Source organism: Prunus dulcis, chromosome 6 (genome assembly GCF_902201215.1).
Source record: "Prunus dulcis chromosome 6, ALMONDv2, whole genome shotgun sequence".
NCBI classification, from domain to species: Eukaryota; Viridiplantae; Streptophyta; class Magnoliopsida; order Rosales; family Rosaceae; genus Prunus; species Prunus dulcis.
This window is the reverse complement of record NC_047655.1, coordinates 20,822,788-20,893,625: the sequence shown is the minus strand read 5'-3', so window position 1 is coordinate 20,893,625 and position 70,838 is coordinate 20,822,788. Positions and strand designations below refer to the sequence as shown.

Below are 70,838 nucleotides of genomic sequence, written 5' to 3'. Positions count from 1 at the left end.
GTTGGCATTGGTCGTGGTTCTGTGTTGAGGCCGTGTTTGCGTTCGAGCGTGGAAATTTCAAATAACGCTTGTTTAGGTGTTATTTCAAAATGGGATTTGGGCTTTACAAATCCCTCCTCAAAATCCCAAGTCATTTATGAAGTTCCTCCTTTTGGGATTGCCAAACAAGGCATTTGGCCGATTGAGATTTATAAATCCCATGAAGCCCAAATCCCATGCCTAAATCTCTCATCCAAACAGACCCTTAAGGATTTTTTTAGTTGAGAAATTCTAGGATTGCATTCATAATTAAGTTTAAAAAGCCAATAGCCACAAAGAGCCAATAAAAGCTAGCCGCAAAGAGCCATTACAATAATGGAGCGATCTAACATCAAAATTTAGACAATCTGGGACTCCTCCATAATGATCACGCACAATCGAAGAAACGTTAGCATAGACATCCAAACTAAGAGTGCGAACTCAAAACAACCAAAAAAAAATAAAGCTTGAAAAAATTAAGCCATAACAATACAAATAAAACTCTCACAAAGGAGATGTGAAAACAACACAGAAAACCCAAAGAGTCTACGCCACTTATTCCAAACATGAAGAAATAGCAAAAAGGATGGTGGTAGAGATCTAAAACCGAAACGCAGGTGGAGATCTCCGACACCTAGACACATCCGCCTGTGATGAGTAGAGGAAAATCATAACAAAATAAAGACATATAGGGAAACCTTTTGTCTCTGGAAATGGGGGAAGAGAGGAGAAGGGAGGAAGAGAGAAGGGGAGAGAGGAGGAAGAACATTCGCTTCCTCCCCTCAAAGTGAAAACGACTCTAGAGTGTTTTTTGGGAGAGAGGGGCCTAGGGTTTTCGGGAAAAAAAATTATCTTAACCCACTTTCTCTTTCCTTTAAGGATTTCATACGCGCGATTTAAAAAAGATTTAGAATACTTAGTTTGGAGACCAACTTATTAATGTTTTTTCAATTATAAACAAAAATGATAATATATTAAAACAACGGATTCTGAGCCCTCTACATTTAGACGTTGTGCATTTACCCATATTTCGTGACATCTAGACCATTCTAATAATCTAATGGTCCACCCCCACTCATGGCAATCCCTTCCCTTCTCATAGCCAAAAACATGATTGAACATTCTCCAAATAAAATTTGAGATCACCCAATTTAATTAGGTTCTTTTGCGGAAGGATATCAAATCTCATAAACCATAATGATCCCAGACTTCAACATTATAATTTGCACTGGCCGATGACTCATCTTTAACCTTAATAACAAAGACAATATGGAGCCCTAATACGAAGCGGCTCTCACCCTTGAGCTTGCCCACGCTTTGAAAAACCTTCTCATGCTTTGTTTTATACATAAATATATTTTTTATTTTTAATACAAGCAAAAGTTTATTTTAAATTAATGTAAACTACGGAGATGGGGATTCAAACTCAGATCAATGTAGAATGAGAAGCACATCCAGTCTAGCCAACTTGGCTAAGCCTATGTTTGCACATTCTCATGCTTATTATACCACCACTTTGCCAAAATTTAGCTTTAGCATATGTTGTCTATGAATGAAGTTGAGGTTCCACCTCAAAACCAATTGGTAATAGGGGGAGTAGCTCCACTCATTATAAGCCCTTACTAGATTTCTCAACTTCCAATGTGAGACATTATTACCGATCACATTCTCACACGCTCCTACACATGTGACGAATTTTCAAGCCTAACACTTGGACAACACATATTGGGTGACGTGGAGCACGTGTGACCATTGAGCTTTCACACATAGGCTAACCCACTCTGATACCATGAAGGAAGTTGAGGTTCCATCCCAAAACCAATTGGCAATAAGGGGGAGTAACTCAACTCCTTAATTATAAGCTCTTACTAGGTTTCACAACTTTCAAATGTGGAACATTTTCTCCTTTGCATTCTCAGAGTCTATATACCCTCCATACCGAGGTACTGGTGATCGGATACTATCCATTACTTATTACTTTTACACCACCAGTTTTTTCAAAAATTCAACGTTGACTAGAGGTGTCAAACAGGGCTTGTCCCGTCAGGCCGACCCATTTAATAAACGAGCCGGATAGGGGACCACTAATTTAGAAAAATCATTAATCCCGGTCCGAGCCCATATGGGCTCAGGCTAGACCACTAAACGAGCCGATATGGGGCCACACCAAATTTGACTTATGTATTGCATTATTTTTGGGTAAGTTTTTTACAACTTCATCTAAATATTTTTTACAATTATGTATATACTAATAAGATTTATTATGGGTAATGATTTTCCCACTCCCATTTTGTCCACTTACATTCCCTTTTGTTTAAAAAAAAAAAAAAAAACTTTTTACTATAACTTTATTAGTACATTTAAATAATAAAAAAAAGGGTTAATAACTTTATTTAAAAAAAAAAAAAAAAAAAAAAGAGGTCAATAAATTTATTTAAAGTACATTTAAATAAAACATGGCTAGATTATTATTTGAGTTTTAAAAATTGAAACTTGAAAAACAAAATTATTATTTTATATATATAAAGAAAACATTAAATTTTAATATATATTATTAGAAAAAATAAATAGACTTGAATTTAAGATATAAATGTAATAATATTATGTATAATATTATTTTTTCTCTAAACACAAGTATAATTTGGTAAATGGGCTTTAAACGAGCCGGCACGGCCCGCAATAGGCCACGAGGCAACCCAACCCATTAGACCTAATTACCTTGTCCCAACACGGCCCAAAGATATAGGCCGTGCCGTGCTTGACCTTATTTAAGCAGGCCGTGCGCCGGCTTGCCCGGTCCATTTGACACCTTTAGTGTTGATCCTCGATGCCTAAGCCTTCAACAACTTAAATAAATTATTGTTTGAGTGAAAATTTTAATTTGTTAAATTATTAAAGATAAAATTATTTATTATTATTTTCCATGCTGGAGGTGGGCTCCACTTTGTCACATCACCTGAATTGGTGGGTAAATAACCCATGTGTACAAAATGACTCAAATATCCTTACCATGTCATCAATTTTAACATAATTTTAAATGAAGTTGACGCTACATCAAATAAACCTATTGATTACAAAATCACTTTTGTTTATAAGCATTTGTTTTCATTGGAGTACTGTTGTTGTCATTATTATTTTTTAACTTTAGTTGTTTGCTCAAAACTGAACAATAGACATCATTTTTGTAATAAAAGTGTACGTTTTTGGTCGCTCATTACGACGGATAACCAAATTTTGTCACAATCCAGTCGTTGCTCAAGGCTCGTCGTTGATACTCGAAATGGCGACCAAAAACAACTTTGGTCGTGCATATTTATAAGCGACCAATAAATCTCATCGCTGATTTCTCCCAATTTTGTCGCTGAGCCCTTGAATCATTGGCGAAATTATAAGGGATGAGACCAAATAAACAATTTGGTCGTAGTTAACCTTTGGTGTCCTAGAGTTTTGGTCTCTACTTTGGTCGCTGAAGGTATGAGCAGACCTTGACAAAATAAAAATTTGGTCGTGGGAGATTTCTCTAGTTCCAAGTTTTTATCTAAAATGTTGAATTATTTGGTCGCCAAGATCGAGATATTTTGTCGCGGAGAATGTTTTTGTGTTTCGTTTGCTATAATTAAATTAATATAATTTTAATAATTTTTTTTATTAAATGTCTCAAATAAAAATAACATAAGACTTACCCAACTAAAAATGTTACAAGTACATAACATACATTCACCATAAAAACATACCATATACTAAGAATCTTCTTTTGAAAAAGAAAATGGCTTCTTGGCAAAATAGTAACATACCATATACTAAAGGATTTAGTCACCAAATGTCATTAAATAATAGTGATTGTTGCCACTTTTTTTTGGGTAGTGATACATCAATTGCCTTCATTGGTTTCCTACCATTAAACCAAAATTCATCCACAATCCCAAACAAAGGGTTAATCGTTTTATTAGTCCCTGAATTTTGACCCGATTTGCATTTGAGTACCTCAATTTCCAAAATGGTTCCCGTGATCCTTTAATTTTAGTTTTGTTTGGACAAATGGTCTAGCCGTCAATTTTGTTAACTTTTTTTTTGTTAAATGCAGGGGCAAAATGATATTTTTATATATTAAAAAAAATTGAATAAAAAATTATATCTTTAAAATAACAATAAAAGAAAATCAAATAAAAAACCAAAAAAAAAAAAGAAAAAAGTTTGGGGAGAGTAGAAATCAGGATAGAGGGGGAGAGAGAGAGTTTAATTTTAATTTTTATTCATATTTTAATCAATTTTGATACAAAAATGCCATTTTGCTATGCATTTAACAGAAAAGTTAACAAAATTGACTGCAGGACCATTTATCCTAATGAAACTAAAGTTGAAGGACCACGGGAACTATTTAAGAAATTGAGGTACTCAAATGTAAATCGGATCTAAATTCAGGGACTAATAAAACGATTAACCCCCAAAATAAATGTAAAGCCTCCCTAATTGAAATATATATCCAACACTTTTATAAATCACAATTTGTCAGCCAACATGTATTATCCATACTTATCTATATATAAAGCAAAATACTACCCAAAAAAGACATGTCAAACAAAGGGGGTATTTTCTTTGCTTGAATTTACAGTTTGTGACTCAATATGTTCAAATTGGGTCCGAGACTAAGCTGCTGCTCTTGTTGTTCTTGGTATAGTTAAATTCAATAAGGACGTTTTTGTGGGATTGGTGCTGATGGGTCCGATTGTTAAAGCTTTAATTCAAATGGGTTCATCTGGTTCGATTCAAGTCCTTACTGGACTAGTCAAAATTATCAGAACCGCTTTAGTTGAGGACATCAAGGGAGAAATCCCAAGAAATATAAGCCTCTTGCGCTCTGAAGACTTGCCAACCAGAGTGGCAGCCATGAGTTGCATCCTTGAAATTGCGTTTTTGGGCAGAGAGGAAGTAGCTTATGGAGAGGACCTGATGAAGAAGCTTATGGATGTGTAGATGGAGGTGGGTTTGCAGTCCAATGAGGACGAAAATGGAAGAGTTTGTGTGGACGAGACAGTAAAAATGGAGGATAAAACGCATATTTTAATTTATATTTTTTGTTATTAATAAAAACAAATGGACTTAACAGAGTTAACAGGGTTAGAAGAGCTGTAAGTTGTCTGTCACATGTCAAAAAGCTAGGAGGTAAACAGGCTGGGCACATGCCATTTGGTAAGAGGAGAATTGGACTCCTTCTTTGAACTTTCCCTTCAATCAATATATATATTAGCAAATTTATTGATGTTAGTGATTAAAGAAAGAAATGGTTAATTGGCACAAGTCTTCTACCTGGCCCACAAATCCTTGAAGAAGGAGTTAAAAGAATGGCAAATAAATTGTGGCAAATAAATTGTGGCTAAATGCGAATGCATGGAAAATTTGGCTGTTTTCAAAGGCATGACCTTTCGTTCATACTGCTTGGACATGATGGAAGCAGATGTAATGGGGCTTCGATTGCGCGTTTTAAGCAAACTTTATAGCAGACAGATTGCACCTGAGATCACAGAGAAGGTGAGGATGGTGTGGATGCGGATAGACAGATGTATAAATGGCGATGAGAGAGAGGGGCTTGAAAGAAAATGTCTAGGAGAGGAAAAGCTGTGAAATATATATGCATTCAAACTAAGACCACATAACTTGTGAATAAATGTGTATATTGTTCCATTGACAAGAAATTTTACACCCAATAAAAGGATTGATCATTATTAGTAAGTGGCCTCTATTGTTTTAGCTTGCTCAAGGGGTTATACAAAGGCCTTATTTCGGTTGCTTTTCCAACCATCCCTCTTTGTCTATGAAAGACGCTGTGGTTGTGAAGTATGCGACTTCCTCAGTCGATAATTTCTTCTCCCATGATACACGACGAGACATGTCTGCTCCAGGTCCTTTGCAATTCACTTCTGAGAATGTGGTTAAATTCCTGTAAAATAGTGTTTAAAAGAAAGAATTAAATAAATTGTAATCTCTTTCATAGTTTTAATATCCTCTTCAAACATGAAAAAGAAAAAGAAAGAAAAAAACTTACAGAGGACCAGTTAGCCACTCGGACCAACCCTCCGGGGTAATAATATTTTCCATGTACGTGGAGGCAAACACCACTCTTGAGTAATTTCTGTATGGTCTTCCTAAAAATATAGGGCCTGTTCCATTTACATGGCAATCGTTGAATACATAACCAGTAGGTTCATTTACGGCATTTCGACCCTGCGCTGTGATAAAACCAGCTCGGCCTATTCTGTCTGTTACAGATATTATCTTGCATTTCTGCAAACAGAACAGAATGTTAATACAAGTAGGTTTAGAAAATGTTCGTAAGTGGTATGAAAAACTAAAGGATTAATTATGAAAAAGGATAAGAATTTTAACCTCGTAAATAGACTGGCCGTTGCCCCAAATAAAGTCTATGGCACCTTCGACAAAGCAGTCATTGAAATAGTGACGACCAAGACCATCATGCAATGTGTCTTGCACACTAATGAACTTACAATGATAAAAGCTTGCTTTGTCGCCCGTAAGCGAAGCCGCAGGTGCCTGAATAATTTTCTTTCCATTATTGGGACGGTTATATGTATTCTGTCATCATTAGAACCAAAATTATTTATCAGTTTAAGGATAAACACAAACAAAAAATTTACAGCACTTTTCTTTTAAAAAATATTGAAAAGCTGACATGATATTGGAATTTTTCTATTTAATAAGGGAATGGTTATAACGATATCTTCTTTCAATGTACTCATTCATCATTTCAGTTCTCTTCCTTCCTCTATCATCTCATCTCTGCCTAATTAGTAAGTGGGGCCTCTTAATTAGTAAGTACCCAAATCCCCCTGTGGGTTTAATTTCTGGAATGATTTCTGAGATGATTGTGTAGTTTCGCAATTTGAAATTTTTTGTGGGACTCTTCTTTTCAGAACTTGGTTTTATCTCTGTGACAACCACGGTGAAGCCCCCAACAGACGCCGACATCAAGGCCTTCACTCTGAACCTCTGAACCACCTCCCCTTTTTATCCCTTGTTGTGAAAAAAAATTTAATTTCTTCATTTTCTGGTACTAGTGTAAATTATTAAGTTTATGCTTTTACTTTATGTATTATGTCTGGAAATTTTTAGACTTGGTTTATGCCCAATATGGGTTGATGATATATCTGATATATATACTATATAGGTCTTGACTTTGGTTTCTTTTTCTCTGCTAGGTTTGTGATTTCAGCTAATAAAGACTCATATCAAGTTTGACCAAAAAAAAAGAAAAAAAAAAGAAGACTCATATCAAGATTACTTTCGTTTAATAAAAATCTCTTTCTTTGTCTATATTATCTCAATACTGAAAATATAAATGATAAATAATGATTTAAGTGAAAACCATAATATATTATAAATTAGTTGTGTCAGTCAGCCAGATCAAATCTGATAAATTCCTTAATAAAATAAGGTCACCAACTCTACTACCCTTAGACACGGAAAAACGTGACTATTAATAAAAAGGTGACCATTGCTCAAAAATTTTTTTTTTTTTCAGTACAAAAGATTATATTAATAAAGTTATAAATATTATAAGCGTATGGTAGAAAAAATTATATTTAGGCTAACCTTGAAAACTATATTCCGAGCCATAAAATTATCTGCTTTCAATTTAAATGTAGGACTTTCCACAACGTTGCCACCATCTCCATATTCAACCACGCTAGGATATTTAAGGTCTCCTTGAAGAATTATGCAGGGTTTGTCTTTAGGGATCACAATTTTTTCACTGCATATGAAAAATATCGTATGATTAGTTTCAAATTTATCGTACAAGGCGAAAATAAAAAACTAAGAAAAAATATGCAACTGTTTATTTATTTATTTTGGGTCTAAACTAAAGGGAATTTTCATTAAAAAGGCTAACAAGTTAAACAAAGCAAGAAAAAATAATATGGAACTTAGTTCTTACACATAAACACCGTGGTTAAGGAAGATGCGGGTCCACAATAAGTTGTTTGACGGGATAGAGTCGATGGCTTGTTTCAGTGTTGTAAAATTCCCTCCACCTCTCTTATCAACTAGGATGGTTCTTGAAACGTCGGGTTGTGCATTCAAAGCACTCAAGAAAACTAGGAGAAGAGCAAGTATTGTTGACATATTGCTGTGCATCCAAAGCACTATTTTCTTGGTCTAGTTAATTAGAACACAATTTGTTCATCTTATATAGACAGAGATTAAAGAGTTTGAGAGCTGGGGAAAACAATTTTGTTTTGGCAAATTGAATTGAGCACATTACTCTGCGTCTGGTTTTGGAAAGATGTGCTAGCTCGATTAGTTCATTAACGTGTGACATGTTGTTTACACTTGCTCTTCCCTTTATTTTTTCGGATGCGTTTATCAAAATTAGAAGAGTGTGAAGACCTGATCAGTGGAAATCTGATGACTAAATTACATGGATATCATTTGTGAATTCGGTCACAACAATACACATGTAAAAAGGAAATATGTTGACTTAACATACCATACACCAACTTTATTCCTTTCATATTCCATTCATATAAAACCTAATACATATATATATATATATATATATATATCAGACCGAAACAAACTAATTGGATGAAATTAGTTTGCTTAATAAGGGATTAATTATAAGGGCTTAATTCGGTTGTTTTGCCAACCATCCATCTTGGTCTAGGAAAGAAGCTGTATTTGTAAAAAATACTACTTGTTCATCTGTTAACTTCTTCGCCCATGAGACACGACGGGAAACATCTGCGCCAGGCCCTGTGCAATTCACCTCCGAGAATGTGATTTTGTTCCTGTTAAAATGTGAAAAAAAGAAGAAGCAATAATTAAAGTTTTAGTCTTGCATATAATTTTAATATTCTCTTTCTCATGAACAAAATATCACATAGGAAAAAAAAAAAGAAGAAAAAAAACTTACTCAGAACCAGCATGCCATGCTGAGGTCCAGCCTTCTGGGGAAATAACATTTTCCATAAATGTGGAGACAAACAATACTCTTGCATAAGGTCTGTATGGTCTTCCTAGCAAAGTATGGCCTGTGCTTGATACATGGCAATCTTTGAATACAAAACCAGAAGTGTCATTTGGGTCATTACGACCTTGGGCTGTAATGTAACCAGGTAGGCCTATTCTGTCTGAAATTGATTTTATCCGGCATTTCTGCAAACAATTTGATCCAACGTAAATGCATGCAGTTGAATATGTACTGTTAGTTTTTCATAGAATAAAATTTTGAACTAAATTTTATCTAAATTAGGGTTTCTAAAGGAATAGGAGAAAAAGGTAAGGATTTTTTAACCTCATAAATTGACTGTCCATTGCTGAAAATAAAGTCTATAGCTCCAACAATAGTGCAATTATAGAAATAGTGCCGGCCTATCGCATCACTCAATGTATCTTGCACGCCAATGAAACCACAGTTACGAAAACTTGCTTTGTCTCCACCAATGAAAGCCGCAGGAGCCCAAGTAGTTTTCTTCCCATTGTCATCAAGTTTGATAAGATCATTGTTGTATGTATTCTGTAAGAAACCCAAATTATGAATTCAAGGATAAATATCATGAGAGTGATTTCAAAACATATTATGTATACACAAATATATGAATGAATAGAAAATGAGATCACATTCTACAATGATCCAAAACAAGTGATTAATGTCATATTAATTTATTAATACGAAAACGGGCATTTCTGTATTAGAAAAATACGAAAAAGGATAATGTTTAGGAGAGATGCTTAACCTTGAATATTATATTCCGAGCCACAAAATTATCTGCAAATAGTTTAAATGTAGGGTTTTCAACAACATTGCCACCTTCCCCAAATTCAATCGAGGTAAGCTGGTTAGCCTCTCCTTCAAGAATAATATATGGTTTCTCCTTAGGGATCACAACTTTTTCCCTAGATGGATGTAAAAGAGAGCATATTAGGGCTTGGAATCCATAACACAACTTGGAAAATAAAACCGAGTTTGAAAAAGTATTACTTACGTGTAGACACCATGCTTAATATGAATTCGCGTCCACAATGAGTTATTTTCTGGTATGGAATCAATGGCTTGCTGCACTGTTGTAAATTTTCCTTGACCATTCTTATCGACTATGATGGTTCTTGAAAGTGCATCTGATGCACCCAATAAAAAGAAGAGAGCAAATATTATTGATATAAGCGACTCCATATTGCATACAAAACTGCAAGGTAAGCTTAGCAGATTTGCAACAATGACAATGGCAAAAGAAGATGATGAAATTCATAATCTTATATAGATGGATAAAAGAAAGTTTGAGTGCTTTGTAAAACAATTATTTGGCTGACATTTTGGATTGAGTCCATCGAATCTGCTCTGCTCTTGTGTCGGTTTTTGGAAAGATATGCATGTTGAGATGAAAAAATTGCAACTATTCACCCACGAAATCTTCAACAATTAATTGGAATTTTCTTTTGGGTACTAAATATTTGTTAGGATTTTCCGTACTATAAGTATACATTTTTTTTTTGCTTTTTCAACTAATATACATTAATTTGACACCTGGCAGTGCTGATACTGAGGTAAATAGGCATGCCATAGTAATATAATACTAGTGTCTAGTACTTTTAGCATTCTCATTTCAGATAATTAAAAAGTGCATTTGGTTATTAAAAAATAATAATTTAAAAGTACTTATAGGTTATAAAAACACTTTTTAGAAATCACTTTCAAGTGTATTTTACTGAACACTTTAATTTTTGATAATTTGATGTGCTTATAATGAACACTCTTATGAGCATCAGTGCTCATTTGAATTATGTTTATATCAATTTTTAAGGCGATGTTATGAATTATTGAGGTTTTAAGTTGAGTGTAAATACAAAGAGGAGGTTTCAAAGTTGGGTGTAAGAGAACGAACACATTGTTCTAGCAAATTGACTTAACCAATATCTAGATTGTACTTATTTGATAGGGGTGTACATCGGTTCGAAACCAATACAATTTTATCAATCCGCATTCGATCCAGTATAGATTGGATTATGATTTTTTCTATCCGATCCGATCATATTAGAAGTTTAAATCTAATCCCATCCAATTAATATTGAATTGGATTATTGGTTTTCATAGTGGAAAAAAAAAAGAAAAAGAAATAAAAAACATTTATCATCAAATTTAATTTAATTAAAATTTTTAATAGACGTAAATGTAAAATATAAATGAAATGCTAGAGAAAATTATTTTGATTTTATAATATATTAAACATAACTCCATCAAATTACTTAAAATGTTTATAACTTTCTTAATGAAAATTACCTAATGAGCAAAATAAGTATGAAACTAACTAGATTGGATTGGATCCTCACAAGAAATCCATTATCTGATCCAATCATGTAGGTTTTGCAAAGGGATCCAATCCAATCCAGATTAAAATTGAATTATCGGTCGATTTGAACAGATTGAATTGGATCTTGCACACCCCTATTATTTGATTACAAAAACTTCAAGTTTCTTTAAATAAAATAAAATAAAATATATGAGCAAAAATTGAAATCTCATGTCATATTAATAGAAGTTGACAAAATAAAAAACCATTTGAAAAGAACAACTTTCATAGAAATTTTTTTCTTTCTATAATATTGATAAGCCCAACTTCCTTTGGTATTTGGTTTCTCTTGGCCCAAATGAAAAGCTTACATTGATAGGCCCACCTCACCGTCTTCCTCTAGCTCACTTTTGCAAATCAAGCACACCAGTTTACAACGAAGAAGAAGGAAAATTCACACGAACTGTTCAAATGCTGAGAACCATTTCTCTCTCACGGAGTACTCTGAGGTCCTTCTCCCAAACCCGCACCCATCTGTGTTCAAACCCAATCCAAACCCCATCTCCACCTTCAACCCCTTCGATTTTGATTTCCTACTCTTTTTACTCGACGTCATCGAAGCAAGAAAAGGAGGACAAAAACGACGTTGCTTCGGTTTTCAACAGGGACCCAACAGTCCCTCCCAAGCTCTTCGTGGTCCAGCCTCGTCTTCGCCCCGATAACTACTTGCAGGCCAAGCTCAACGAGGCTCTCTGCCTCGCCAACTCTCTTGAAGAACAGCGAGATGGGTACTTCGATGTCGATTTTTTCGATAAGGAAATACCTCCCCACATTGTTGTTCAAAACCCAATTGTTAGACACCAAACTCGAGCAGGTCGGTTCTTTAATTGCCAATATTATTTTCAATTCTTTTGAAGTAGACTTTAACTACATTTAATTAAGTTATGCGATTTTCACTTAAACTGGGTCAGCGTATGAAAATAATCACAATTTTGCATTGTGCAGATACATATTTTGGCAAAGGGACTTTGGAAGTTGTTAAATGCCATCTAAATGCACTGGAAGAAAAGGAAAGAGGCTTTCTTTTGCTGTTGTTGTTTTTTTTGGGTTTAATTTTCTGTTTTGTATTTCAAAATTTGTCTAAATTTTAACAGGGTGAAGTGGATGCTATATTTGTGAATACAATTCTTTCTGGGATTCAGCAGAGGAATTTGGAGGCAAGTAATTCTGCATATGCAGCTCTTTTTTTTTTTTGGGGTGCCTAAGAAAATTAGAGCTCATCTGTCCCACACTAAAGTTTATATGTAGAAAACTAAAAAATGGTATTGATTTTTATATTTCTGTTTCGTGTGGCAGAAAATTTTGGGAAAACCAGTCTTGGACCGTGTGGGTCTTATAATAGAGATATTCAATGCTCATGCCTGCACAAAGGAGGGCAAGCTGCAGGTGTTAGTGCTATCTTTGGTTAAGGAGTTTGTATTTTAGTGAAGAGCTTTGAAGGATAATTTATATCCCCCTTTTGATTTTTACAGGCTGAATTAGCAGCTCTAATGTATAAGAAAACAAGACTTGTACGACTGCGTGGCAAAAGTGGACGCTCAACTTTTGGAACGGATGGAGAAGCTGAAGTTGTTAGTGCCCGAGGGTAATGTATTGTCAAATTCTGAAAACTTAAATGCAGCAGAGATTTTACTAAGTTATTTTGGTCATGCGTGCTTAGAGAAGATCTTGTCTAAATGGGGTGTTAATTGCAGGAGAGGAAGTGGGGGACGTGGCTTCATTAGTGGTGCAGGAGAAACTGAACTTCAGCTTCAACGACGAAGGTTCATTTCCATGATTCTCATATCTTATGTTAATATTTATATCTCGTGCTCTAGTTTTAACGGGCCCTTGACTGCAAGTGGCTGTTTCTTTGTCCTTATGAAACAAACGTACTAGTTTTTCGTAACTGCAGATGACAAGTTTCTCCTACTAAAGATTTGTGTCAATTGATATTTCAGACATTTCATTTCTAAATGGTGTTTTTCTTGTATCAACCACTGGACTAACTACTAGGAAGAGTTTCTTTCTTACTTTTTTCCTTTTTACTTGTTCCATTCTATTACTTTTTTTTTTTTCCTAGGTTAAAAGTTCAAAGTTGAGCAAATACAAGCATTAACTGGAGTCATATTGAGCTAGGAGTCTATTGTTACAATATAATTGATGACATAAAATACTTGGTTAACTGGCTGTGGTTTATGGTAAATCTATTCTTGCATATGTGCATCCACTTAATAGCACTATAATCTCAGAATTTCAGAACGGAGGAGTAGTCTTTTACTGCAAATTCAAGAGGTTCGACGAACTCGAGCTGTGCAACGTGCTGGTCGGAAGAATCGTGGAGGCTCATATGGTCAAGGTTTACCTACTGTTGCTGTTGTTGGGTATACAAATGCTGTACGTGGTCTAATATATTATATTTTCTTTTTGTTATTTTCACACAAAATTGTCCAAACATTTAATTCCTCACTTCTTGTGATAGGGGAAATCTACATTAGTTAGTGCCCTCTCAAATAGCGATCTTTACAGTGATTCTCGGTAATATATTCCACTCATACAACATGTTATTTTGATCTATAAACCATTTGTTATTTAAGCCTTGATCTTGGCTTTTAACATATTGATGATGTACTATTTTTGCAGATTGTTCGCTACGGTTGATCCTAAATTGAGAAGTGTTTTTCTTCCTTCAGGGTATATGACCATAAATGATAACTTTTTTGCTCATTAATTGTATTTTGGAATTTTGATGATAAGTTGTTGCTTGGATGAGTTTCTGGATCCTGTTTTGCGCTAATTGTGAGTATTTAATGTTCAGGAAGAAAGTGCTTGTAAGTGACACAGTAGGATTTATATCAGATTTGCCAGTGCAGGTATATGGAAAGCATGTTTAAACTACTTTCTTTCATTTTCTGTCTTATCACTAATCCCATTCATCACTTATACAATCTACTTTTGTAGTTAGTAGAAGCATTTCATGCAACTCTAGAAGAAGTTGTGGAAGCTGATCTCCTTGTGGTATGACTAATTTCTTGTGCTTTCATTTTGGAACCAGGGTCTATTTCAGGTTTTTCCACGTGTACATTTGAACTAGATTTGTTGATACACAATATAATGCGATAAAATTAAATTCCTACTATTGATATATATCTGGGCTTCTGTTTGGTATCTCACATCATCTGATATGATATGACATAGAATATATAAAACACAGTAGCAGAGAGATTAATATTTCTGGTGTGGGATTTGAACTAACACTCAAAGTGGCTCCCAACATGACACATCTAATAGATGTTTCTGTACCTTGCAGCATGTGTTGGATTGTACTGCTCCCAATCGAAATGAGCACCGTTCAACTGTATTCCAAGTTCTTGATCAAATCGGTGTATCAAAGGAAAAACTTGAAAACATGATTGAGGTTTGGAATAAGGTATTGCTAGTCTCTGCACTTGTACACTACCTTAAATAGAATGAAGATTAAAAAGAACGCTGATGCAGTTATCTATATCCTTTGGAATTCCACAGATTGACTATCAGGAGGAGGGCATGGATTTTGATGAGTGTGTTGATGACATTGAAGATGGTGAGGCTAGCAGTTTCTCAGGAGAAAAAGATGATATGGATTCTGAGCTCTCATCAGGAGCCGAAAACGATGAGGCTTTTGAAGCTATTGATGACCAAGATGGTGATTACTCTGACGGTTGGTTGGCATCAGAAGATGTCGAAGATCCTTGGGGTGAAGGTGGGTCCTGTACGGGGTTGAAGACTACAGACGACCAACAAAGCGAGTGTCCAAAGGACTGGAAAACAGAAAAGCAATTGCAATTACAAGTTCAGTCTGGTCCACATGTTAGAACATCTGCTTTAATGGGAGTTGGGTTGCAAGAGTTGTTGGAACTCATTGATGAGAAGCTGAAGGAGGCCCCAAAGGCAAATGTTGTGGAAAGGGATCCATTTGATCGAAAATGGAGGCCTCCTCGGACAGAGGAGGCTGGCGTAGCAGTTGAACAATGATAAATGTGAATATACATTTTGTTCATGTATGCTATCATCTAGCAAAGCCAAAGGATATATAGTTGGAATTCCCATTTACATGGGTCATCCACAATTATACAGGAGCTCATCGGAAGCAGTGTTGGCCTGGCAAAAGTTCAGACAGAACTCTGAAGGTATTCAAGCACCTTGAGTTGGCTGTTTTCTCTTTTTGGAAAAGATTAGGCCGCAGTACTTAGGTGGATGATTTTTGTAGCAAAAACTGTTGTACACACTTCTTAATTAGAAAAACCAAAAAACAAAACGTGCCGACTCTGGGATAGTATTGTATAAACAAATGAAGCACTGTCACAATGTTTTGTTTCTCAAAGCTATTTGTATCTTGAAAGATGGCCTAATAAGTTAGCGTCTTTAGTGTTATTCTTTAAATCCAATTCTTGGTGCGATTAGAAGTTGTGTTTTGGTAGCGTTTATCCGCCTTTTAGAATTGTTCTAGCACTCATTTGAACCTTTAGATTAGCACAAATAAGGATGATTATTATTTTTTTTAATTTAGTGGTATTTTTCTTCTCAATGTTAAAAGGAAGTTCAAAATTTAATTTATCTTCCTCTTTGCAAAGCCTATTTCTTGTTTTGACTAAGAGAAATTTTCTTTCATTTTTATAATTTAAATGATAGACAAAAACTTCCCTATTCTCGTTTCATTGCCCCTCTTTCTTGGAGATAGGGAAGTATTTCTCCAAATGACGAGGGTGATATTATTCTGGGCTCCATCCAACCAAATTGGCCCAGACCAATCCATTGTGAGTTTGGAAAAAGGAAAACGAGGCCTGTTATGAAGAGCCTAAAAGAACAAAATACCCCTTACCATTTGCAAAGCACAAGATCCCGCCGACACATGATGCCAATGCCGCGTACCACAGCCATTCGTATATACAAGAAGGAAATACACTCGCACGCACTCGCCTATATGACATATCTCATATCTCCGTTGGTTTCTTTTAGATTTCGCTCTGTTTTCAACTCTCTCTCTTTCTCTCTCAGCTAAAAGCAAACCCAAGAGAAATTTTTTTTTTTCAAAAATAAATAAAATAAATAAAATTTACAGATCTAAGATCCAAAAAGCATTGCCATTGAGCAAATCCTCAATGTGGTGCTCTCTTTTGTGGTGATCTAAGGTAACTCCCGAACTCAATTGAATTTCTCGCTCGTTTCTTACATTGCTCTGTTATTGGCACTCTGTTTGTTTCGCGGGAAAAATGAGAACCAAACGAATTGGTTCCGCGTTCATAACCGTATATGGATCTAGCTTCATTTTCTATATGTTTGTGGCCAATTTTCATTCGTATCTGTAAATTTTGTTTTCTGAAAGCAGTGTACAGTATTTTCGGATTCGTTGCCTGTGAAGAAAGAGCAGCCATGTCAAGGAGGGCGGTGGGATCCACACGCCGTAATGGAAACTTTCCGTTTGCTGGAGCCTTCAATTCAAAATCCAAGTCGTCCCCTTTGCTATCCCTTGGCCTTGTAGTTGTGGTGAGTTTTCTTGGATTCAAATTTCATTTCCTTTGTATGCCAATTCATTGCAATTCAGTTTGTGCTGCTGAGTGCGTAGCTCCTATATCATTTTAAACAATATAACAAATTATGAGTTTCTAATTATGTTTTGTTGGTTTTTGGTTGAAATTCTCAGGGAGCGATCCTAATTGTCGGCTATGTTTATAAGGGCTTAGGTTTGTATTTTAATTGCTTGCATTAACAGCCCCTATTTACATTTACTGATATGGAGTTTTTTTTTAATTTTGGTGAGCTAGGTGGGCAATGCTTTTTCGGAGGTCATTGATTCTTTGAATTAAAAAAAAAAAAAAAGAATTCTTACACATGTATGCGCCAATTAATGTTTGTTCTTAAAAATTCAGGTGTCTTCGGCGGGGGTGCCAACGTAGTTAGTAGAGTTGAAGGTGAGTTTGGGGCCCTTTTCTACTTGTCTTGTCAGGTTCATGTTCAAGTGTTAGCAATTAGTATTCTTCAGATACTTGTAATAATAGCGTTTGTCCATTTCCTTCTATAATTAGGCGATTTCTCATGCACGCTAGAAGTTCAGAGAGCAATACCTTTCCTAAAGAAAGCGTATAGTGGCAGTATGCACAAAGTTTTGCATATTGGTCCTGATACTTGTTCAGTTGTGTCTGCATTGTTAAAGGATGACGAAATTGAAGCATGGGGTGTGGAACCATATGAGATAGAGGATGCTGATAGGAATTGCAGGAGTCTTGTGCGCAAAGGCATTGTGCGTGTGGCTGATATAAAGTTCCCTCTGCCCTATAAAGCAAAGTCTTTTTCTCTTGTGATAGTGTCAGATGCATTAGATTACCTCTCTCCAAAGTACCTGAACAGGACTCTTCCAGAATTGGCAAGGGTTTCTTCCGATGGTCTTGTTATTTTTTCAGGTACTTTACTATAAAGTTCATATAGCTTGTGCAGTGTCAGGGTTTGTTACTAGAAATTCTTTTCCTGAAATGATTAGAAGTTCATATGAGATAATTGCACTGTTATCAAAAGATTCACATTAATTTGCACTCTAGTACTTCTTTTTTGGTTGATTCATCGGGTTAAAATGAATTTAGAGATGTTTAGCTATTTTAATCCTTGCAGATACATACAGACACCCCAGTCAATTGCATTGATCCTAAGTGGATTAAGTCAATATATTAATTTATACAGCCCTTGGCTTTAGATCTCTTACTAAAGATACTGGACCGGAGATATCCTGATACCAAGTCTTTCTGACCATAATTATTTACCGTTAATGTTTTTAGGTTCTTTATTCCCATAGAATAGAAAGTAATAAATTTTTCTTGATCTTTTGCTTTTGGTAATAATCATTTCTAATTTCACTGCTATTTACTTTTATGTTTAGGTTTCCCTGGTCAACAGAGAGCTAAAGTTTCTGAGTTATCCAAATTTGGACGACCGGTAAGTGATCTGCCGGTGTGATGTCACCATGCTACTTTGCAGTTGTTGGATTACTACTCTTACCCATCTGGATATGATATGTACTGTAAATTGGATGGTCATTGCTCCTTATGCTTATCATTTGCTTGAGATCAAATTTGAACCAAAATCATATCCAAGTGCATAAGTTATTTGTTGACAAATGAAGGGGCTATATAAAGCTGGGTCCTGATCCTTATGTTAAACTTGGAAATAATGAAAAGAGATGTAACATTTATGATCACTCTATTATAATTTGGTTTTAGTTATAGAAGCTTTAATAATAATCATCAGGTTTGTATCTGCCTGGTTGACCTTCTGACTGAGATATCTTTGTTTCCTTTAGGCCAAAATGCGGAGCTCCTCTTGGTGGATACGTTACTTTGTTCAGACCAGCTTAGAAGAAAATGAAGTTGCCATCAAGAAGTTTGAGCAAGTCACAACAAAGGAGTCATACCAGCCAAGCTGTCAAGTGTTTCACCTTAACTCATATCACTAATTATAAAAATCATAGCATCTTTTATTCATTAAGTTTTGGTATGCCACAAGGCTGATAAAGGGAAAAGATTGTTGTAGGTGTCATTTAAAAACAAGACCTCTACTGGGTTGCTCAAACTGATTTGTATTCCTTTTGATTATAATGATTGTATCCAGGAATTGATTTTCGTACTGTCTTTGTTTTTTGAATCATTCGACTCTGCCTCATCACTAGCAATTTTGTTACGACCGTACTTGAACAGGATTTGTGGTATTAGGTTGTGCTGTGTCCTTGAGTTCTGAGGAGACATGAACCTAAGTCTGGTAGATGAATTGTGACCATGTTATCAGAGCATGATTAGAAGTTATCAACTATTTGTAGCTGCATGAAAAGAAAAAAAACATCCATTTTAAAGTTTCTTGATCAGAAGTCTAATATGACCTAGCTGATTCTATCTTTTGACTTTTATGTCGTAAAAATTAGGGATGTTTTACACAAAAATCAGGATCAATAATAAATTCCTATAAACTTGCCCCAAGGTAGGAATTTGATGATGTTTTTTGCCTGGTTAGAGACTCGGAGCCATGAGTCTAATGCATCTTCCATTGAAAAGCTAATTGCTTGGTTTCCTTGAAAAGTCGTTCATGTCATGCTTGTAGAAGCCGATCTTCATTTGTTGCGAAAAGAGAACTGAAATTCACTAGCAGAAATATCACCAATAATCCCCACAAGAACAATGCCCTTCCTTAAAGCAATGAAACCTGTGGGCATCTCTCACAGTGATTTCCCTCCCAGCAATGGCAGAGATAAATTTGATTGCATTGTGGCAATCCCCACAAATCCTCAGGTTCTTCACCACAAGTATAGGCTCTCCCTCTCTAGTCGAGATCAATCCAAACGCAACAGCTAGCTTTTCACTGTGATGCCCCAACCGTATCTCCTTCTCTCCTTGCACTGATTCATCGTCCTTTACCAAGGTCCATCTTAAATCAGGCACATACCCCGCTCGCTTCATCTTCCTTGACATCTCTTCCAAGTATTCATGAATACCTTTAATCATCGGGTGGGAAATTTCTTCAGCCACGAAAACATGTACCCTCTTATTCACTTCAATCCAACTACAACCTGGTTTTTTCTTCACTCCTCTATCTCGCATAAGTTTTCTAATTGTTGCCACTTCTTCCCATTTTCCATCTCTAGCGTACATATTCGACAGCATCACATATGGAGCAGCATTTGAAGGATCCAGTTGAAGAAACTGATTGGCTGCCTTCACTGCTAGTTCAATATTTCCATATGTTCTACATGCACCGAGTAATGTAGCCCAGCCAACAGAGCCAGGATTGAATGGCATCGTCTCAATGAGTCTTTCAGCTTCATCCAGTTTGCCTGCTCGACCTAGAAGATCAATCATGCATGAATAATGCTCCGCTTCTGGTTCAATCTTGAACTTCTCCTTCATCACATTGAAATACTTCTGACCCTCCTCAACTTTTCCAGTGTGAGCACAAGCAGAAAGGACAGAGATAAAGGTTATACTTGAAGGAATAATATCCATCTGAAGCATATGTTCAAAAAGCCATAGTGATTCCACTCCAATCCCATGCTGTGCATAACCTGCAATCATCGAATTTAAAGAGACAGTATTATGCTCTGGCATCCTATCAAATAACCTTCTTGCATCATGAAGATTCCCGCATTTGGAGTACATTGCAACAAGAGCATTATTCACTGAAACTTTATTTGAAGGGATATCAGATTTGATTGCTAAGGCATGAATCTGCTTCCCCTGGGAGGGAGATGACAAATTGGAGCATGCACTAATCACACAGACGAAGCTGCAATCATCAGCACAGTGACCAACACGTTGCATTTGACGGAAACAATCTAGAGCATCTTCAGAGAACTCATCATTTTGAGAATACCCAGAAATCATCGTGTTCCAAAGAACCAAATCCGGATAAGGAATCTCTTCAAATAATTTCCTACAATCTGACATGCCACCAGCAGCACACTTGGAATATAAATCGATCAGGCCACTCCCAACATGTGAATTCTGGTGGAAACCAGTTTTGATCAACTTAGCATGGAACTGAAGTCCACCCAACAAGTCCTCCACACACGTAAATGCAGTTAAAACACTTGCCAATGTAAACATGTCGACCTTAAATCCCATCCTGACCATTTCCTGAAACAATGCCAGGGCTTTCAACCCTTGGCGGTGCTGGCCATATGCCACAATCATAGAATTCCAAGACACTTCATCTCTCATCTCTCCCATGACATAGAACACCCTCTTCGCCTCCCCCAAAAACCCATTTTTACTATAGTAAGTTACAAGCGCATTGTTTACCGAAACATATGAATCAAAACCACCTGACACCGCCACCGAATGCAACTGCCTAATCAAACCGATATCATCACAACATCCCGTGATCACAGCAGAGATGGTAAACCCATCCATGTCAAGACCCATGTTTCTCATCCCAGTAAACAAACTCAACGCCGGTTCAGTCTCGCCGCGATCGGCATAAGCAGAAATGAGGGTGTTATAGGAGACCAAGTCCGGATGGGGAATTTTATCAAACATTTGGTGGGCAATGTGGGTATGGGACTCTTTCGCATACGCAGCGACGATAGCATTGAAGGAGAAGACATTGGGTTCTTGGGTCTGGTCGAAGGCGTTCCGAGCAGAGGAGAGACGGCCACATTTGGAGTAAAGGAGGATGAAGTGGTTGGAAAGGTATGTGGAAGGAGGAAGGAGGGACTTGAAATATAGTGCATGGAGAGATTTGCCTGTAAAGAGGTCTCTCTCGGCTATGCATGTTTTCAAAAGGTGGCGAAAGTTTTGCAAGGCACATGAAAGCTGGTTCATCTAAGCCAACTATAAGACTAGTTCCTTCCCATGTTTAGCACCCTTCAGGACCGCAAGCCAAAATATAAGGGTTAAAAAATAATTTTGGTCGATGTCTTTTGTTTGGGCTTCTGTTTAGTTTCTGTGTCTTCTTTTATCTAATTTTATTTTTCACAAGGTGATGTTTTAAGCTGTGTAAGCGTAGGGGATCAAACTCGGGAGTCGGGTATAGTCAACTGACTTAACTCACATCTACTGCTTGATATTATGTCAATTTTATATTAATTTTAATCATAAACATTTTAATTTATTTTTTAGTGCCTTCAATGTCAACATCCAGTAGAGCCTAGTGGGTGAATATCAGTAGAGCCAAGTGGTGATGATAGAGCTAGTCTTGCATCATTCTTTAATGTCAACATCTAGCAGAGCCTCTTTGCAATTGAATATCTATTAAATCTTGATGTTCATGTAATTAACTAATTGCATTATGCTTAAGGATGTCCTTTGCTCACAATATTTTTCTCAAAACAAAATATCTAAGCATTGCCATCAATTTGATGCACAGCTAAAACCTGATACTAATTATTTAAATTAAGCAACATATATTAATATTTTAAAGAAGAAAAGAAACAAATGAATTTCATATTTTTAATCTATAGCAAAGTTTATTTATTTATTGAAATTGTTCTTAATTCTCTAGCAAGATTTATTTTTTGGGTTTCAAATTAACTCACTTGTGATAATGAATTTCATCTAATATTTAATCGCTACATAATTTAAATCAGAATAACTAATAGAATTGTTTCAAAGCTAAACTAAGTACCAACGAAAGGAGAGATTTGATTCTTTTCAATCAACTGTTAAAAAATGAGCTTTGAACTCAGAAAACTGAGTTAATTGACAATCTACTTAGGTATTATCCATTGGCATATATGTTGCTGGACAATCTAAAACACCATAAATTTTATTTGTACAATTACGTAGTAAACTCAATTAATTCTAGAATTTGTCCCTTCTATTAATACATTTATATTAGAATTAACAAATAGTATTGTCAACTTGTATATGTTCTATTAGTAGACATGGGCTTAACCAAGTTGGTTATAGCAGTTGTGCTCCTGACTCTACACTCGAGTTCGAATCCCCATCCCCTTAGTTTGGATTAGATTAAAGTAGAATATCGCTTGTATAAAAACAAAAACAAAAACAAAAACAAAAAACTTGTATATATTCTATTATAGCTAACCAATATTATAACTTATATAACAACTGAAAATGCACGGGGGGTGATGTTGGGAAGGATGGCACAACATCAAGCTTGATCATTTAGGGATAATTATAGGGCTTGTGATAAATAAAGTCGTAAGTTTTTTAGTTTCCTTCCAAAAAGATATTAACTAAATCGTAATCCAAGTTGGATTTGGTTAATTAGTTAAATCTTAATGTCGTGGTGGCATATATCACATAATTTGAAAATCAAATTTAGTGTTTCTAGCATTATTAAATGTATATATTGATAGCGAATTTGTTACATGGCAAAAAATGAAAACGGAGCGTATAAGGAATACTCGCGGGAACCGGTTTAGCGGGAAAAATAGCAATTGTTTCATCATTTAAAAATAACATCCATGCAAAGGACCCACTAGTGTACTGGTTTGGAGTATTTACTCCCTCAGGCAAGGTCCTGGGTTCGAGTCCTAGCATCCGTGTTGTGTGTGTGAGTTTAATATGCTATCGCCCCTTTCAATAGGAAAGGACCTCAAAAAAAAAAAAAAAAAAAACATCCATATTCCAAGAACTACACCAGTCTGTGAGATATCTGGGATTGAGATCTCAGAGGTAGACCTTATTCTGCATTTCCATATAAACTACATAGCCTTATCCTTTTGCAAGACGTTAAATTAGAGGAAGATGCACGCTGTACCAAAAATAAATGTTAAAATAGGGGAGGTTGGTGTGTCAGCGAAAGCGTTACCAACTTCTTCAGGCTCAGTATACTCGAGCTTTTCTTCATAATCTTCTACACTCTTCGACATCTCTTCTTCCAGCTCGATATTGCCCTGCTATTTCTTTTTTCTCTCTCTCTCTCTCTCTCTCTCTCTCTCTCTCTCTCTCTCTCTCTCTCTCTCTCTCTCTCTCATACCTAATCACAGGTAAAATTTAGATTTTCAGCTGCTGCTGGAAATCAGTTTCTTTATGTTTGTTTATAGATCTTACATGTTTGTTGATTTTTATGGTTAGATCTGTTTCTTCTAGTGTCTCTAGATCAAGCAGGTTTGTGTCAAAATCCACCTAGCCCTAGATCGGCTCACCCTCTATCAGCTTTCTCCAAATCAAGGGTTCCAGCCGGACAAAAGAAAAAATTAAGGACAATGCCGGTTAAGAAGTTCAAGCAACACATACCTGAAGAAATGACACTCAGAATTCTCCACAGGCTTCCAGTAAAATCCTTAATCAGATTCAGCTGCGTTTCAAAACAGTGGCTTTCGACAATAATCAGTGATCCGGAGTTTGCCAAAACCCACTACAATCTAGCGAGAGAGCAGCAAAACCTCAGCCACAGACTCCTCGTTTCCACCCAGACCTCCGGACTCGAATCAATAGACTTGGAAACAAGGTCGTTCGGAGACAATTCTGGGGTTAGAAGGCTGAGCTCCCCATTCAATGAACCGGGCCATTTACGTTTTCTGGGATCGTGCAATGGTTTGGTCTTTGTATGTCGGTTCTTATGAAAATATGTCTATTTGGAACCCGACCTGGAGATCATGGACATGGATCAGAGGTATTGGACACATATAGGGGTTTTTCTGGGAGGATCCCTTTGTCTATGGCTTTGGACGGCGGATAAGATGTATATCGAATTCTGTGCGATGAAAGAATATGGTGTTCATGAATCTTGGACTAAGCTATTTAAGTATAGTGTTGACGGTGATCTCGGTCTTCCTGATATTAATCCATTAAGGGGTTTGAAGACGGTGTTCCATACTGAAAGTGGCACAGTTGTGGCGATATGCTATGACAAAAATGAGTTGATAAGGATTGAGAAGCTTGAAAACGTCGTCGTTACCAGTCGCCAATATCCAGCTGGGGAGGTTTTGGAAGAAGTGGTGCAATATGATGAGAGCCTGCTTTCGCTTATTGAGTACGAAAACCCAACACAAGGCGGAAATGAAGAGCGGGATTCTACCCAAATTAATGAAGAGGGGGCTTCCACCAAAAATAATGAAGAGGGGGCATGATTGCTTTGCCTGTGCCGAAATTCTGGTTTGTTACTCTTCATTTGAATCTTTGACCTTCTTGTTTTTGTTGCTCTTCATATGCATTTTAAATTGTTACTTGTTTATGTTCTGCTAATTCATTGTTATTGATTATTTAATTTTTGGATAATGCCTTTGAAACTCAAAACATGATTTTCTTTTGATGTGTATGCTTCACGCTTTTTTTGGACAACATATATGAGTGTTGTCTTTGGAAAAATTTGTCAAAGACACACACCCAAGGTGTCAGATTTCATGGGATTAATTCAGTGCCATGGTTTATTGGAGGTTTCTAGAGACTAGAGGGTTAATCTAACTAGATATGTACAATAGATGTATCCACAATGTGGATGGTATGGATCCATTTCGAAATATGATTCAAATTCATTTAGCCTCTTCATATATGATTGGTTAAAACACATAGAAGACGTAGAACCTAGAAATGGGAAGTTATGAATTGGGAAAGTTAGGAATAGGGGAGAGATGAATGAGCATGCGATCAACTATTAGGAATGGGGGAAGTAATTGAGAACATAATTTTTTTTTTTTGGACGAAGAAACATAAAGTTAGGAATAGGGAGTGAGGAATGAAAATGGGATCAACTACTACCCCTAATCAATCTAGTTCCTGAGCTAGTAAACACAAGAGAAGTAGAAAGTGGAATAATTCTCATACCCCTTCTTGATAAGTAAACATGCCACTAATGTGCTCGAAGTATTTATAAAATCAAATATTCAAGATGGTTTAATCTTTTTATTCTGAAGAGGTTGAACATGTTTATCTTCTGCTTTATTTTTTATTTTCATGATTTCTATTACTCGTCATATTGTTTTCATACAGCATTAATATGTTAGCTCACAAGATTACTCCAAACAACTACCAATTATCTGATGTTATTATGCAATAGGTATTAAAATTGTTTCAGTTCAGATGAGTGAGTAATCAGAGTACTCTCATTTTAACTCATGTACAAAACACCATTTAATTCTCTTCTAGCTAGGTTAAAGTTTGTGACTTGAAATGATACAAATCCATATAAGTTCTGCTCATTATGACTCAGAGAAAATCGTTTTCCATATTTTAGAAACATGTTCATTAGCAAAGGCTGAATAGAGAGATAAAAATAAGCAAATAAAATTGATGCTATATATTGATTCGCAGATCTTATTTTCTCGTCTTATTACAAATTAAAGTTATCTACACTTTGATTTCCTTATAACTCAGTTTATTTCTTGTGTGCATGTGAAGACTGATAGCTAGCTTTGCAACTCAAATTCTGCTCGATTATCCTCCGAATCTGTTGCAGTTGTTGGCCTTTTCCAGTACCAACTTCAGGATGGATCGTTGTGTTTTCTTTGAACTGTATTATTAGTTCGTGTTCTCCATTGAAGTAGATTGAGTCATCTCATTTACCAAACTTTTATATTAGTTCGTGTTTCTTTAATTAGATGTAATGTGCAAGATTGGAATGACAATGGTTGAAATTGTTTATGATTCGGAAAAGTGCATGTGGTATTTGTCATCTTAGGTTTTACATGTAAAAATTATTAGAATATGAGATCCAATCTAAAATCAACGGGTAATGAGTGGAGAGACTCAAGATCATTTAAACTATTAATGCAAGGTTACCATCTCCAACGTATACATCTAGAATTTTATTCACTAGTCACTGATACGTCTATTAATGAAAGTGGGTTTCGCAAATTTTTTAGAAACTACTAACATAACATTTGCCAATGGGCCAAATACTGGGTAACATGCATCCATATTAGAATGTCAGCATCTAACCCAAAGGCAAACACTTGGTTCCTGCATTTTTATTACATTTTTAAATTAACATTCTCCATTAGTTCCGTGTTACTTGCTTCCTGTAATTATCTGTTGGTCGAAGAAACTAGTTGGTGGTTTTAGTGTGCATGGGTGGCAATTGCAACGGGACATAGGCTTTTGGTTATTAATTTTATAGGATTATTTTTAGGAAATTGCAACTAGAAGCGTCATTCAAGTATTCTTCATTCAAGACTACCCTCCCTGATGATATTCTTGTGGATATTCTCCTTAGGCTGCCGGTGAAATCTTTAATCCGATTCAGTTGCTTTTCGAAATGGTGGCGTTCTTTAGTAATCTCTGACCCAGAATTCGCACAATCCCATTTTAGATTAGCGTCGGAGCATAAAACCCTCAACCACAGACTCCTCTTCTCAACTTCCTCTCAACTTGGATCCTTAGACTTGGAAGCGCGGTCATTTCAAGACAATTCTTCAGTGAGTAAACATACCTGCCCATTTAAGGTGGGCTATGGTACTAAGATACTGGGCTCATGCAACGGCTTGGTATGCTTAGCAGTATTTGGTTTTCATAAAAAAAATTATATCTGGAACCCATCAACAGGATTGTGCAAGAAATTATCAGAAAGAGGGTTTTCAGACTCTTGGTCAGAAAATATGTTGCGTCTGTCTCCTCTTTACAATGATTTCGGTTATATATCGGCTACTGACGACTACAGAGTTGTGGTAGCCCTTAATTTTTGTGTCAAGGTTGAGGTTGACATCTTCTCATTGAGAGCCAACGTTTGGAAAGGGGTTAAAGCCCCTGATGATCAGTTCCAACCCATGCAGTCTCATCATGGGGTTCTTTTAAATGAAGCACTACATTGGCTCTCCGAACACCAACGAGATACAGAACAAGCTATCTTTGATTTTGATTTGGCGAAGGAGGAGTTCCGGAAGGTGCCTCTGCCTGTAATTAGTGAATTTGACGATATGTATTTCCACCATGTAGGGCTTCTAGAGGGATGCTTGTGTATCACGGTGCAAGTCTGATATTTGTGAGTCTATTGATTTCTGGGTCATGACAGAGTATGACGTGCCTGAATCTTGGACAAATATCTTTAGGTTAAAGATTTTCGACCATCGCAACCCCATTTCCACTTGGACTTTCAAACTGGTCTTCGTAACTGAAAATGCTAACGTTGTAGCGATCAAATGTTCGTCCACAGACATGAAGTGGATAAGGATTGGGACGAAAAGGAAAATGTTAGGCTTACCACATTTTTCATACCACATTATATACTAGAAAGGCCTCATTGTATTGATGGGTTCCACTTCTATTAGAAAGGTCGTACACAATGTGGTATAAAAATATGGTAAGCTTAGCATTACCCGAAAAGGAAAATGAAAGAGAAGCTTGATGATAAAAATGACGAGGTTGTGGTTTGGGATGGCCGATATAGAGTAAATGGGTGTCATCAGATTTGTGACTTGATTGAATACGATGAGACTCTATTGTGGGTCAATGATTATGGCGGGCTTGAACGGCAGGGAAAAAGACTAGAAACCCAACATGTACAAGGCATATATAGATGAAGAGAGCTATCTGATTGATATACATGTAATCAGACTATCAGATTGAGAAGTCTAATACATCTTCTATTAATTATATAGAATTCAGATCGGATTCGGATCAAAATCCAATTCATTGACAAAGGACTACAGAGTTAGTCTGACAAGTATAAACCTGTATAGGTAGAGATATTCGCTTAATCCTCTAGGACAAAGTGTCGCTTTTGTACTTGTTTAATCCCTTTTAATCAATAAAATGCTACCACATTTTCATAAATAAAAAGAATCCAACTTTCCAGAGATGCCTAAAGGAAACTTAATTAACATCGTTAGACTTTTTTCTACATCACGTCATTCCACCTCCCCCTTTCCTACTGCTCTACTATTCTTCTTCTGTTTTTATTATTTTTTTATTTTTTATAACTTCTTTCTCTCAGCTTCTCCAACCTATTGCACATGTATTTTATCTCTTCTCTCTTCTACTTCTAAAAAGTCTCTGCAATTTTATAGGTTTTTTTTACTGGATGTCTCCCCTTTTCCTACTATTTTACTCATCTTTTGTTTCCTTCGTTTCATTTGCTTCAGCTTCTCCACCCTCTTTCTGAACGGACACTAATTGGTGGTGGTTATGAAGTTGTTTTGAGTAATATTTGTGAGTTGTACGTTCTATATCTTTCTCTTTTTATTATTTATTTTCTGTGTGTTTATGGCTTTTGGGTTGGGCTTCAATGTTTTTGGTGCCATCTACTCGGTTCTAAATTTGACTATAATCATTGTATCATATATTAACATTATTGTGTTTGTTTATAGATTGAGAATGAATAATTCAATTGAAGCAACGATTATTGGTGAAGATGATTTAGATTATAAGCCAAGAGATGGTATGGAGAACAAGCTGCATATGAGTTTTACAATGAGTATGGCCGAAGAGCCGGGTTTAGTATTAGAATAGATACAGAAAACAGGAATAAGCACGCTGATCAAATAACTTCAAGAATATTTGTTTGTTCCAAGGAGGGTTTTTGACCAAAAGATAAATGAGATTATTTGACTAGAAATTCTCGGACATAAACAAAGACCATTAAGTTGAACAAATGTAATGGTAAATATTTGGTTGGCCATTTTATGGAAAACCACAATCATCCTCTTGTAAGACAGGAATGCATTCATATGATGCCATTTTTAGTTAGCCATTTAAATGCTGACGTGGCAAATATAAATTCCATTTTTAATGCTGATTTGGCACCAAAAAATATTTAAAAAATGAATTTCCTTTAAAAAGTATAAAAATAAAAATAAAAAAACTAACCCAGAACCCCCGTATTCCACCAGCCGCTCTCACCAACGCACTTCCAACCTAATTCTCTATCCCCATCCGGAACATCCATGACAATCGCCACCCTTATCCCCGTCGCGCATGACCGTACCTACCAACCTCCCCCGCCCCCATGCATAGGTGACCCATCGTAACTCTCAGTCTCAGTCTCTCTTTCTCTTTCTAGTACCAAGAGAGACCAAACCCAGATTTATACGAGTGAGACAAAACCCAATTTTATTTTTTATTTTTTATACATACATGCTATATTGAGGGAGGGGGAGAAGACCTCGGGTGTAGGAGTAAATATTCTTCTATAAATGTTAAAGTTTAATGCTTCCTCCTCTTTTAGTTTTTTAGTAAGTTTAATATTGTATCATTTGGTCTTGTATTCGCAACGTCCATGTGAGTGGCTTTATTTTTAAGGTTAATTTCAATTTAGTATCCTGAATTCTCACCCTTAAGGCATATTTGTCCATGCACCCTCAATTTTAACAATCATATTACCCTAATCTTTTTTATTTTTTGCAATATGGTTTCGGCCGTCAAAATCTCCTTTAATTGTCTATGTGGCAAGCATGGGTCCCACATTTTTGCTTCTGTCGATGTCAGTTGAAAGGTATTTTTGAGCAATTGGTGTCTTCCCCAAGTACTTTTGTTAAAAAACTATGACACATTTTAGCAAGTTTGGGCGGGAAGGCACCAAATGTCCAAAAATACCCTTTAACTTACATCAAAAGAAGCAAATAGGTGGGACCTAGCCCCAACCACGTAAGCAATTAACATAAATTTTGATAGCTGAAACTAGATTGCAAAAAATCAAAAAGACTAAGATACATGATTGTTAAAATTGAGAGTGCATGGACAAACATGCCTTAAGAGTGAGAATTCAGATACTAAAGTGAAATAAACCCTTATTTTTATGCGGTTTCTGTTACATATATGAAGTGAAATAGAGAAGCTGAATTAATTCATATATACGGACAAACTCCCACTAATCCTAAAGGCACATGGAATTCTTTGTCTGACCTAGTTTCTTTATTTTTGTTTTCGCATCCTACATATTTCTTAATCAGGAGATTATATATCTATTTCCCGATCTATAGAGGCAAAGTTCTTATCAAAATCCACCAAATAGATATCTATATAAATCTAGGGTTCCTTCCAACAAAAGCTAATAAAAAAGAGTAAGCAACGGCAATGGCGATTACTACCCTCCCTGATGATATTATTGTGCATATTCTCTTGAGGCTGCCGGTGAAATCTTTAATCCGATTCAGTTGCGTTTCGAAACGGTGGCATTCTTTAGTAATCTCTGACCTAGAATTCGCGCAATCCCATTTTAAATTAGCGTCCAAGCAGAAAACCCTCAACCGCAGACTCCTCCTCTCAACTGACTCTCAACTTGAATCCTTAGACTTGGAAGCGCCATCGTTTGGAGACAATTCTTCAGTGAGGAAGCTCGTCAGCCCATTTAAGCTGGAAGATGGTGCCAAGATACTGGGCTCTTGCAACGGCTTGGTATGTGCGATTGGTGTTCACGAAAAGTTATATATCTGGAACCCATCAACCGGATTGTCCAAGACATTATCTAACACAGGTTCCTTTGGTTTGTGGCCAAGAATTAAAATGAGTATTCTGCATGATTGTTATGGTTTCGGGTACGTATCGGCTATTGACGACTACAAACTTGTGGTAGTCACTGATTTGATTTTCAAGGGGGAGGTTGCGATCTTCTCATTGAGAGCCAACGTTTGGAAGAGGATGAAAGGCCCTGATGATCAGTCCATAGCCATGCAAAATGATAATGGGACTCTTTTAAATGAGGCACTACATTGGCTCCCGAATCACCAACTGTATATGTTTGCTTTTGATTTGGCCAAGGAGGAGTTTCGGAAGGTGCCTCTGCCTGTTACTTGCGAACTTGACGATATGCCTTTCCAGTGTCTAGGGCTTCTTGAAGGATGCCTGTGTGCATTACAGCACAAGCCTTGTGATTGTGACTCTATTGATTTCTGGGTCATGACAGAATATGGCGTGCTTGAATCATGGACTAAGCTCTTTAAGTTCAAGATTTTCGGCCCACCAGAGCGCCCTAGGAGTTTAAGTACGGTCTTTGTATCAGAAAGTGGTAGCGTTGTGGTGAGAAAATATTGGTCCAGGGACATGGAGTTGATAAGGATTGAGAAAAAAGAAGACAAGCTTGATGATAAAAATGAAAAAGTTGTGGTTTGGGGTGACCGGTATACGCTAAAATGGTGTTGTGAGATTAATGTTGGATATGATGAAACTCTATTGTGGGTGGGTGGATGATTGTGGTGGCTGGAAAAACCCAACGTGGTTGTTATGAACCTTAGGCCGGTTTTGTTGGGCTTCGTTGGATCACTTTGGAGAAAATGGCGTAGTTTGGGTGCTCTTCTAATATTGAGATGAGAAGTATCGCTGACCATTTGTTAGTTGGTTTGTTGAATTTTTACTTTGTAATGTATTTATGACCTAAATTTCATCTACATGTAAAGAGTAATGTTCTGCTTATCATATTTTTTTTAAGGTCGGATTACGGCTATAATTAACGACAAAACCAAGGAGGAGGGAGTGGAGAGGGGTAGAGATCCCGTGGAGCGCTGGCTGGCAATGGGAAGAGGAGAGGAAGGAGGGAGATAGGGAATTGGGGGAGGCTAACATTATGGTTAAGTTTTCCAATTAATGAAAATAATAGGAAATCAGTGGCGGTTCTACATTTTGGAGACCCTAAGCGAACATCCTAAATAGGGCCTTATACTCTATATGTATATTTATGTTATTTTTTTTCTTTAGTAAGTTTAAAAAAAATATTATATGAACTCAAATTCACAATTGTAACATAAAAGAAACAATCAAAATGTAATTTACACAACAACTTTATAAAACTCATCAAAACATCACTTAAATATCACTCGTCTTATATTTTCGATTCAGAAGTATCAATTAACTTTACATAATCAAGTTTTTCTACCATGTCTTTTTCAATTTCCTAATTGATTTAAGCTCTAAGTTTAAAAAAAATAAATAAATAATTTGGGTCTTTATTAAGTTTCCTTTTTTTTTAATTTTGAATTGAGTAACTGGGCAAGTTTTTTGTTTTTATAATGAGTGGGCCTTTATTGAGTTTCCTCTTTTTTGTTTTGAATTGAATGATTAGGTAAGTTTTTTTACATTTACAATAATGGTATGTTTACTAATCCATAATTAGATTAGAAGGAATTGAATTGAATTGAGGAGAATTAGATTTCGGATTCCTATTAAAGTTGTTTACTAAACCATATGAATTGAGGAGAGTTAGATTCCGTATTCCTATAGAATTGGGGTCTGAGTGGTGCTAATTACTAATATGTCCTCATTGTTGGGTTAAAGTAGATGGCCAATTTGAAATTTTAAAATTGTGTGAGGATATAATAGGTAAAAAAAAAAAAAATCCATAATGGGTTAGTAACTTCTACAGAAATTAGAATACCACCTCTCATCCAAGAATTGAATTCCTCCAAAATCAAGAATTCAATTCCTAGTTTTGTATGGGTCCCATTTACTTTTCAATTCATTAATGTGAAGTAAACGCAGGAATCCTCTATAGGTGGAATTCAATTCCTGATTTGTAAACACATCATAATTGGTTTGGACCTAACATAATATTTATATATTATAATTTTAAAAAATGATATAGATATGTATATTTGTGCCCAAGGCTATCTCCTAAAAAACTGATATAGTTTAATGAGTTGGTTGTCCACCTATGCAGCCATGTTAGATGCTATTAAAATATACATGATTGTTTTGTCAATTTTCTTACCTTCTATTATCTCACCTAATTCAAAATTAAGGGCATTACTACACTTTGATTTGGTCATGCCTAATTGTGTGTGCTAAAATCAGACTAAAGAGAAAGATAACGAGGACTGAGCTCTGTGGTCTTACTCCTCTTTTGGCTCTGCTTTAACTGTCATGTCCCGTAAACTTTAGTATAGGTAAATTTGTTCTTCTATTTTAGAGAGCAAAACTGAATTTGCAGATGCGCTTGGATCTCAAACATGTTTAGGTTTTGAATCGGTCTTTGACTCTTCATTTTCTGTATTAATTTTGTTCGAAATCTTCATCTCTGTATAGAAGTCTAGACTGAGTCAATTGCCAAAACTTTGTATCATGTTCTAGTCCTCTGGTTGTTTTTTTGTCATTTGCTAGGGAGGGGGGAGTCTCAAGATTGTCTCCCACGTGAATCGAACCCAGTTGCACTTGAGGAAGGGGAGAGTTTGGCCCAACTTTCCTCTGGTTTTTAGGGTCATGACTTTGGATCTTAGAGTTATCAATTGGTACTTAGCATGTAAAATTTTTTTGTCCTTTTTTTTTTTTTTTTTTTTCCTACGATGAATTCGATGCCTTAGTTTATTCGAGGTTATGCAGACTAGAAAGTCCAGTCTGAGTAGATGTATTACAATGAGGAAGGAAGGTATGAATCCATTTTGAATATGGTTCAAAATTTATTTACACTCTTCAGAAATGTTAGTTAGAGACATAAAATGTGACAAATACATATAATGTTCTGGATGGTTTTACCTTTGTGATTCTGAATGGGTTGAACACTTTCATTTCTGGTTTGCCTTTTATTTTTCTGGATTTTCTAATCTTTCTACTATTTCCATAGAGTCACAAGTTTATTATCAGGCAAAGGAACAATCATTAGAGCAAGTCCAGCAGCAAGAGGTGGACTCGGGCTGGGGGGGGTGGTGTTTCGGAAAAAAAATGGATTTCCAGCAGCAGAAGGCAGCTCGGACAAGAGGTGGGGGCCACGAGACTGGGTTGGCCCGAGGTGGAGTTCAGCCCTAGCAAGCGCTCGAGGGCAGTCGTCAACGCCAGGATTTTTTTTACCGTTAGCGCGTGCATTGCAAAAAAAAAAATTTCAAACACGCGCTACAGTAGCCGCCAATGGCTACATTCCACGTGGCAGCCTATTGGCTCTCCGATTCTTTTTTTTCCTTCAATCCAACGGCAGGCAATTTTTGTGCAATAAAAAATTGAAAAAAAATCGAATTTTTTTTAAAAAAATACACACAAATTACTGATATTTTTTTTTTTGGATAAATACCAACCAATACTCTTCACTTTTAACACCAAATCCTCTTACATTTTCTTCTCCTTCTACTATTATTCACTTTCTCCTCAATATTTATTCACTTTCTACTCAATATTTTTTCACTTTCAAGTTGTATTTTTGTCTATCATATTATGGGTTCTTCTAATGAAAATGGAGGGGCATGGAGCATGATGGAAGATGTTAGCTTGTGTGAGGCTTGGGTCCAAGTTAGTCATTGTCCCATAACGGGCAATGAGATTAAATTTTCTCATATGTGGAAAAAAATTCATCAAGCATTTTGTGAAAGGGCAATTGGTTCTACACGTACAGAAATGGCATTATCCAGTAGGTGGAAAGTTCTTAATAAAGAGTTGGCGAAATGGAGAAATGCCTTAGCAAAAGCGATGGACAACCATCGAAGCGGAGAAAACCTTAGCAGTGAGGTAAATTATTTGTCATTTTCCTTCTATTAATTTCTATGTCATATTAATTTTTATTTAAATGTTTCTTGCAATTTATATATTTTGTTAATATGTCTCTAGTTTTTTTTTTTTTTTATACATGTTGCATTTTTTTAAAATTTATTGAATTTGCATTAGTTTTTTTTTTACATGTTGCATTGCCAATATTTTTTAAAGTTTCTTGCATTTCCATTTAATTTTTTTTTATAGATTATGCAAGCACAAATGTGGTTTGGTGCTACTGGGCAAGGGAAAAAAAGTTTCAACCATACCCATTGTTGGGAGGTGGTGAAGACTTGTAAGAGATTCCAAATTATTCCAACCGGTCCGACGGTAGTCTTGAACGAGACTCCACTTCATGAGACGCCGGCATCGGATTCACCTATGGATTCCCCGATGAGTCAAGACTCACCCATTGAAAAGGAGCCAAGGCCTATTGGGAGGAAGGCGGCGAAGGCGAAGAGAGGGAGTAATTCTAGCAAGAATGCATCTAAATTTTTGGAGGAACTTTCAAAGCACCAAGCCATGAGAATTGAAATGGACTTGAAACAACAAGAGCACGATATGGCTATTCAACTAGAATATGCAAAAGAAAGGGAGTATGTACGCAAAGAAAGGGAGTATGTACGCGAACAAAACATTGAAAAAAAAGATCGGGAAACCATGGCCATGGATACAAGCCATATGTCCCCTGAAACAAAACAATTTTGGAAGCTAGAACGAAGGGATGTTATGAGACGAAGACTTTTTCGTGACGATGGACCTAGCAACACGGATTGGTTAAATGATGAAAACCATTAAAATAGTTTGCTTGCCTTTCATGCCTTTCATGTCTTAGTTTACTTGCCTTTGATTTCATTGTATTTTTTGTTTTGTTTAATTCATGTATTTTATTTTATTAGTTGTATTGCTTTTCTTTTAGTGAATAAAGAAAATATTCAACAAAAATCTTTTTTATTCAAAACATTCCATACATAAAAAACAAACCACAACCAAAGCATAAAAAAAAAAACAAACCAAAAAAGCAAAAAAAATAAACAAACCATAACCAAAGCATAAAAAATAAACAAACCACAACCAAAGCATAAAAAATAAACAACCCACAACCAAAGCATAAAAAATAAACAACCCACAACCAAAGCATAAAAAATAAACAACCCACAACTAAAAATAATAAAGTATAAAAAAAACAAAGCATAACTAAAAATACAACATAAACATAATAAATTAAAAAAACATCTTCACTTCACTTCATTCACCTTCATTGCCTTTCACCGCCCATAAATGCTCCATCAAGTCAACTTGACGGTGTTCATGAATATACGACGATTGCATCTCCGTGTAGCGATCAATCATACGGGGCATGAAACTACCGTCTCTAACCAACGGTTCATGCTGCACTGGTTCTCCATTTGGCCCCACTGGTTTTTCATAAATTCGTGTTAGGGCCGTGTCCATGGGATTTGGTTCATACACTTCATCAGCATCGTAATCATATTCATCTTCCACAATCATGTTATGGAGGATGATACAAGTCATCATTATACTCCTAAGCACCTCCTCGTCAAATAGACGTGCCGCGCCCTTGATAATAGCCCACCGGGCTTGAAGGATACCAAAGCACCTCTCAACATCTTTTCTGTACCCCTCTTGATAGCGAGCAAAAAAATTTTGCTTATGGGATCGGGGATGTGGAATTGTTTTCACAAATGTTGTCCACCTCGGGTAGATGCCATCAGCTAGATAATACCTGTTCTGGTAGATGGTATTGTTAATTTCATATGTGATATTTGGGGCTTCACCTCTCAAAACATCATTGAACACCGGGGATTGACCTAGGACATTCAAATCGTTTTGAGATCCGGCAACTCCGAAGAAGGCGTGCCAAACCCATGTATCAAAACCAGCAACTCTTCCAGGATGATACTTTTCTGCCCTTTTCTATTTCCGTAATCCCCTTGCCAAGCAGTTGGACAATTTTTCCACTGCCAGTGCATGCAGTCAATGCTACCAATCATGCCAGGAAATCCTCGAGACTCAGCTTTTTGGAGAAGCCTTTGCAGGTCCCTGGGCGTAGGTCTGCGGAGGTAGTCTCTGGTGTACAGAGTTTCCACTGCATCACAAAATCGCACCAAGCTCTCCAAAACAGTGGACTTCCCCATCCGAGCAATCTCATCCACCTGATCAGCAGATGACCCATACGCCAACATTCGTATCACAGCTGTGAACTTCTGCTCTGGAAGAAGTCCCAAATTTCCAGCACAATTTCTCTTTTGAACAAAATATTCATCATAATTGCAAATATCATGCATGACTTTATTGAACAAATGGGGTTGCATTCTATATCTCCCTCGAAAATGAACATCAGAGTACAGAGATTGTGGGATAAAATAATCTTCCATAAGATTCTTACCCCGAGAATGTCTATGTTTGTCCACATTTGGGCCACGGCCTTCTCGTGAACCACGGCGACTCTGGTTTTCTTCCTCTAGCAAAGCAACTGCTATGCCAAGTTGCTCATCTAGTTCTCTCTGCGCCCTTTTGCTTGCAGCTCGTCTACACATTCTTTCTCTAGTTTCTTGCTCTTGCCTCTCCAAAACCTCTTGCATGTCTGCCATTGAGAATGGAGAATGAAATCTAAAATATGAGAAATGGAAATGTAGAGAAGAACTGGTGTGGGAGGTATGAGCTGAACCTCTGGTTTTATAGAAAAATGTACACAGATAGATATGACACGCGGCGCAATCTTAGAGGGTGAAAATCTTATCTGAAATTTGAATTTCGAAATGTATCTGAAATTTGACATTTTGAATTTATCTGAAATTTGAATTTTGAAATGTATCTGAAATTTGAAATTTATCTGAAATTTGAAACCGAAAATCTTATCCGATATGAATAGTATTGACACGTAGGAACCCAAAAATCTTATCCGAAAATATTATCCAAATTAATTGTTTAAGTAAACAAAGTTGTGAAAAAAACAAAAAAATGAATAGTATTTGCCACAGCAAGCCTAAACTGCTGGAAACACACTTTGATAGAGGGGGCTAGGGCAGCCACTATTCACGTGAATAGTAGCTGCCCTAAGGCTACTCTTGCCATGGCAAGGGGCTAACTGGTGGAAATGCTCTAATAGAGCATCTGCTCCAACAACAACAAAAAAAAAAAGAAAAAAAGAAAAAGCCAAGGAATAATCAGCTTCAGTTATGGATAGCTATAAATTATCTCATGTTACTAAAATAAAAGATATCCACACTCTCATCTGCTCATCCCTAATTGAAGATTCATATGCAGATAGGTAAAAGTTAGAAAGGCATTGAAGCACTAACTGTGGCTTGCATTGATATATCACAACATGTAAAATTAAAACAGATTATAATCTGTTCTGTGCTTGGAAAGCACCTGCAAGGAGTAGCTTACAAAACAAGCGATAATTGACCCACATAGAAATTGAAATCTCCTCAGGTTGGCTTTCTGGGTTTGTCTTCTGCTTGATCTCTTTTTCAGTTACGCATGTCCAAACAAAACAGTGCAGTCCTACTCCAGGAATATTCTATTTCGTTCAAGACGCTTTACATGCTTTCCAAGGCAGGATCATAGGGCAACCGTTTCTCGCTTAAATTTTTGAACCATAGTGTAAACCTGCACCGGGATTCAATTAACACAACCAGAGAGTATGTAAAAAGATTTTTATAATTAACAAAAAAAGGTCTGTACCAGAAGAAATAATTCAACAACTATTTCATCATATTCTTTTGGTGCTAATATAAGATTAGTTGGACATTCAAGTTTTTACTTAGAGCTAAGGGCCACCGTGTTTATCTTCCTGAAGTCGATTTTGACAAAATTCAATTGATAATGTAAACAAAATCAAATAAGCAAAATGAAGCCATATATGTCTGATAGAATCACTTCTTTAGTATAAAAAAGTATTTCAATAGGGGGACTAAACATGATTTTTATCATCCAAACTAAGAAATGAAAAAACAGCCCAAAAAATTTGTACAATGGACCTTTGACTTGTGGAAGTATGACATCACCTTTCTTACACCAGATGTCAATCCCATGCTTGAAAGGACCTCGGCGTCCACACATTTCCAGGGCACAGTTTCTTTGCCCTGCTTGCTAACCAGGTCCTTCATCCCACCTTCATAACAAGGAAAAGTAAACTATGATAAGAATATCCCCAGAAGCAAGGTTGTACAACTATAACTAACAAAATGTTACTCTGATAAATCTTAATTCTTTGGTTCCAGTGATTTAAGATTAATGAATTAATAAACAAGTGTGCAGCAGCTTTGACCTCAAGCTGCCTCTCAAATACTTCTCTGAAACAGTTCATTGAATTTACCAACATGTGGGAAGAGATAGAGACATAGATCAAACCTTTGAGATGTAACACCAACAATTCCACATACATCTTGAGACGAATGTGAGTGAAAACATGGATATTTTCTCCAACATATTCCCTGGAAACTATGTCACAGGTGTTTCTGGGGTTAAGTCTAAAATGTTTATTCAAATATTGGTCAATTGCCTTTCTCCTAGTGACCAAGTCAGCTTCTCCAGCCAGCAAGACAGACGGGAACTCCCAGAGGCCAGCAAGCAACCCTTCATCAGGCCGTTTTACAAGAAGAAACCCATTGTTGGTTCGGTGTCCCTCTGACAGTTCCTCATCTCCTAATATTTGCACAACACATACGGCAGAAAAATCATGTCTCTGTTTGGCCTTTACGACCTTAACTGGATAATCTGTAACCAGCACTGAACTATCAGCTCTAGAGATTGATAGTGCACAACATTGGATTGATACAGGACATGAATGACAACTTGGACTCAATGGGGTACATACAGTTGCACCAAGCTCCATGAGAGCCTGATTGAATTCCCCAGGTTGGAAAGGGTCAACTAACTGAGCTGCTAGTTTCCTGTTCACATACATGTGAAAATCAGAAAGTGATGATTGGCAAATTTTGAATATATATATATATATACACACACACACACGCCCCATGGCATCATTTTCTGAATTTCAAACACATCAATTTGAACCATACCAACTTGAGGTGTGACGCAAACATGTCGAATTTTTTGCCACACCTAAGTTCGGGAAAAGTTGAAAAGAAACATTGATTGACATTATTCCCTTACACTTTATATCATTAACAAATGGAAGAAGAAAATGTGGTTCTTAAATTATATCACAATTAGAATAAAATGAAAGGAGATTTAACGGCATAATGCAAGCAGCATGAATATGTCTAAATCAACACTACTGAAAACCTTCATGATCTGTTAAGAATTGTACAGATAAGGATAAACCATACTTTAAGCAGAGAACATATATTTTACTCGATGGAAAAGAAATGGTGACCAAAAGTTTCTACCTCTTTAAAAGAGGAGTTAAGTTCAAATCCTATAAAAGAACAAACAGTTATTCTATAAAAGAAAAGCTCACCAAAATTTCTTGACAGTCGAAGAGTCTTTTGGATTGGCAGAAACAGCCTTTAGTCTAGCAATCACCCTTACTACATTTCCATCAACCACAGGAACCACCTGATATAATAACTCTTATAAAATGCTGTTTCTTGATTAAACAAATATCATAGAAACTTTCTCTCTGAGTCAGACATATCACAGAAGTTACTCACCTCTTTAAATGCGATTGAGGCTATTGCTCCAGCTGTATAGTCTCCAATTCCCCGAACTTTTCGCAGTTGAGAAACTGTTTTAGGAAATTGAACTTCTTCTGCAACAATCATCCTAGCTCCCTAACAATTGAACAAACAGATTGAAACAAGGGCATGTTTTCTTTTCACAAAGAAAAATTGCTTGTTATTTTCAAATTTGTTCCTTTTTTGTTATAAGATGAGATACATTATTCTCAAATGAGATCATTGAGAACAGCAAAAAAATTTGAACAAGAAAAGGTCCAAAGGCCTTCATTGTAAAACTAGAATATACAAGATGAAGACAGAATCATCCTGCATAGAAGGCAGTCCCAGAATCATTATAAGTTCACAACTCATAGTCATTACAGTGTGACGAAAGATCATCAAAGTGTTTCAAACAGATTATAGATGGATAAACATCAAGGTTCGTTTGTTTCCAAATCAGTTGGTCATGAAGCAGCAGAATGACTAATAAATATTATACACTAAGTAAAAGGATTTTTCTATAGCCTATGAGCAGAAAGCACCTCCAAAAGAAATCGCGCCCGTCGGTAGTAGCCCAAACCCGCCCACAATTCATTCACCTCCTGCAAAAGACTGCAAGTGTTACTTTCTCAAAGCGTTTCGCACAAAAACTTCAAAGCTTACTGAAGAAAGGTGCTTTTTCTATGGAAGAAAAAAGATAGGTTCTTTTTCCAATAAGCACTTGGATTTTTAGTAAAAATTTCAACTTGCTTCTAATAAAATTGCTTCTCACAAAAGAAGCCTAAGCAGTTCCCTTTGGGACTTCTTCATTTCAAACGTGAATGTGAAAGCAAAAGATTGGAATAAGGTTAATCAGAAAGTGAAATGTGAAGGTAGAGACCTCAAGAGAAGCCTGGGCGAGGTGGTGAATGGTGGGCCATTTGCTCATCCAACGATGAAAGTATTGAACAACAGTCTGAACCCTCGTCTGTTGCAGCATCACCTCCGAGACCCACACTCTGTAGGCTCTTCGCTCCACGTCCTCCTCTGCTTCTCTCCAAGGGAGCTCTCTGCGGTTGAGGCCGTACCATTCCAACAGAGCCTTCCTAATTCTCTGGGCCTCCTCTTCGCTGAAGAACAAGTCTTCTATGTCTTGTATTTCTGGTTCCTTAGCCGATTGCCGTCGCCTCTGCGTTTGCCTTTGCGGAAGAGACGCTGCTGCTGGCGGTCTTTTATTGGCAGCAACTGCTGCATCCTTCTTCTTCCGGCTGCTCCGGCCCGAACTCATTATGTCTTTTTGAAAAATCAAATGGTGTGCCGTTGTAAAAATTCAAATCAAGGCGGATAGGTTCTGGAGAGAGTCTTCAAGGTTCTATGGAGTGTACTCGGATTTTAACGCATTTCCAAATGGGCTTGAAACTTTTGGGGTATTTAATTAGCATCTTGGAATCTAGTTTTTTTTTTTTTTTTTTTCTTCTTCTTTTCCTTTTTGAACCTTTCCTGTTTAGAGGGCGCGATAGTCTGTTGGAGCGGAAAATTTCATGTCCTCTAACAAGTAATTTGATTTCCATGTTGAGAAGTTGGACACCATTCCGATTGCCATCAATGAATGAGGGGGTACTTGCAAAAAAACACTCTGATGCTCAAGTCAGTAAGAATATAATCGCAGGAGAAATTAGAATAATATTGAACCTGATTTGTTACATCCTTCGGGGTGTTGTGTTAATTGGCCTTATATAGGCAGTGGAGTCTTGGGCCCCAACTCCCACATTCCTCTTCTTTTTTTTTCATGATTCAGGATAATGGATGTCATGTTACTTGATTTTCTCCATTCCCCCAAATTTAGGATGCATGAGTAGTGGGTTATTGCATATGGAGTAAATTTTGCTCCAAACACATGCCCCATGTTCTCTTTTCAGACAAGTTTCATTCTTAGATGTGGAGAGAGAAAATATTTATTGTGGGAATTAGTTCCATGTGAGATTTCAAGAGGTGTCAAGTAATATAATAAATATATTTGTTAACTAACGAACATGAGGAAATATAAATTTTGGAATTTAGAAGCAAACCAAGTTTGTTACCTTTTGACCACGGCTAAGCAAAGATTCATGAGTAAAGCATCGCCTTGAGAAATCCTTGATCCACAAGTCCTTGAGTTGTGATATGTATTGTCAAATTTGGTGAACTTTAGTTGGGATCGGAAAAGGATCCAATTGATTAGGATCAACTAAGGATCCGATTGATGGGCTCGAGAGGATTGATGACTTCGAGATGATGTAAGGATCGGCATGGATTCGATTGATGGGCCCCAGATGATTGATAACCCCAGGGTGATATAGGGATCGACATGGACCCAATTATCGCCTCTACAGGATTAGTAACCTCAGTGTGATGTTGGGATCAACATGGATCCAATTGATTGTCTTTATGGGATTGGTAACCCTCGGGGTGATGTAGGAATCAACATGGACCCAATTGATCGCTCTGGAGGATTGGTAACCTCATGGTGATGTTGGGATCAACATGGATTCAATTGATTATCCCCAGGAATTGGTAAACCCCAAAGTGATGTAGGGATCGGCATGAACCCAATTGATTGCCCGAGGGGTTTGGTAACCCCCGGAGTAATGTAGGGATCAACATGGATTTGATTTTGCCTTAAGGTACTGTAGGCCTTGGGTGAAATTTTGTTGGAGATCGACAAAGGATCCAATAATATTGTTAAACAATTGATATGAACGAAGATAGTTTGTGGAATTTTGAAGCATACCATATTTGTTGTGCTTTGATAATGACTAAGTCGTCGCCCAAGCACCACTTCATGGAGCATGTTGGCTTTGGTACACACACCTCCTTTTTTCAATTTATCATCAACTCTGTTAGTTGAGTTTTGTTGGTCTTTGAAATAAAATTTGGATATGCTCCCAGTTTGCAAACCTTGTGTGATGTTCCCATTACACCTGCCTATGTCATGTTTGAATTTCAAATCATATAAACATATTTGTGTCAATTGTCAAAATCATAAATTGTGGTGACTAAAGGGCATTTGAATGATTGAAGCATATAATATAATTTTCTTAGATTATTTTCATGCAAATTGGAAAATGAACTTGGGATTAACCAAATGAATATGAGAATGAGACATTTAAAATATCTTCCACGAAATGAACAATTAATTTTTGCAGGACTCAAATTGGGTGCATAAGCACTTGATGAATATACGATTATCAATGCATTAGTATAGAAAATCATTACATTAATTAAGAATTTCAAGAAATATAATAGTTGAGCTAGTCCATATGTGTAGAAGCCAACTATATTGAAAATATAACCAAGAATTATTAAGGCGTAACTTCCATGATAGACTTAAGCAATAATATATGTAGCAGAGAGAGTAAACCATTGCATTGGCAAATATTTGAAAGAAGTTGTTGTTCACATAGCTAAAATCATATGGAAATCTTCTAAAAAGAAACGCAATCAGAGTAAAGCATATCTCGACTTGGAGACCAGCCAAGTTACTTGCACTAGGCATCATGCAAAAATTGTTTTATAGCTTACTGTGGCAATTAGTAGCATTCATTCAACTATAATTGTATTGAGGCAAACATGCCTACAGGCAAAGTTAATTGACCATAGGCATACTTTGAGCATCTTTCAATGAATGTAAAGGTTTCATTGTAGTTTAACTTTACATGCCTCCAGGCAAAGTTAAACTACATCTGACATAGACATCTAATTTGTATGCACATAAGTGAAATAATAGGACAAGTCTGATAATGATCATTAGAAAGGTGTAAAATTGTTCGTAATTTAGTATTATGTGAAAATCAAAGGGGATGGGTTTAGATGATTTCTTATCTTGCTTTGAGAGACGTTGAGAGAGTGGCTAGCGTCGGTTATAGTAGTGGCTGTTTCGTTCAATAATTCAAGGTTGAAATGTTTTCCTTCCTTTCTGGGCCCTGCATCTCTATAGGAACCTGTTTTCTTTTGCAGCAAACTTTGTGTATGTGTATGTACGCTCCACATCCTACCACAAGTCTCAGAATCGTTAACATCTATGTAGTCAAACGAGATTGACAGTACAAAAGAATTAGAAAGATGAAAGGCAAGAAATAGATTACAAGCCAGGGCGGCCCTGGGGTGGCGCAAGTGGTGCCACCGCACAGGGCCTCCGATTCTTAAGGGCCCCCTGAAAAAGAATTTCTTTATATTATATATATTAATATTATGGGAATTGTATATATAATATAGCGTGCTAGACATTTGCACAAGAGCGTGTCTGGTGGAGTTGGCTCCAGCTATTCTCCATTTAATGTAGCGCCAGAGTTCAATTCTTGCTGAAGTCGGTCTATATGCTGTTTTTATATTATTTTTGCATTATAACTAAAAACTTTACATAATTAATAAATAAATGAAAAACCAAAAACCCTTGAAATAAAAGGAAACATCGAAGCTAACCACAGGAGGAGTATATATATCCCCCAAACACTTTCTACTCCGATCATTCTTTTAAAAAAAAATTTCTCATCTAAGAAAAGTACTTTTTTCATTCAAAACAAAACAAAAAAAACTTCATGGCTTCTTCTTTTCTTTTAAACTCTGATTTTCTGGTAAGTAATCATCATCATTCATCAATCTCTCTTTGGTTCTTTTTTCAATCCTTTGACAATTTTAGTTATTCTTTCAATTTCAGGAATTTCAACACCAAAAAGAGAAAACCCTAATTCCTATATTCATAAAGAACACTCAAAATCAAATAGTCAAATTCAAATTTCAGGAATTTGTGTGCAACTACTCTTTAATTTGTGATTGCTAATTTTTTTTCCTATTAAACACAAATTGCTTATTGGAGGCAGCAAAAGACCTTGTAGGGGCACAATGAGCTTATTTTTGTACCAAACATTTAATTTTATCAAATAGAAACATTTAAATTTTTATGAATTTGATTTCTGATTGTCATTACATATTTATTCATGACTTTTAGTTATAAAAAAAAATTGTTTATGACATTAAGTTATGCCAAATTTTTATTTATAGTATTTCGTATTAGATTATGTGAAGCCCCAATTTAAGTTCGCACAGGACCCTCAAAATCTCATGGACGGCCCTGAAGCTAATTAGAAAAGCAAGACTGGGGTTCAAATCCTTTATGCGGGACTTAGACAATATTGGTTGTTAGCCAATTCAAAGATTACTCTAAGTTGAGTTTCCCAGATCCAAACGATTGCATGTCTACCAATAAATCAATAAAATAAATAAATACAAACTGATACAAATCTTTAGGAAACTTGAAAATCGTGAAGAAGTTTTAGAAGAAATCGTCTTGTAAAATTCTAGAGCCGTGAGGAAGAGAGTTTATCAGAGACGTGAGAAATCCCATTAGAGCCACGAACACAAAGGCAAACAATAGTAGTGAACGCCAATTCGTGAAATCCTAAAAAGAGAGTTTAGAAATTCTTCTCTGTTTTGGGGGATTAGACTCGTGCCCGCATTTGGGTGAGGCTTCAATTATACAGTGTCTGACAGGATCCAATCCAAATTTTATTTTGGAATTCGAGCCAAATTCTGTGCGTGTCCGATATCTGGAGGGTGCCAGGCAAAAATGACAAAATTGCCCATCTAACTAAAATCCACTTTTATTACAAGTTTGACTTCTGCCGAAAATTTGGCAAAGCTTTCCCTGTAATTTGATCATTCCCCAAAATTTTCCACCTGTCAACAAACATATATACAAATATATCTCAACTGTCAGCATGCATCAACATAGTATTTCTGCAATTTAACATCTGAACTAAGTGGCCTCAGGCCTCACATCAATCCTAGGGCAATATTAGAGCAACTAATTCAGAGATTACAAAGAAACAATTTGGTTACAAAGAAATCTTACATTAGGAAAGGACGGAGCGGAGATGAAGTCTGCCTAGTGGTGGCCTCTGGTGCACGTCTATTGCCTGGAGGCGCAAAACATTTAAAAATGTGAGTGGACCAAAAATAAAGTTTTAGAAAATAGAATAGGAACATACTAACCCCACTGTAAAAACATTTAGAAAAACTTAATCAAATTGCATACTATATTCGTACAGGAATCAGTCATGCATATTTATATTAATATAGCCATTCACACACGTACAGGAAACATCAAACCAGTTTAAATATTGAAAATAAAGGTTTCTCTTCCACCTAGGTGTACCCATTATATATCCATCAATTCCTTTATTTTTCGTCAATTCCCACATTAAATCGTCAATTCCTTGTGTCACATATGTGACACGTCCTTGCAGGTCTCGGTAACACAAAGTTGACCAAAGCCGCAATCCTCGCAGGATTCAAGGGACATTTAGTTAGCCTGATCCGCATTCCTCGCTCTGCACAGTCCGGGTACCCCTAGGACTCGTGGGGCAAATGTCAAGTGCACTGACATATCTGAAGGCAACTATAATATGAAGGCAACCAATTAATAACCGAAGGCAGGAATTGGGTACCTATGGTGGTTTAAAACAAATATATTTCTATAAAAAAAGATTAAAGATTACAAAACTATTTCTCAATTATCCTAAAATCCTCCTGCCATTCATGAAAACTATAATTTTATTTCTCATCAAACCATTCGATCCAGCAATCACCTCAATACCTACTTTCCAAGCCCTTTGCAGTTCAAACATGGTAGTATATAAATCCAACCAATCATGCTTGGAAAGCCATAGTCAATAATACTTATTCAAGATCAAATAAGGAAACTTAATTGCATAAAATCATTTATAAAACAAAAGTCCACTCACTGAGCGTCCGAGCTCGCCTGACCCTTTAAGGGTCCCTCATGCGGGTCAATTGGTGCCCGAGTACCTATTTATGCCATTACAAACATTTAATTAATAGAATTACTTAACATAAATATTTAATCCAAAACTCTGACCCCCGGCTTCTAAAAGTGCGTGCACTTATTTTAAAACCATTCATATGCCCACTTAAACATTTCAGATAGTCAGAACGATCCGAAAAGACCCGAGACTCAATAAGCGATAATTTTTTCATATTGGTCAATCGGGGACCTCGTGGGGTCCACGCCCTCCAATTATCAATTTGAGAGTTCCCATAGGTTCCTCAAATTTAAATAACCCTATCCTACAAGTCTGGTCCGAATCGGACGATCGGATTGTTCAGGATCGTACGATCAGACGATTACGGTTTATTTAGCCCTAGGATTAGCAATTTTGGAGTATCCAGGACTCCGGTTCATGATCCGTTGAATCCTATACGATCCTAGAAATACAAAGTATAACAAACGTGAATTTGAGTTCGATCTCACGATTCGAACATATCGAACCTGGAAATCGCACAATAGGCGAAATTCTTTCGAGACTCAAACGGCATCCGAATTGGAATCCGAACACACCTACACGTTCGTGACAACTAGAGGGTCATTTTAGGATTCAATGTGGCCTCACCACCTTGCCTTCGCACTGCCACACGTGCTACCAGCGTATGGGTGTGTACAGTAATTTTCGGTGGTGAAAAAACTCCACACCGCCACTCACCCTTCCAACCCTAGCTACTACTCAAGATGGGGATCATTTTATTCAATTGTGAGGAGGTCCAATTTGGACAGCAACTGACCGGAATTTCAATTTGAAATCTGGCCAAAACTTATATTCAAAATCGAATTCCAAAACGCAACAATCGTTCAAATCCTACCCAACAAGCAGCTAAAGCGTGGAAAAAGAGGAAGAAACCTCACCTAATTTCGGCTGTCGGAGCAGTGCGACGACGGAGAAAAATCCGATTTGAACCAGTCAAGATTGCGGGCAGAATTCGAGTTTTCCGACCGGGAAAACTGGTGGATCGTGATCGTGACGTCGAGAAGGAGCGAACGGGACCGGTGCCGGCCCTTGTCGTGGTCGGAGCTGAGAGAATCAAAGAGAGAGGGAATCGGGGTCGGGGAGAGAGAAAGTGACTAGAGAGAGAGAGGGGGAAGGTGTTGTGCGCGCCAGGAGAGAGAAGGAGATTTCTAGTTTTCTAAAACCAACTTCGAATTCTTTACAAGTTTGCCACTGAACTATTTTGATCCCCATTTCTTCGTTACAACTCCGATTCGAGCCCACTACGTATCTACGGACTCATCTCAATGTAGTATATGCAGTGGTACAATCGAAATTTTCAAATTCCATCCAGACCAAAAAGTCAACTTTTATCCTATTAAAATATTCCAAGGGCATTTTAGTCTTTTATTTGAATAAATTAATAATTAAAAACCTAATTAGGATTGGGTTATTACAGTGTTGCTTACTCCTCAATATGGCTTTTTGTACGTTTCCCACAGACAGTGCCAATTGTTAGCACGAAAAATTTTGCGTCCTCCAACAAGTAATTTGATTTCCATGTTGAGAAGTCGGACACCATTTTGATTTCCATCAGTGAAGGAAGGGGGTACTTGCAAGAAAACACTCCGACACTTAAGTCAGTAAAAATATAATCACAGGAGAGCTTAGAATAGTATTGAACCTGATTTGTTCCTCCCCTTCAGGATGTTGTGTTAATTGGCCTTTTATAGGCAATGGAGTCTTGAGCTCCAACTCCCACATTCCTCATTTTTCTCCATGATTCAGGATAATGGATGTCATGTTACTTGATTTTCTCCATTCCCCCAAGTTTAGGATGCATGAGTACTGAGTATTGCATATAGAGTAAATTTTGCTCCCATATATACTAAACTCACACATACAATACGGATACTAGGATTCGAACCCGTGACCTTGTCTGGATGAGCAATTACTCCAAACAACTACACTAGTTAGTCATTTGCAAGTCTTGTTTAGGTGTAGAGGTGTATTCGAAACTCCTTTTTCTTTTTTCTTTTTCTTTTTTTTGGACAAATCGATATTATAAAGTACTCTAATGTATGTGAGGGGATGGAATTCAGGTGCAAAGCGACCGATCTACTGAATTGGCCAATTATTTAACCCAAGTTTCCTATTCCAAAAATCATTCGTTTTATCAAAAATTCATGAGTGTTGCTAAACGAATCCTAAAATTAATTGAGTACACCCTATGATCTAAGTACACCCTAATATTTTAATCAAAATATAAAATTAACTAAGTACACCATATTTAACTACCAAAAATACACGTAGTACACCCTAATACACTCTATCATACAACACCTTAATATCAATCCTAAATCATGTTTCTCTTTTTACATGAATTCGTGCCCTCTTTTCAGATTTTGGGTTTGCATCAAAATCTTTAATTTTGTAAGTTGTTGTGGACACTGACAAATCCACAGAGGAGCAATGAGGTGCAGCTGCACCTCCCCTCGCCCGAAACTTCCTTGTGGATGTCAGAATTTGCCCATTTGCTAGTGCCCACAAATTGTTCGACTAAATGCCTCAAAGATGTTATTTTGTTTGTTGCTGTGTGAGACCCTGAATATTTATCTTAGATTGTTGGTCTCAATCTGACGAGTGTGTAGGAGAAAATGGTTTATCAATCAGAGCTTCACAACAAAAGTTATGAATTTTTGAAATTTTTCTAGAACTATAGTTGAGTTGCAGAGGTTCTTCGAGGAAGAAGACTGACTCTGTGCTCTTCTCACTTTTGATTCTTTTTTAAATGGTCCAATAGCAAGCTAACACATGTCCATTTCCAATTGGCCTAACTTAAAAAATTCATTAAAAACTCATGTGTGCCAAACAATTCACTGAAAATTATCCCAAACTTTTAATCAAATGTTATCTCGTGACCTCCAAATCACATGTGCTTTTGGTTAGATTAATTGGTATTAATTTTGGTTAGATTAATTATGCAATTGACATGGATTTTGTTCATATTTGATTTGAATTTTGGTAAATTAATTGTGTCACTGGCATTGATTTTGTTCATATTAATTGATATTCCATACAGTATACATACTATAATCAATTAGTAATACACGTAGAACTCTTATTTGTTTAAATTATGAATGACATTAGTATTGTTTAAATTCTAAGGGCATTGGTTGTCTAAATTAATTTTTGAATTTTTAGCCCTTTTTTTAACACACTACAAGGATATTAGACTTGAACCTTGTACCTTGCTTGAGTTCTTTGTGAATTTTTAGCCTTTTAAAAATTGCACCTCCTCTGAAAAATTCCAGGATCCGCCACTGGTTGTGGGAATAGATTTGCTAGCTCTTTCAATTCAAAGCTTGATTTTTGTAAATTCTTTATTTATTTATTTATTTTTTTTGGATTGAACTTGTCGCCCTCCAAATATGTTCTATCATCTTATGAAAATTGTATGGGTTCCTTTTCTTTTTTATGGATAATGGATCATTATGACCTCCATAGACAGAGAAGTGATTTGAAGCACAAAGGAAGGAACGTTGTTTGGTCACTTGCAATGGATAAGTGTTTAATTGATGCCCTTGTTGTTCAAGCTAGAAACGGAAACAAAATTGACGAGTGCTTTAATAAAAATGCCTACACTGCTGCTGTATTGCTGTGAACTTTCCTTACGCCTCCGCCAGTGCTCGATGTGTTGTTCGCTATGGGCACCAAGCAATACAAAAATTTCCCCACGTTTTATTAAGGTTGAATATGGTAAATAGGGTGTACTTATTAAAATTATATTTGTTTCACAATTTAATATATCGTTTTTGGTCATTTTATATTAGGATTAATTAGTAATTCAATAAATACTTTGCTAGTAGGGTGTACTCAGTTAATTTTAGGGTTAAAAAATAGATGGATCGAGATCAAGTGTAATGGTTTGGCTTAATTCAAGAATCTCTAAAGATTTATTGCCATATACAGTTGGGGCTTCATCCTCATGCACTATGGATGATCCTAGAGAAATGATTTGCCAATGCTTCTCATTATCACTTTTGTTGAGGTGCTTATCCTCCTTCTTTGGATGAATTACATTTACTATTTTCTTTAATATATATATATATATATAAGGCAAAAGACGGAGAATGGTGAAACATTCAAAATACCAGAAAATACCATTGGTTAGTGCAAACATTAAGAATTGAAACTATTAATTAAATAAAGATAATATGGTAAATTCACACTTTTCATATTTAAAAAATTAAAATTAAAAGAAAAATCAAATAATAGATCCTATTTTTATGGAACACAACTACCCATTATCTTTTTTAATTCTAAAATAAATTTAAATTAAATAAATAAAAATAAATAAAAAGTCTCTCTCAGGCGCGGAAAGACTAATTTATATATAAAAGCAGAGGTATAGAATGGTAGAAAATTCAAATGTCAAAAAATACCATTTATTAAAGAAAATATTAAGAAATTTCCAAATTACTTAGACTTTTTTGGCGGTTGCTTTGCTTGCCATAATCAGAGACTTCGACTTTTCACTGAAAATTGAAGCCTTTAACCCATTTTTTCAATAATTATTTGTTAACGGACTAAAACACCCTCTGCTTAATCAGTAAACATTTTATCTACCATTTTTATGCATTTTTTTAAGGAAAATTTCAAAAATGGAAATCAACCCATAATCATAAATGCCAAATTAATTGTGACAGACTTTATTCCATAATTTTGCATCTATTTCAGATTTGGTGCAATATCCCGTATCTGATTTTAAGCAATTTTAATACTAAACACTCTTCATCGTCAGGCATCCAACTTCTTCAAATTCAGGTTTTCAGCGCCAAAATCTGAAATGCCGATGGCGAAGAAGAAGAAGTTGGAGAAAGAGTCGAATAACCACTTACCCCAAGACATCATCGTGCATATTCTCTCCAGGTTGCCAGTCAAATCCCTGATCCGGTTCAGCTGCGTCTCAAAACGGTGGCGTTCCATAGTCACCGACCCTGAGTTCGCTAAATCCCAGTTCAAGGTAGCGTCTGAGAGGCAAACCCTCCGTCCCAGACTCCTCGTCTCCACCGCCTCTCATCTCCAATCCTTGAACTTGGATGAGACGGCGTCGTTTGATGACAATTCTGCGATCAGAGAGCTGTCCTGCCCATTCAATAAATCAGGCAGTCATCTGGTGCTACTGGGCTCGTGCAATGGCTTGGTATGTGTAGCTCTTGATTTTCATGAAAGCTATTATATCTGGAACCCATCAACTGGGTTCTTCCTGAAATTGCCTAACCCTGGATTTGCATCAAAAAGTGTTGGAAATGTTTATAATTATGGTTTTGGTTATGTGGCGGCCACTGATGACTACAAAGTTGTTGCGGCAGCTCGTTTGATTGATCCAACGGACAGGGACCCTGTTAAGGTCTTCTCTTTGAGAGCCAACTCTTGGGAAAGGATTGCAGCCCCCAAGTTATCTAATTGGTCCAATGGGGTTCTTTCGAATGAGGCACTCCATTGGCAGCACTGCTTGTTTGAGCCATTCAGACAAGCTATCCTTGCTTTTGATTTGGCCAAGGATGAGTTCCGGGAAGTGGCATTGCCTATTTTAAAGGAAGATAATGTCAAGTTCGGACAAGTAGGGGTTCTTTTAGAAGGATGCCTGTGTGTAACGACTCATAGGAAGACCGATCCTCGCTGTTTAATGAGTAATAGGAACCCTGAGCTTCACCATATTGAAGTCTGGGTCATGAGAGAATATAATGTGCGTGAATCTTGGACTAAGCTTTTTAAGCTTAAGGTCTCAGGTCACCCAGAGCAGATGTGGCCTTCCAGCCCTATCTTCTTTAGGGAAAGTGGTGCAGTTGTGATGCAAAGTCGTAACATGGAGGCGGAGTTGACATGGTTTGATGAAAAGGAAGACAAGTTTTGTAACCCAATAAAGGGAAAAGCCAAGGTTTGTGACCGCATAGAGAAAGAAGATGAATTTGAAAAGGATGTGGTTTGCAGTGAGCTGTATAGGCTTGAGGGGTCTCCCCTTGTGGATAACGTGATTGAATATGTTGAGAGTCTGCTACCGTTCTTCTCCAACATTAATGGTAAGCTTTCGCACAGCAACACATTCTTCATGCATTTGAAATTATTTGTTCATTTTGATCTCCTCACTGACACAGTAAAATTAGATAAAAGAAATTCAATCTAATAGTAAACACTAAAACAGAGATGTTGGTTCACACTAACATCTCTGCAATACTTTTGCCATTGTCCTTGACATATTTGCATGCTTTGATTACATATGTAAACAACTTTAAGCACATTCACATTAAACCCATTATGGTATGGAATATATTGGGATAGAAACAATAGATAAAAGTTCATGCACAGTTCTTTACATTTTTTTAATTCTCTTTGACTGGAACTGGTATTGGTAACTCAATGCTCGGATGCTTTCAGTCTTGAATAGTTTGTTTGAGTGTTGGAACCCAAACATATGGTTTTCAACCGGTCCAACTCCTTTGCAAAAAGATGTCTCTTTTACCTTTTTCTTCTGTCACACTCGGTGATTCTTTTGGACAACAAGACCAGTGTATTCTTTGGAAAATTTTCTGAAGTAATGCAAAAGGATCACATTAAATCTAATGTGATTATGTGTATCTTATAAATCAACGGCTACGGGAAAGGTAATGTACGATCAATGACTTGGCAAGTTTTTAGTTTTCTTTTTCTTTTTTTACATTGAGAGAAATGTACTTATTGTTAAGTGAATGGAAATAAATTTTTATCAAATTCCGTCTATAACTCAGCGTGGTATCTGAGCTGGAGCCATATGGCTCACATTCTTGAACTTTCTCACTCTTTCCTGTATTTTATCGGTTATCAAAAATTCTGTGTAAACGTTTTTCTTGAACTTTCTTCCATTTCTTTTCAGTGGCAGATGAACGAACACCTCCAGTAGAAATTCCCATTCAACATCTGATCACTGTCCAACAGATTACTGTTGAGAATATTAGCAGTATGGTTCCGATGAAGCTAACCCACACTAATTTCACTCAGTGGAAATGGCTATTTCTTCCAGTTCTCAAGAAATATAGTGTACAAGGTTTGGTTGATGGGACTGAGATCTGTCCACCTGCTTTTCTGCTGGATAAAAATGGTAAAATCTCCAATCATGTGAATCCAGCTTTTGAAAAATGGATGGACCGAGATCAAAGTGTAATGATTTGGCTGAAATCAAGAATCTCTGAAGATTTATTATCATATACAATTGGGGCTTCTTCCTCTCGGGCACTCTGGATGGCCCTGGAGAAACTTGTTGTCGATGCTTCTCATTCTCATTTCAGTTGAGGTGAGTACTGATCCTCCCTCCGTGGATGAATTACATGGGCCAAATATCTCTTTCTCAAAGGCTAAAATCATAAAAAGAATAAACTGATGAAGTATCACATGAGACTTCACCAGAAAATGTGGATCCTACAAAACAATGGCTAGGTTGTTAGTTTTGTAAGTTAGTTTTACAACTGTCTTTGTTATACATGGTTAAGCACATATGCTGAGATGGCCCTTTTATTTTATGCGCCAAGTGTAATCAGTTTTTACCAAAGTCAACATAGGATTAGTGCTATTGTGCTTCTTAAATAAACCCTTTTTTTTTCCTTTTGGTTGTTGATTATGAGAAAGTTGGGCTTCTCCTGTTATGGTGCAGTAGCTATTAGAATTGTTCGAGTTACATTAGTGTCTATTATGAAAACACCAGAAGTTTGACTTTTCTTCAGCAAACTATCAGCTGTTGTACGTTCTAGTTTGTCACCAGAAGTTGCCACAAATTCGTTTTCTGCGAAGGCAAGTGAGGGGAATTTGAGTGGAAGTGTTTTCTAAAAAGTCTTTGAACCAAATGGAAAAGGAATTTGTCTTAGGGAAGATGGTTTCCATGTAAACAGATATATATATATATATATATATATATATAATCTATATCAAGGGCAATGGCATGGCGAAAAGTTTAAATGGAATATCACCAATGGCCGCCGTCCTTTCTAATGCGCATTTTGAAAACAAGGATGGGTTACCTTGTCCACAAGGGATGCCAAAATTATGGTGACTTTGTGAGCAATTTTGACGCATTTTCTCTTGCTGATGCATCTGTGTCGTTTAGCTCCCCTCCTAGCTAGTTGGGAGTCTGTTTCTTTTCTTTATGTAGGATTATTCTGTTGTCCTCTTGTTTGTTTTCTATAGGAGTTCTGTATATATTCTTCTTGCATGAGCCTTGGCGCTTTGCCCTGGTTTCTTCAATGAAATATCCAGGTTCTGACCATTAAATAAAATAAATAAATAAATAAGGTGAAAATGACCATTGAGTTTTATACATCATTTCTGGTGCTAATCGGATTTTAGTTTTTGGTTGTGGGAAACTTTTGCTATTTGAATTGAAGAGAAAACAGAGATAGGTGGATGGGGAGGTTGAGGTCGGTGTTTATGTTTTTAGTTTTATTTTTATTTATGTACTTATTTAATTTTTATTCTTAGTTTTTAATTATTAAACGGAAAATTGGATGTAATGTGGAGAAATTTCAAATTTTATAGCAAGGGAAATTTGATAGACAACGAATTGAACAGATTGAGTGGGTGTAGAGGCTCAAGATACTTGGATACCATGTCCAATGTGAGAGAGGTGGGAGCACATATGACAATTGGGTCAAATACTTGAATAACATGCTTTGATACCATATTGGATAATATGCTCCGCTTAGGTTGCATCTTTCTTGTATATAGAGGTTTAAATATAGGCATCTGCTACACCTTCTCCAAATCCAGGGTTACAGATTAAAATCTAAAAAGAAAACAATGCCAATGGCGAAGACTCTCGAAGGTAGCCCTGTCAGGGACTAAGAAAGAAAAAAAGTAACCTTGCCCAACACGTAAAAAGGCCTAAAAGATTTCTATATTAATATAACCACTAAATCCATGTGCCATATTGGGACAAACTCTCAACGATAATCCCAAAGGTACAAGGGAATTCTTGTAGGATGCCACATGCCTAGGAATTCATTGTCTTGACCTAGTTTCGCTTTTGCATATTTCAATTTTGACTCGATATTATATCTATCTAATTCCCGATCTATATAAAGATTTCCTATCAAGACAAAGTAAAAAAAATTGGCATGTTTATTTATTAGGAAGGGAAGAAACCATGAATCTAGAAACTTAGATATTAACTACTCCCCTAATTGATTTCATTTCCGATTTTGAAAGTACACAGAATAAGTAAGAATTGGAATCATTCCAATACCATAGCACCCTATCAAATTCACCAAACCATAAATATCTATATATACTACACTCTCTATCTGTTTCTCCAAATCGAGGGTCCAACAAAACCTAATTAAAAAAGCAATGGCAATGGAGAAGACGACCCTCCCTGATGATATTATTGTGGAAATTCTCTTGAAGCTGCCCATGGAATCTTTAATCCGATTCAGTTGCGTTTCGAAAAGGTGGCGTTATTTAGTACTCTCTGACCCAGAATTCGCGCAACGCCATTTTAAATTAGGTTCCAAGCATAAAACCCTCAAGCGCAGACTCCTCTTCTCATCAACTTCCTCTAAATATCCATATGAATTAAACTGGCCAGAGCACTTGTTTGGATCCGTAGACTTGGAAGGCGATTCTCCAGTGATCAGTAAGCTCGTCAGCCCATTTAAGCAGGGCAATGGTGCCATTATACTGGGATCCTGCAACGGCTTGGTATGTGCACAATTTCAAGAAAAGTTTTACATCTGTAACCCATCAACCGGATTGTCCAACACATTATGTAACAGTGGTTTTTTAGAATATTTTCGGTCAAAAGCTAATGGGCGGAGGCGTCGTGTTGAAATGTCTCCTATTTATCATGGTTTCGGTTATGTGTCGGCTACTGATGACTACAAACTTGTGGTAGCCATTGGTTGTTTTCATCGTAATGTGGAGGTTGCAATCTTCTCACTGAGAGACAACGTTTGGAAATGGGTTAAAGCCCCTCGTGACTACTCTAATTATGGCACGGTGTCTCCTCACGGGGCTCTTTTAAATGAGGCACTGCATTGGTTCTACAATCCCCGGCAAAATGAACAATGTATCTGTGCTTTTGATTTAGCCAAGGAGGAGTTCCGGGTGATGCCTCTGCCTGTTCTTAGCGAAGCTGATAAATTTGATTTGCGTTTTCAATATCTAGGGGTTCTTGAAGGATGCCTGAGTTTGTCAGGGTGGAAGTCTCAGGGCTCTATTGAAATCTGGGTCATGAAAGAATATGGCTTGCGTGACTCATGGAATCATCTGTTCAAGTTCGACATTGTGTGTTACGTACCGGTCTTGGTATCTAAAAGTGGTAACATTGTGGTGAAACAAATTTGGTCCAATGACATGGCGGTAATAAAGATTGGGGAAAATGACAAAGTTGTCTTTTGGGATTACAGGTGTATGAATGGCCATGGGCGTTATGAGACTCGTGACGTGATTGAATACGATGAGACTCTATTGTGGGTCAATCATTACGAAGGGCTGGAACGGCAGGGAAAAATACTAAAACCCCAACATGTTCAAGGAACAGACGAAGTGAGGAAGATGAAAATGAAGAGGGTGTGGAAGAAGAAATCCAATCCAATCCAATCCAACTTTTAATTGGTTTTGATGATTTGACGGATTGGATTGGATATTCGTTCCAAAATTGGCATGAAGAAGAAGAGAGGGTAAAAGACTCAAAACTTGCATTGGTTTTTGTTTGGTTTTTCTTGCTAATATTCAGGATGGTTTTGCCTTTGTAATTCTTAACAAGTTGAACAAGTTCATTATTTTTATTTTTCATTGTTCGTTTTAATTACCCTTGTAATGAAAATGCCTTGGTATGTCAGGACACTCACAAGATTGGTCTCATACATGTAACATCATTATTCTGTTACAATGTCTTTGCAAGAGGTTTGATGCTATGCCAATTGTCTTTATCTTATTGTCTCACTTTATTCAAAACTAGACTTTGGTTTGCTAAAATCAGCCTAAAGAGAAAGATGATGACTGCGAGCTCTGATCACTCTATTAAACATGTCTAATGGTATTTCTATCTTGTTTGATTTTTCCTTGTTAATGGGATGAGTGTTACTGAAATAATAATGATATCAAGTCCTTGTCTGAAAACTTGCTCGAGCGCTTTGCTTTCTGTCAAAGAAAACCAGCTCGAGCGTGTTCTGTCGAAAGGACTTTAAGAAGCCACGTTGCTTCTTATTTTGTGTGGTGTGGTTGTATCTATATATGTATCAAAAGAGAGTATAGTTCTCAGTTTCCTACTGGCTCTTAGCTCCGATCCCTACGCTCCGTCGTCCGGAATTGGAGACAATTCTTAGGTCAGAAATCTCAGATTCCCGTTGAAGCAACCGGACCTTAACCCTACAGTCAAGGTAATACTCGGCTCCTGCAATGGTTTGATATGCGTAGCTCTTGATTTTAATCAGCACTTTTATATCTGGAACGCATCCACCGGATTCTTGCAGAAATTACCTGACCCAGATTTTGGGTCACAAAATATTAAAACCCTTGACAGTTATGGGTTTGGTTATGTATCCGCCNCTGACGACTACAAAGTTATTGTGGCCGTTCGACCTACTCAAACAAGTAACAGAGGTGGCCTTGTTGTTTGGGTCTTCTCATTTAGAGCCAACTCGTGGAAAACGATTCAAGCTCCATTCTTATCCATTCAGGCTCATGTAATATACATTAAGCAGAAACGGGGGACTCTTTCAAATGAGGCACTCCATTGGCTGCCTTGGGGTGGNNNNCCAGTTGTAATTGCTTTTGATTTGGCAAAGGTGGAGTTCCGAGAAGTAATGNTGCCAATTGTTAAAAAAAATTATGAGTTCTGTTTCGAAGGGTTGGGGGCTCTTTTAGAAGAATGTATTCGCTACTAGGGATACTAGGATGCCCGATTTTCAATATATGGAAGTCTGGGTAATGANAGAATATGATGTGTGTGAATCTTGGACTGTGCTCTTTAAGTGTAGCATTGACTATGAGCTGCCACGGCTTTCCAGTTCTATCTTCATTAGGGAAAGTGGTACAACTTTGATCCGGTATTGTTGTGGCAAGAAGGTGGAGTTCATATGGTTTGATAAAAATGAAGACAAGTTTGACAACGATGTGGTTTGCAGTCGATGTATGCTTGAGGGACTTTACTATGCGGATGACAGGATTGAATATGTTGAGAGTCTGCTTTGTTTGCCCGACATTTCCTGTAAGCTTTAGCAGGGCAATACGTCCTTCATGCATCTGAAAATTATCTGTTTATCTTGATCTATTAATCCACTCCACTGAAAGTCAACACAACAGTAAACACAAAACTATGATGTTGGTTTGTAGTATTTTCTATGCAAATGCAATGCATTTACGATTGTTCTCAACATATATTTTCATGTTATGAGAGCATAAATAAACACTTTTGAGCACAATTACATTATACTTATTGTAATAATGGAATATATCGGGGGTAAGAACAGTAGATAATAGTTCCTTACAATTCTTTCCCTGTTTTCTTTAAATTTGTTGGTGACTGAAACTGTTGTTGGTTACTCAGTGCTCAGATGCCTTTGAAACTCAATCATGGTTCTCAACCAGTTCATCTCCTTTGCAAAAATACTTGTTCCTTTACCCTTTTATTCTGTCACACTTGGTGATTCTTTTGGACTAGATGACCCTTGAGTTCTTTGGAAAAATTTGCCAAATGCTAAAGAAGGATCAAATGAGACTTCATCAGATGATGTGCATCTTATAAATTAATGACTAGAAGAAGGCTAATGTAGGATCAATGACTTATCAGGTTGTTAGTTTTACAACTAAGTTTGTTTTTTATGGTCTGGAACTTATGCTGAGGGGGCTCTTCTATGAGCTGAGTATAATATATGATTGATGTACTCTTTGTTAAAGTTATTGGAAATCCAGTTTTACCAAATTCTTTCTATAATTCAACAAGGTATCAGAGATAGAGCCACACAGCTCCCGTTCTTGAGCCTTTTCATACTTCCTTTATTTTCGTGCATACTAAAGAGTCTCTGTAAACCCTTTATTGAACTTTCTTCAATTTGTTTAAAATGGCAGATCACCAATCATGTGAATCCAGCCTTTGAAAAATGGATGGATCGAGATAAAAGTGTAAGGGCTTGGCTTGATTCAAGAATCTCTGAAGATTTATTACCATATACAGTCGGGGCTTATTCCTCTCATGCACTCTGGATGATCCTGGAGAAGCAGTTTGTTGGTGCTTCAAGTTGTCACTTTGATTTAGGTGTGTACTGATCCTCCCTCTGTGGATGAATTACATTTACTACTGTTTTGTAAACTGAAGTAGATTGAGTCAGTTACCAAAATTGTGCGCCATACTTCTTGAGTCCTTTGAAAAGCCGGACTCTAAGAAATTATGGAACTCAAAAATTGCTATGAGTTCTGAATTAGTCTACCATGTTCTGCAGTCAAGTAAATTAAGTCAGTTAACAAAAATGAGAGATCGATTATTTAAAATAAAATAAAAGACTAGAAGAAAGTTTTACTTAATAAAATCCAAGTGAGAAACTACAAGATGGTTGACAAATTTGTTGTTAGATTTTGGACTCTGCGCAGAGCTCAATGAACAAGTTTTAAGACCTCTTAACATTTGTTCGTTTGTATTCTATCTCATTAACATGCCCTCTAAAAGAAGGAAGAAATTTATCTTCCTGGCTCATAATTGATTTTCATGGTTTGACTGGTGATGGTCTGAAGGTCTGTTTTTTACGTTTCGGTTGAATTTTGTAGGGGACTTGGAATCTACTGGTGAAGAAGTTGGACTTTTCTTCAGCAAACTATCAGCTGTTGTAGGTTCTAGTTTGTCACCAGAAGTTACCACAAATTCGTTTTCCACGAAGGCAAGTTATGGGAATTTCAGTGGAAGTGTTTTCTAAATTCTTTAGACCAAATGGGAAAGCAATGTCTTAGGGAAGATGTTTTCCATGTAAACAGATAAAAATATATAAATGAAGCTATTTCAAGGACAATGGCGTGGCGAAAAGTTTAAAGGCATTATCCCAAATGGTCATTTCAGTTGCACAAGGTGAAATGATCATCGAGTTTTATACATCATCCCTCGTGCTAATCGGACTTTGGTTATTGGTTGTTGTGGAAAACTTTTGCTATTTGAATTCAAAAGAAAATCAGAGATGGGGAGGTTGAGTGTGGTGTTTATGTTTTTATTTATTTACTTATTTAAAGTTTATTCTTAGTTTTTAATTATTATAAAAGTTATTAGATTGTGAATATGATACTGTTTGCCTTCTTCCTGCGAATTATAGTTTGACATATATGCAAAAATAATTCATCAAAAACACAAAGAAAAACTTATGCACACATGTCACACTGTTATTGGCATGAATGTAGGAGCTCCTACTTACCGGTAGAGCAAGGAGGGAAGTAATTTTCTTGTAAATAACTAATTTGTCCTTCAAAATACCTCATGCACTCAGCACGTGGTTTTTTAACACAGCAAATTAGATGTAATGTTGGGAAATTTGATAGTAGGGGAAATGTTTTTATTAGTTCAAAGAACAATTTTTCTGAAAGAAGATTAGACAACGAATTGAATAGATTGAGTGGGATTTTGACCATTTACCCTCCAATAACTAATTGAAACAACTTTGTGTAGAGGAACGATATATCGAATTCATTTAGTGACAATCAAGTCTTAAAAAAAAGCCAAAAATCATTTTTGGTCCCTATAGTTTGGCACTTCAATCACTTTTGACTCTGTAGTTTCAATTCCGTCAATTTTGACCATGTAATTTCATATGAGATTTTCTATTTAAACCCAACACTTCTCTTTGTTCACCCTAATACTTAAATCATTAAGCTGTAAGTTTTATTATTGTGTAAAAAGACAAAAAAGGTCATCCAACTTAATAATTAACCCTAGTACATCTATACATATACCTCACCACTCTTCATATTAAGTTTTAGAAACCTCATTCCAACTTCCTGTTTACAAACTCACTCACCCACTCTCTCTCTCTCTCTCTCTCTCTCTCTCTCAACAATACCCCAGTGTTAGAATTCCAGTTACAGTTCTTTGAGATAGGTAAAGTTGTTCTCTTTCTCTAGAAATTATTAAATTTCAGATTTGGGGTTTCATTTGTTTGTCTTTTTTTGTTTTTTTTTTTTGTTGGGAACAAAGAAAATTGTGGGGTTTAAATAGAAAATCTCTCTCTCAACAATACCCCAGTGTTAGAATTCCAGTTACAGTTCTTTGAGATAGGTAAAGTTGTTCTCTTTCTCTAGAAAGTATTAAATTTCGGATTTGGGGTTTCATTTGTTTGTGTTTTTTTGTTTTTATTTTTTGTTGGGAACAAAGAAAATTGTGGGGTTTAAATAGAAAATCTCTTTTAGTTCTTATTTTTTCAGTTTGGGGTGTATTTAAAGGTAGTTTGGGAAGATAGTGGAGTTTTCTTAAAAATTATGAAAATTTAAATTAAAAGTTGGGGTGAACTTAGAACATTGGGTGAACTAAGAGAAGTGTGGGGTTTAAATAGAAAATCTCTTTCATATTTGTAGCAATTCAAGGACAAGTTAGTATTACTATCAATTCCTTTGACGATGCAAGGGCAATTTCGTCAACCCAAAATCCTTGAGCATAAAAGCTCGTCTAAAACTCCCCTAATTTCATATTATGGCTTGAAATTGGTCATTTGGGTTTAGGGTTCTTCAAAAATTGGGATTAGTAGTTGAATTTCGAGTCCTAATATGAAATGGGGAGAATTTCAGACAAGCTTTTACGCTCAAGGGTTTTGGGTTGACGAAATTGCCTTTTGCATTGTTAAAGACATTGACAAGAATACTAATATGTCCTTGAATTGCTACAAATACGAAACTATAATGGCAAAATTGACGGAATTGAAACTACATGGTCAAAAGTGGTTGAAGTGCCAAACTACAGGAACCAAAAGTGACTATTGGCCTAAAAAAAGGACAAATTACTGAAAATTAAGTATTTCCTTAGAGACAGCATAACGAAAAAGAAATGAATAATCTATGTGTCCTGCGGTGAATTAGCGTATTTTCATATTTATTCTTGTTTCTCTAGGAAATTAGATATAGTTAAAAACTTTAAAAAATCTAAAATCTAAAATTTACTTTTTACTTTTTTGTGTGTGAATACTACGAGGTGTTCCCACACTCAAATGGTGGGATTATTCCCTGCTCGGAGTTCGACTTGCCCTGGCCATAAAATGTTTCCAACAGATATACTTTTTACTTTCAAAAAAAGAAATTCATGTTCTTTCTGATAATTTCCTAGAAAGAGAAAAATACAATTCAAATTGATATGAGATGAATAAATTGGGAAATGCTAATGCCGCCCATTTAATGCTTCAATCCCATTAATTTTACTTTTACAGCAAACTGAGGGGTAAATAATTAAAACAAAAAACAAAATTTTAATCTTTTTATCACAGAACTAACATCTCGCAATAGGTTCAACTGGACTGGAACAACTGTCTGCAACTGCAACATGCCACCTGAGGAGCAGAGCTGGACATGGAAACATTTGGTCATGGAGTTTCCATGAACCGGGTCCAGTGTTTCTGGGTCTGGGCCCATGGATTTGTTAACTTTGTATTTATGGGTCTGGGCCCATAATTATGTTTCAGGGCTGCTTGTACTATCAGCCTGCCACCATATTATATTGTCCCCTGCTCTGCAATCCAGAGTGTAAATTAATGGATTTCAATCAAGCACATGGTCATTGGCCCAAGGTTTTCTAACTAAAAGAGCATTAGCTTGAAATGCAATGTCGACATATTCATATAAGAATGGCTAAAACCTTTTTTTGACAACTGAAAGCGATTTTGACTGCAAGCAAAACAATTTAAAAGTGCGTATAGGTCATAAAACGAAGTACTTGTCAGGTATGAAGCACTTCCAAGTGCTTTTCAAGAAGCATTTTGATTTTTAACAAAAAGTGCAACATTCCTTCCTCTAATAAAAGCATTTATAACAAAAGTGCTTATGAGCAGTGATTCATATAAAACAATCCCAACAAGCGCTAATTGTTGTCCACAAGATTTGCCTAACAGTTTAAGTAGAGAAGCCAAGAGGTTCAATACGAATCAGCATGCAAAAACAGTTAAGTACGTATTAATTAAACAAGTAACTAAGCAAGGCAACTATCAGTCTCAAGCTTGGCTGGATGAGTCCCCATCTGAAAATGCAAGGAGAACTACATGTATGGGTTGGCTGGGCCGCTGGAATTGTTTTGATTTGCATTATATTCAGATGGCTACAGCAAATAATAATTACAAATGGGATCATAAATTGATGTGGAATTGAGGCACACTCCATGCCTCGCTGCTTCATTTGGTGACCCAGTTGGCCATAACAAGACAAAAATTGACCTGGTCTGAAAGAACCATGCACGACTAAGACTAGCATAATTCATAATTCATACCTAGGTATTATCTATAGCTAGCTAGCTAGCTAGTGCTGTCTGACTTCGATGAATAACTTGATTTTCCACTCTACTCTAAATTAAATCCGATTCATATAAGGATGCAGCTAGCATGGTTGATTCAATCATGCATTGGTTTGGTGTGTTTAATTATAATTTTGTTTTTGTCGTCAACCATATATGGTTGCTTTCGGGATCACAGTTGAATGCCATCTAGATCATGATGTAAACAAGTCATTGAGATACAATATAAAATATATCCATCATGATGAAGATTAAAAAGAATATTTATCTAGTTTGTCAATTTTTTCGTTCTTTTTTAGCTAACATAATGAATATTATGTACTCATTTAATACGTTCACGACAAGAATTGAACTCTAACAATGACACGGCACTTGCTATATTATGTTGACACACACAAATCTCTCTTAATCCAAATAATTTTATTATTATTATAAAACTAATCAAACATGCAAATGAATTGTGAATATCAGATAGTATTTTGACATGCAAATGAGGAATTAAACCATGCATGAAAATGCGGTAGCACCATATATAGCAACACACACTAATTGTTGGTTTGTCCCATATTCTGTATATCATATTGCACATGCAAAGGGAAGAGCATGAACACGTCCTTGCATGGGGAGAGCATGCACCCGATCGCAATCGACCACGTAATAAGCAGAGATATATATATATATATATATATATATATATATATATATATATATGAAGATGATTCATGTATCTCTCTAAATAATGTAAATGTGATCTGGCTGTAATTAACTTGTATAAGTTGTAAATAAGATATGCATGAAGAGGGTTCATGTATCTGAAAGTGAATTTGATCTCCTGGCAGCTGAAAAAGATCGTATCCTTTTCCCTGGATTGCTCAATCAACAAATATAAAATCCAGATTTAGACTAATTATCCCAATTAGATAAGTAGATCGAAACGAAATAGTCAGCCGTATGAATCCAAATCAACTCAACATTACATAATTTCCATGTAAAACAACATACATGCATTCTGCGCTCTGACCAATAATATTTTATTATATTGACAAATCAAACCCCACAAACACAATCAATCCCGTCCGTCCTTCGTTGGAAGCTGTTACACTCATCACATATTAACATCAAAGCAGCTTGAATTTTGAGCAGGATGTACTTCACCTATAGCTCTCCTTCAATTTCTGATGACATTGGTTAAGGTCAATAGTCCCAGAAGCAAGAAAACTTCGAAACATTTTCCTCATCTTGTAGAGAGAGATAGATTTGGGCAATTCATTTGAGGAGCTGTCTCCCAATTGATTTACATACGTTTCTGTGCTTCTAGTAATTAAGTGGGTATGCGTAGCTTTCGTTGACCTTTTGTTAACTGCCTAATATTATATACATATATAATAATAATTATATATACATATATACAAACAAAAATGTAATATTGGAGGGTAAGGAAGAAATTGGGGCCCACGTTATTGAAGAAAGGGGGGGCAAATGGCCCATGGCAATGTCTACTCGGAATGGTCGAACGTGAGCACACATGTTACTTGTCAGCATGGACTAAGTCTCTTATGGTCCCCCAACTTCTTAATGTATTTGCTTACAGTGGGAGAGGGTGTGGTGGGGGGCACTTAAACGAGGCTTTCACATGCCCTAATAGCTCCTCTCTACTACAAACCACGTGGCTCTCCCATTATTCTTTGATTAATTTCCCTCTTCATCATTCTATCTCAATTCAAGTTTTAACATTCCCTAACCCATCTTTTAAGCTAGGCTAATCACTAGCCCTAGCAATAACTAATAATCAACCCTAATTGAGGGTTTCAAAAAAGACAAATTGTCTACCTAGCTAGGCTCTTTCCTTTAGTCAAATTTCTTCTAGGGAATCTCGACTTATGGTACAAGAGGAAACTTAAGAAAAGTACAACCGTGGAAGAAGAGAAGCTCAAAAACTCAATCCTACTATCATTCTTTAATAGAGTATCTGAATAAAATCAGGAGCACCTCAAATTAAACAGAAAAACTTAATATATTTCTAAACGATACCATTTTCTCTGGTAGTTTTTGTTTTGCTTTTGCTAGAAGCCTTAATCACTAATTGTTGATGTAATATATTTACAATCTATGTGTGCATTTAAGAGGATAATTCCCACTACATTATTTGGGGAGTATCTAATCACGTCTTATTTGTCGTCCCATAAGCATGCTTGAATCCGGCAAGCGGTCCAAGCCTATATGCCAATTTGTCACAAATCAATCAGATCATTCTAGCTATCCGAGAGACCGCAATTAATTGTTGCATGGTTTCAAATGTATGGGTAATATTATTAATTATCTTGGACATTGCTTGGTCATGCATCTTTCGCTTAGTCATTAACTTCGATACATAGCTAATTAATTTGAAATAATGCAAAGATTATTATTAGCGCATTGCACTGACTCTAACTACAATGTATTTTTATTAGAATCCGACGCAATATGTTTTTGTTTTTGTTTTTATAAATATAAATGATATTTTATTTTAATTTAATTTAAATTATGAGAAGGAAAATTCAATTTGGATGTAGACCGCTTTAGTCAACTTTACAAAGTCCATGTATGCACAACACAATAATACAACAATATAGTAAATAAAGTCTTCGCTTTTAGCTAGACCTATTATGGAGTGAAATGTGCTAAAGAGTGTGAGAAGCTATTTTACATGTTATTATGAAATTCTATGCCAAATTGTTTAGCAATAGAAACCTCCTTGTTTATTATTTTTTTACACATAAAATTCAGTCAAAGTGTATGCTTCTTCATCTAATCAAAACGGTCTTTGTTTTCTTATTACCAACTGCTACATCTTCATAGACTAGTTTTTTGGGTTTCTTACTTCAAATGGTAGTTTCTTCGGGAACTGAGGAGAGACCCACCTACCCCTCCCAATAGCAAGATATCAAAACCAGGATGAAAGAAGCTATGCCACATTGAGCTGTCACTCACTTTTGTTGTTTCAAATCTCTCAAAAAGTAACATGCAAATAATACCTAAGCCAAAAAAAAGCGAAGGAAATCTGGTTCCATATCAACGCCTACTGCCTGTTACTAAGTAATACTAATTAGTTGGTTCCATATCAAATACAAATTCGTTAAAAGATCAACTCTCTCTTAATCACTTTTGTTTATTACCTAAAAACGACATTTCTGAAGTGAGCTTCATGTGAAGTGCGCTTTTTAACTTATTATTTCCCGTAAATGGGACAACAAAGACCTAATAATCTATGCATATTACAATGGGAAAGTTTAGAAATCAGGTAGCAGAAACAAAGGGCGGACTAATGGATTATAAGTTGTTATGGATAATTATTGCTTGCTTTAATATTTTCCTAATGCAACCAACTTTACTAAGCATTTTTTTATGTTGCAGCTTCATCATTGCATTCCAAAGTTTGAATAGGAAACCCGGAGTCCCCCACCGCCCAAGAGCCAAGACATTATCATGAAAATACGACTACCAAAGATTTGCTATTCAGTTTTTCCAGTCCAATCAAGATGTGCCACTTAAATTTCGGCTCCTTGAATCAATTTGCAACTCATGGGCCATGCATTAGGAAGAAGACCTATAATAACAATTTTTTTTTTAAGGGATTAAATTTTGACAATAAAACTAAGTTATTAGCTGGAATATTATTAACTCAAAAAAAAAATAATAATAACTGATGTAAGGTATTTAATTGATAGCTAATTTCTGATGAACAAAAAAAATTTAGCCTCTTAAATAAGAGACTTTGGTCTTCTAAATAAATATATATGTTTGATTCTTTATATACTTTTTGGGTGATAGAGATGTGTCCTTTAATTATTATTTTCATTTTTTTTTCTAGCTTTTCTTTTAGTTCATAATTTAATATTCATCTGTTCCTATTTCAAGTCTTAATATCCTGTCTATTTTCCTCTCTTTTTTAGTTGCAAATTTAACAGTTGCATGCAGTTAAGTAGATTTTAGTCAAATATCAGTGGAAGCTTGTATTTCAGATACAACGGGTAAGTTATTTATTTATTTATTTTTATCTTAGATACAATGGTAAGTTGGGTAACATAATTGAGTCATCTTTCGAATGATTATAGCATGCTATTACAATAAGTGAACAATCTTAACATTGTCGTCCAGTTATATTATAACATATGAACAGGTTATACAATACAATAATTTCTCGATTATTAGATACAACAAGACAAATTTACTCATCACTTCAATATTAATAGGTACTTTACTTCATTAATAATCTCATATCAAACCATTTGAAGTTTTACATCAGATTCTAGGGTTTTCCCTTGTTTGTATAGCAACAATAATTATGATAAAAATTAAGAAAAAGAGAGAGATACCCTTTTTGTTCCCACCAAAATTTCGAGGTTGACTCATATCAAAAGATTGTTTGGGCATTAGGGTGATGAACTAAGCAGAAGCAAGAACTCATATGAAAAGGTTAAAAAAGGTGGAGAAGAATGGCCGACAAAATTAGTTGTGGCTACTCCAGTCAAGCAGCATATGGACCAGGGGGCACAATCACAGGTCGAAGTTTACATGGACCTGGTGGGTCACTTTAGCCATTTTCTATGATACTTGCTGTCGGTAGGGTTTCTATACAAAACTAGACCCCAAGTCTTGATTTTTGTTTCTTTGTTTTTCCGATTACCATCTCATTAATGCTGCTTTGTACACTTGTAACCCCACGCTAGTTTGTAGGTGGTGCAAGACACTTCCCAGTCCAAGAAAATGTGGAAAAAAATTAGATTAAATAATTAATTGATATTGATTAGTTAACACTAAAACTGGGTATTGGGAGTGTAAAAGTCTGCTTAATGTCTTCTTGCTTAGGGACGGTGGAGAAAAGCGCGTACAATTATCATGTTGTCGATGGAATTTTGTTGGATCAAACTTCATATTAAGCAAAAGAAAAACTTTTGTTATCTCTTTCTTCGGTACTCAAAGTGTGACGTGGCATTCCTTTGTTAGAAAAATCTTCTCTGTAATCTATGATACTTTTTCCTTATATATAGCTAGACCCCTTCACTCCAAGAACACCCAATAACCCATTTCAAACTTGCATTCCAAAATCAAAACCAAAACCAAAACCTCAACTCTCTCTCTCTCTCTCTCTCTCTCTCTCTCTCTCTCTCTCTCGCTTTCTTTCCTTTGCACTTTTGTGATAGTTTACATCTAGCTTCTATTTATATCAAGAGAGTTGTTTTTTTTTTTTCTTTCCAAAATCAAAATGTGCATGTTGTCTACAAAAGCTACGTGCAACTCTCACGGCCAAGACTCCTCATACTTCCTAGGCTGGCAAGAGTATGAGAAGAATCCCTACCATGAGGTCCAGAATACCAAAGGGATTATTCAGATGGGTCTTGCAGAGAATCAGGTAATAATTAACTAATAATTCTCATTTTTGGTACAATATTGTTAATACCATGCATAAAAACCCTTTATTTTCATTTTTTTTTCTCGAGAAATTATTTATATATTTATGTACTCATGATCATTTCAATGTTTTGCTTTGCAGTTATCCTTTGATATTCTTGAGTCATGGCTTGCGAAGAACCCAGACGCAGCTGGATTCAAGAGAAGTGGCGAGTCCATATTTGCCGAGCTTGCTCTCTTCCAAGATTATCACGGCCTTCCCGCATTCAAAAAGGTAAACACATGAATTGTTTTGTACAATTATATATAGCTTCCCTTTTCCTTAATGCAATTCAAAGGCACGA

At 36.3% G+C, this 70,838-nt stretch overlaps 9 protein-coding genes across 10 annotated transcripts in view; 5 read left to right on the top strand and 4 right to left on the bottom strand.

The window, feature by feature from the left end:
- Positions 1-5,793: 5,793 nt before the first annotated feature.
- Positions 5,794-8,157, bottom strand: LOC117630452 (probable pectinesterase 29). The gene is made up of 5 exons (XM_034363171.1): positions 7,970-8,157; positions 7,627-7,786; positions 6,403-6,609; positions 6,062-6,300; positions 5,794-5,956 (listed from the first exon to the last, which is right to left on the bottom strand). The coding sequence occupies exons 1-5, from the start codon at positions 8,155-8,157 to the stop codon at positions 5,794-5,796; spliced, it is 957 nt and encodes a 318-aa protein (XP_034219062.1).
- Positions 8,158-8,659: 502 nt separating this feature from the next.
- LOC117630450 (probable pectinesterase 29) lies at positions 8,660-10,207 on the bottom strand. Its single transcript, XM_034363170.1, has 5 exons — positions 10,020-10,207; positions 9,771-9,930; positions 9,329-9,550; positions 8,948-9,189; positions 8,660-8,822 (listed from the first exon to the last, which is right to left on the bottom strand). Exons 1-5 carry the CDS (start codon positions 10,205-10,207, stop codon positions 8,660-8,662), a joined length of 975 nt encoding a protein of 324 aa, XP_034219061.1.
- A 1,534-nt stretch (positions 10,208-11,741) lies between these two features.
- Positions 11,742-15,763, top strand: LOC117632629 (GTP-binding protein At3g49725, chloroplastic). 2 transcript variants are annotated; one of them, XM_034366170.1, is made up of 13 exons: positions 11,742-12,195; positions 12,327-12,391; positions 12,476-12,538; positions 12,678-12,767; positions 12,854-12,966; positions 13,076-13,144; positions 13,613-13,757; positions 13,843-13,898; positions 14,004-14,054; positions 14,179-14,233; positions 14,322-14,378; positions 14,671-14,790; positions 14,886-15,763. In XM_034366170.1, exons 1-13 carry the CDS (start codon positions 11,793-11,795, stop codon positions 15,372-15,374), a joined length of 1,776 nt encoding a protein of 591 aa, XP_034222061.1. In that variant the 5' UTR covers positions 11,742-11,792; the 3' UTR covers positions 15,375-15,763. The 2 variants fall into 2 exon arrangements, with proteins under 2 accessions (XP_034222061.1, XP_034222062.1); XM_034366171.1 differs by lacking the exon at positions 12,678-12,767.
- A 476-nt stretch (positions 15,764-16,239) lies between these two features.
- On the top strand, positions 16,240-19,020 carry LOC117632695 (probable pectin methylesterase CGR2). The gene is made up of 7 exons (XM_034366243.1): positions 16,240-16,531; positions 16,729-16,886; positions 17,044-17,083; positions 17,270-17,311; positions 17,426-17,800; positions 18,271-18,326; positions 18,691-19,020. The coding sequence occupies exons 2-7, from the start codon at positions 16,773-16,775 to the stop codon at positions 18,841-18,843; spliced, it is 780 nt and encodes a 259-aa protein (XP_034222134.1). The 5' UTR covers positions 16,240-16,531; positions 16,729-16,772; the 3' UTR covers positions 18,844-19,020.
- A 252-nt stretch (positions 19,021-19,272) lies between these two features.
- Positions 19,273-21,778, bottom strand: LOC117631974 (pentatricopeptide repeat-containing protein At3g49710). The gene has a single exon (XM_034365330.1). It carries the CDS (start codon positions 21,695-21,697, stop codon positions 19,535-19,537), a length of 2,163 nt encoding a protein of 720 aa, XP_034221221.1. The 5' UTR covers positions 21,698-21,778; the 3' UTR covers positions 19,273-19,534.
- A 9,012-nt stretch (positions 21,779-30,790) lies between these two features.
- On the top strand, positions 30,791-31,903 carry LOC117630449 (F-box/kelch-repeat protein At3g23880-like). The gene has a single exon (XM_034363169.1). The coding sequence runs from the start codon at positions 30,791-30,793 to the stop codon at positions 31,901-31,903; it is 1,113 nt and encodes a 370-aa protein (XP_034219060.1).
- Positions 31,904-38,471: 6,568 nt separating this feature from the next.
- On the bottom strand, positions 38,472-42,203 carry LOC117631599 (adenine DNA glycosylase). The gene is given in 8 exon segments (XM_034364844.1): positions 38,472-38,763; positions 38,765-38,797; positions 39,196-39,302; positions 39,542-40,083; positions 40,614-40,711; positions 40,807-40,926; positions 41,355-41,414; positions 41,693-42,203. Coding segments are annotated over 8 exon segments (1,383 nt in total). The 5' UTR covers positions 42,080-42,203; the 3' UTR covers positions 38,472-38,727.
- A 10,122-nt stretch (positions 42,204-52,325) lies between these two features.
- Positions 52,326-61,829, top strand: LOC117630448. Its single transcript, XM_034363168.1, has 6 exons — positions 52,326-53,695; positions 54,526-54,940; positions 57,074-58,208; positions 58,967-59,850; positions 60,711-60,897; positions 61,404-61,829. The coding sequence occupies exons 1-4, from the start codon at positions 52,459-52,461 to the stop codon at positions 59,525-59,527; spliced, it is 3,348 nt and encodes a 1,115-aa protein (XP_034219059.1). The 5' UTR covers positions 52,326-52,458; the 3' UTR covers positions 59,528-59,850; positions 60,711-60,897; positions 61,404-61,829.
- Positions 61,830-70,170: 8,341 nt separating this feature from the next.
- LOC117631761 (1-aminocyclopropane-1-carboxylate synthase) overlaps positions 70,171-70,838 on the top strand; it is a 2,283-nt gene continuing 1,615 nt past the window's right edge. Inside the window, exons 1-2 of the mRNA XM_034365053.1 lie at positions 70,171-70,495; positions 70,637-70,768. Coding sequence (XP_034220944.1) covers positions 70,349-70,495; positions 70,637-70,768 — 279 coding nt within the window. The 5' untranslated portion in view covers positions 70,171-70,348. The remainder of the gene's footprint in view (positions 70,496-70,636; positions 70,769-70,838) is intronic.

Bases quoted from the DNA above. Each gene is read 5' to 3' on its own strand.
- LOC117630452 (XM_034363171.1), bottom strand. From the start codon at position 8,157: ATGTCAACAATACTTGCTCTTCTCCTAGTTTTCTTGAGTGCTTTGAAT. The intron at 6,610-7,626 runs GTTAGCCTAAAT...TAATGATGACAG, and splicing joins CTCGGAATATAGTTTTCAAG to AATACATATAACCGTCCCAA. The intron at 5,957-6,061 runs GTAAGTTTTTTT...ACTATTTTACAG, and splicing joins GAGTGGCTAACTGGTCCTCT to GAATTTAACCACATTCTCAG.
- LOC117630450 (XM_034363170.1), bottom strand. From the start codon at position 10,207: ATGGAGTCGCTTATATCAATAATATTTGCTCTCTTCTTTTTATTGGGT. The intron at 9,551-9,770 runs GTTAAGCATCTC...GGTTTCTTACAG, and splicing joins CTCGGAATATAATATTCAAG to AATACATACAACAATGATCT. The intron at 9,190-9,328 runs GTTAAAAAATCC...AATTGTTTGCAG, and splicing joins ATGGACAGTCAATTTATGAG to AAATGCCGGATAAAATCAAT.
- LOC117632629 (XM_034366170.1), top strand. From the start codon at position 11,793: ATGCTGAGAACCATTTCTCTCTCACGGAGTACTCTGAGGTCCTTCTCC. The intron at 13,145-13,612 runs GTTCATTTCCAT...CTATAATCTCAG, and splicing joins CTTCAGCTTCAACGACGAAG to AATTTCAGAACGGAGGAGTA. The intron at 14,791-14,885 runs GTATTGCTAGTC...GGAATTCCACAG, and splicing joins TGATTGAGGTTTGGAATAAG to ATTGACTATCAGGAGGAGGG.
- LOC117632695 (XM_034366243.1), top strand. From the start codon at position 16,773: ATGTCAAGGAGGGCGGTGGGATCCACACGCCGTAATGGAAACTTTCCG. The intron at 16,887-17,043 runs GTGAGTTTTCTT...TGAAATTCTCAG, and splicing joins CCCTTGGCCTTGTAGTTGTG to GGAGCGATCCTAATTGTCGG. The intron at 17,801-18,270 runs GTACTTTACTAT...TTTTATGTTTAG, and splicing joins TGGTCTTGTTATTTTTTCAG to GTTTCCCTGGTCAACAGAGA.
- LOC117631974 (XM_034365330.1), bottom strand. From the start codon at position 21,697: ATGAACCAGCTTTCATGTGCCTTGCAAAACTTTCGCCACCTTTTGAAA.
- LOC117630449 (XM_034363169.1), top strand. From the start codon at position 30,791: ATGGCGATTACTACCCTCCCTGATGATATTATTGTGCATATTCTCTTG.